Consider the following 52,627-nt stretch of genomic DNA (forward strand, 5'->3'; position numbering starts at 1 on the left):
TAAATTAAGTACAATCATAGACAAAAAAGAGAAAGAAATATAAGAGAAAGAATAAAAGAAAAGGAAGATGAAGGAATAGACAGAGATAAGCTCCCTCTATTCCAAGAATCTAAAACGACTCCTGCATGGAAGGTATATTTTTTGCTAAACATAATAGAAAAAGAGATATGTACATACACACATGCACACTCATCCTATGAACGGATATGCATCTCAGTTCTTATGATCATCTACTGGAGACTGAATTTTATACTATTTATATTTTTAAAAAATATAAATAACTAATAAATACAATGTTTGGATAGTGATTTAATAATAAAAAACTACGTAAGCTTCAGGAGACGAAACGTATCAAAGCTCACTATTTACTCTAAAAAACTTCTTATTTATTTTGTCTTCAAGGCTTTAAATAAACTTTATTCGGAGAGGCTCCAAAACAAAACTACTTATTCAGAAAAAATAATGAAAAATATAGGTGCGTTTGGATGGAACCAGAAAAGGGAAAGTGAAATAACATCAGGATATGTGAAATGGGAAAAAGATAAGCTTTTTCTTCCTTTATCCCTTGTTTGGGTTTGGACGGGATTGGGTTTAGTTTTCTGCAAAACCCATATGACTCATATGTAGTGAAAAGATCTTAATCACACGATGTCGTAACTTAGAGGGGTGAATAGACGTTTCTTCAAATTTCAGCACTTAATTCCTGCTGACACTGCCTGGACCGGTCAAACCGGTCCACCAGACCGGTCTGATCAGATAGACCACAACAGGGAAAACTTCCCTTCTCGAACTTGAACCTATACAAAACTTGAAGTGTATATTTTGTAAAGTATTTCTATCAATATAAATAGCTCCATGCACACAAGTAGAGCACACCTAAGTAGATCGAGCAGAAGCACAATTCAAACTCAAAGACTATAATGCAAAGTATGTAAATCAAACCAAAATAGAGATGATACAAAGAAGACACGGTAATTTGTTTTACCGAAATTCGGATTCACCCCGTGCACCCACATGTGAATACTAGTATCCGTTGAGGAAGCTTATTGTGACTCCAAGGTCAAGCTATCTCCTCTCTCCACTATATGACCATGCGCTCTCGTGGCACACAATCGCTACTGCAACAAACTTGCCGCTGCTCACCACAATTTTAGGAGCTAACCGGCGACGTCTAGCCGTCTAGGAGACAATGCTCAAAGAATAACAAATGCTTCAATCGAGTTGGCCGACGCAACCGCAAGTGTTCAAAGCTCGGGATGTTTGTCTCTTGCTCAAATGGCTCTCTAGGAATGGATTCACTCAACCCAACTCAAGGATTCAACTTGAATCAAGCAACTCTCACAAAGAGATGTTGGGAAGGACTCTCCAAGTGCTCACAAGATTCTTAAATGTGTTCTAAATGTAATAGCATCAGCACCCACGAATGGATGAAGTCATGGGGTATAAATACCTCTCTCTCAAAAAAAAACTAGCCGTTGCCTCTATGGCTGGGCGTTTGGGTTACCCGAAAATTTCGGGTCGGGTATTTCGGGTTTCGGGTATTTCGGGTTTCCAAAAATACTACCCGAAATTGGCTAGAGAAAAGAAGAACCCGAAAATTTGGGTACCCGAAAATTCGGGTTCGGGTTCGGGTCTACCCGAACAACCCGAACCAGAACCACCCCGTGCAATATGCCACCGCTCGAGCTTGACGCCGTCCCTCTGCGCATGCGTTGCGGCCGACCGGTTGCCGGCACCCGCGGCTCTGGGCTCCCAGCGCGCGGCGGAGTAGGCATGCCGGGCAGCCAGGTGCTCGCGGCTCGCGTGGCGGAGGAGACGCACTCGGACTCGACTGCCGCCGCCGCCGAAGGCCCGAGGCCCCACCCGCCGCCGCCGCCAATGGACTGCGGGAGCCTGAAGCGGGAGCCGGGGGCGTGAGAGGAGGCAGATCCGGCGCCGGCGGCCGCGGACTCGAGCTCCTGGCCACCTGCCGCCGCAGCTGCCGGGACTGCAAGAGCCAGGGGCGTGGAGGAGGCGGATCCGGCGGGCGCGGACTCGCTCCTGGAGACGGGGAGACGGGGGCTGGCGGGTGGCGGCGACGGGGAGAAGGGGCTTCGCCGGTGGCCGCCTAGGGTTAGGGGCCTGCACGGCTGGGGCTGGCGCGGGGGTCTGGTTTGGGGGCTGGGGCGGCGCGGGGTCTGGTCGGGGGGGATGCGGTGCGTGGCGTGGGGGTGTGGTGGGCTGGGCGGCTGATGGGCTGCCTAGGGTTAGGGTGGAGCCTGATGGGCTGGGCTGAAACTGCAATGAAACAAACTTGGGCTGGGCTGTTTTTCGGGTTGTTCGGGTTTTTTCGGGTACCGTGGCCCAATACCCGAATTACCCGTAATAATTTCGGGTACCGTGGGTTGGAACCCGAATTGGGTTTTGGGTTTTTCGGGTTCGGGTATTTCGGGTTCGGGCTCGGGTTTTTCGGATTCGGACTTCGGGTTTCGGGTTTTGTGCCCACCCATAGTTGCCTCTGTCAGTGTTAGACCGGTCAGACCGGTCCCCAGACCGGTTAGTCCGGTTGGTTTTAAAAACTAACCGTTAGAGGCATTGCCTGCCCAGACCGGTCTTGCAATTTTAGCTCTCTCTTAGGTTATTCTATCTAGAGACTTGCTATGAGCACTTTTGGTGTTGTCTAAACCCACTGATGTTGCATCCCTCTTGATAGTATGGCATACCTATGCTCAAGTGCATAAAAAAATATGCAAATATCACAATTCTCACTTGAGCTTCGCATTATGATCATGTCGATCTTTCTTCAATCAATACGGTGAGGGCATCAACATCTTCAATTTCTTGAGCACACCCACTTTGAGCTAGTGACTTTGAATCTTCAATTGCATAAGAATGAAATCCAACATTGATTCACAAGTCACCTTCTTTTCTTGAATAACGACACTCTTCAACATAGAGCTCTCCATGATTTTAAGATCTTCGGCCTTTGACCCATATCGATTTCTGTGCTCCCCCAAGCCGTCGCTTGCGTAGCCTCTTGAAACACTGAAAGAATCTTGATCACACTATGTCGTAGCTTAGAGGGGGAGGTGAATAGGTGTTTCTTCAAAAATCAGCACTTAACCTTACTGTCAGCTGCCTGGACCGGTCAGACCGGTCAACCAGACCGGTTTGATCAGGCAGACAGGCCAATAGTAGGGAAAACTCCCCTTCTCGAGCTTGAACCTATATGAAATTTGGAGTGTAGCTTTTGCAGAGTATTTCTATCAATATAATTATTTTCCTACACACAAGTAGAACACAACCAAGTAGATCGAGCGGAAGCACAATTCAAACTCAAAGACTATAAATGCAAGATAATTAAAAGAAACTGAAATGAAGATGATGCAAAGGAGACACGGTGATTTGTTTTACCGAAGTTCAGATTCACCCCGTGCACCCACGTGTGAATCCTACTCTCCGTTGAGGAAGCTCGTGGCGACCGCAAGGTCAAACTATCTTCTCTCTCCACTATATGACCATGCGCCCTCTTGGCACATGATCGCTGCTGCAACAAACTTGCCGCTGCTCACCACAACCTTGGGATCTAGCCGGTGACACCTAACCGTCTAGGAGCCAACGCTCCAAGAATAACAAATGCTTCAATCGAATTGGCCGACGCAACTTCAAGTGCTCAAAAGGTAGGGCTCAATCTCTCTTACTCAAATGACTCTCAAGGATTGGATTCACTCAACCCAACTCAAGAATTCAACTTGAATCAAGCAACTCTCAGAAAGAGAGGTTGGGTAGAACTCTTCAAGTGCTCACAAGGCTCTCACAAGTGTTCTGAAAGTTATGACATCAGCACCCACGAATGGGTGAAGTCATGGGGTATAAATACCTCTCTCTCAAAAACTAGCCGTTGTCCCTGTCAGTATTAGGCCGGTCAGGCCAGTCACTTTTGAAAAATAGCCGTTGGGTGCTCTGCCTGCTCAGACCGGTCAGACCGGTCCCTCTTTGTTTTCTGCAGTTAGCTCTCACTTTTGTGGCTAAACTCTCTAGGGACTAGTTTGAGCACTTTTGGTGTTGTCTAAACCCACTGATGTTGCATCCCTTTTGATAGTACGGCATACATATACTCAAGTGTATAAATGAAATATACAATTTCCATGATTACTAGAGCTTCTTTATAATATGATCATGCCGACCTTCGTTTGATCAATATGGTGAGGGTATCAATATCTTCATTTTTTGAGCATACCCGCTTTGAGCCTTCGATTTGCATAGGAATGAAATCCAACTTTGATTCACAAGTCACCTTCTTCACTTGAATAATGACACTCTTCAATATAGAGCTCTCCATGACTTTAGGATCTCCGGCCTTTGACCCACATCGGTTTCTTTGCTCCCCCCCAAGCCGTCGCTTGCGTAGCCTCTTGAAACATGCCTCTCGGTTTTTCTATCTTTATCCTAGCCGTCCATCTTGAACTCATGTTGTTTTATGTCATGCATGAAATCTTCTTTATCAATTTGAATTCTCAATTCAATCTCTTATGCAAGCTTTCTAATTTGAGACATCATATATGCATAAACTCATGTCTCATTCACTTTTGCCTTGTTTGCTTCTTTTGTTAATCACTATTTATCACAAATGACAAGTTCTTCCATATTTGAGACTATGTATAAGCATATCACATCTCATTCACAAAATCTTTACTTATCAATTTGAATCACATCATAGATCGAAAAAGTCTTCGCAAATATTAGAGCCTTTATATCAACCATGAATACCTTACTCTATTTTTCCTTCCTTGTTTTGCTTGTCACATATATATTATGCCAATGGGGTAAACACACTTGCTTGCAACACATGAGCCATCTTATTTAATACCATTTCCTTAATTAAATTCCTGTTCATAATCACATGCAAACAAGTTAGTCCTTTAATCGTGTTGTCAATCAATACTCCAAAACTCACTAGGGGCCTAGATGCTTTCAAACACGCCTCTCGGTCCTCTACCTTTATCCTAGCCGTCCATTTTGAATTCATGTTGATTTATGTCATGCATGAAATTTTCTTTATTAATTTGAATTCCCAATTCAATCTCATATTGAAGCTTTCCAATTTAAAACATCATATATGCATCAACTCATGTCTCATTCACTTTTGCCTCGCTTGTTTCTTTTGTTAATCACTATTTATCACAAATGACAAGTTCTTTCATATTTGAGATTACGCATAAGCATATCACATCTCATTAACAAAACCTTTACTTGTTATTTTGAATCCCATCATAGATCGAACAAGCCTTCGCAAATATTAGAGCCTTTATATCAACCATGAATATCTTGCTCTATCTTTTCTTTTCTTGTTTTGCTTGTCACGTATACATTATGCCAATGTGATAAACACATTTACTTGCAACACATGAGCCATCTCATTTAGTACCAATTTCTCAATTAAATTCTTACTTATAATTTCATACAAACAAGTTAGTCTTTTAATCATATTTTCAATCAATACTCTAAAATTCATTAGGAGCCTAGATACTTTCATGTAAAAAAAAGAGCTTACAATGTCCGGACGTTCGATCGTCCAACCAATATAAATAATAACGTTCGCTACAATAAAAAAAATATCTACAATACAGAAAGCCGTCGTTTGCAACATTAAAAATATTGAAAAAAAGTAATTAGCAATCCTTAATGATAAGGAAAAATACATCGCAATATCTGTTCATGTTGCATGGAATATTCAAATTTCACATTGAAAATGCAACATGCACATAAAACGCTTGTAACATCCCGTAAAAATATTTGCAACAACACAACATCTAGATCTATTTTTATAACATATATATATATATAAAACATATGCAACTAAAAAAATCTCTAATGCAATATTATAAAATACTTATTGCAACATGACTAAAAATACTTACTACAACATGACCAAAAATACTTATTGCAACATGACCACTTGATGCCTCCCCTGCCACAACCTTCATTCGGAGATGCCGCCATGGCTGCCGCATGGAGCTCCTCCAGCACTATGTCGTCTCGAATTGCTCGCTCCCTAGCTTCCACTTTAGGTGGAACAACGTCTGCACATCCACTATCAGCCGCTGCAGCACTGGACCCACCTCAATGTCGGAGGACGCTTGCCGGCCCATCATCGACCTCGCGCCCGACAACCAGAACTCCAGAAGGCCGGCGAGGACGGCGACGGCAGTGTCTGTGCCTTGGCGTCGGATGGCCGGCGTGAACCTGAGGACAACGACACGCCCCGTATCTTGTGCTTGTGGAGCGGCAGCACATGGGGCCGCGCCCTTGGCCATTTGAGCCCGCGCTGCGGGCGGTGTGGGTCGTCCTTGCGCGGTGGGAGGGGATCTGTGCAGCTAGGTTTTAGTTGGGTTGGATTTGCTCGCGGGGAACGAATTTGGTCCTGCTTCCGAGTCTCGGGTTGTTCAGGTGTTCACTGTTCATGTTGGTTTTGTTATTATCGCGAGCCTGTGAATTGGTGGAGCGCAATGCAGGAGTTTCCTAGGCCATAGGAACCATCCGAGCTGCCTTGTTAATTTGCTATTGCTACTTGTGAAGTTGGGTATATAATGAAATTTAGTGCAGGAATTGAAAGCGGTATTGCCAAGTTTCAGACCTGGAACAATACAGTTTTCTGCATAAGGTCAAACTAATTTTGCTGGTCTGGGTTAGCCAGAGAAAGGAGAGTCGATCTATTGTCTGCCAGCAAACCTCACTCCCGTGCTCTGTAGTTTGGCATTTGTGTGATAGGTTGTATCAATTGCTGTAAATGGGATCATGCAGCGGATAGAATGAAATTTAGTGCAGGAATTGAAAGCGGTATTGCCAAGTTTCAGACATGGAACAATACAGTTTTCTGCATAAGGTCAAACTAATTTTGCTAGTCTGGGTTAGCCAGAGAAAGGAGAATCGTTCTATTGTCTGCCAGCAAACCTTACTCCCGTGCTCTGTAGTTTGGCATTTATGTGATAGGTTGTATCAATTGCTGTAAATGGGATCATGCTGCACATTCTGATTTGTGAAGTTCTCGCACCTATCAAATGAAAGTTGGGAAGATCAATTCAGAGTGTCTAGATGTCATACTTTTTATTCTTTCCATCGAGAACTTAGGTCTTAGGTGCTTGTAACTTCATGCCAACTATTTCTCTTGGACTTAGTGTTATACCATCAATTGGTGTCATTTGATATTGATAAATGCAACTTATCATATGAATGTTGGGAGGATCAATTCAGAATGTTCAAATACTTGTTATTTCTTTCCATCAAGAACTCAGGTTGTTGGTGCTTGCATAGAATGGTTCAGCTACTGAAATAAAATCGTGGCGCCACTAAAATAATTCATGTTCGTTGAGAATGTTGGTGCTAGCATAGCATGGACAGTGCTGCTAGCCTGCTACTGGTATAAACTTAGTGTTACCCTGGTGTCATTTGATGTTGAGAACGTCAATGGTGACCAGCCATGCTGATAATATGATGAGTAATTAAGTATTCTGATCTGGATTTTCTGTCATTATTTTTCTTGTAGAATTTGTGTATTTAGATCCTTGAAAAAGTGAATTATGAAATAAAATTTAAAGATGTTGTGGTGCAACTGTGATAATCCAAAACATTCTATTGTATCTTTGAATATATCCGAAGAAAGTAAATTCCGAAATACAACTTTAAATGTTTTGTGGTAGTATCAATCGTATATATCTTGTTTCCTTGACAATGATCAGAGAAGTTTTTTGCGCATTCTTCCAATGTCAATTGTGCCAAGTTTGGGAGGCGGACATCAAGGATCCTCATCACTGGTGGGGAGGATTTGAAGGTCAATCTTTGGGCTGTAGGGAAACCCAGTGCCCTCCTGGTAATTTCCTATAGAATATTCTGCCGGTTCATGTGTATTGTCATTCTCACTTTTTTGGTAATCAACTATCTAATTCAACTGATGTCATTGTACATTACAGAGCCTATCGGGCCTTACAAGTCCAGTTGAGTCAGTGAGCTTTGACTCTTCTGAAGTTACCATAGGTGCTGGTTCTGCAAGTGGAACAATAAAAATATGGGATGTTGAGGAGGCGAAAGGTATGAACAGTATTGATGTTTCGGTACATTTTGCATTGAATACATAAACTGCAATTGTGTTATGCAATTGTCTCTGTTTATCTTGACTATATTGCACAATGCGCAGTTGTCCGAACTTTTACTGGGCACAGATCAAATTGTGCATTGCTTGATTTCCATCCTTTTGGAGAATTCTTGGCCTCTGGATCTTCAGATACAAACATGAAAATATGGGATATTCGAAAGAAGAGATGCATTCACACATACAAAGGCCATACCCGGCGAATTGATGTACTTAAATTTACTCCTGATGGTCGATGGATTGTTTCTGGAGGGGCTGATAACTCAGTGAAGGTAAAATTGCGAGCATGTACAATAATTTTAATGCAAAAGTTTCTAAAATTGTAGGACCAAAAATTCAAGGTGTGCTCGCAACCTGGCTGTTATCAACAAGATGGACAATCTCATACTATTATAGCTAATATTCCTGATCACTGAAACTGTGTTTAAAATATCTTGCTAGATCTGGGATTTGACGGCTGGGAAACTCTTGAAAGACTTCAGTCTTCATGAAGGTCCAGTCAACTGCTTAGATTTTCACCCCCACGAGTTCTTATTGGCTACAGGTTAGATAACAGGTCCTATTTTATGAAGATTGTACATACTCACACTATGGTGGCTTTTTCCTAGGATCACAATTTCTCCTTATTTTTTTTCTAATATAAACTTTTTACTTTTTTATTGTGGCATATTACTCTCTCGTGCTTTTTATCTGTACTTCATCTGGAGATTCAAGTGACATATTCCATGCTGTTCTTTTCAAAACTTTTGCAGGTTCAGTGGATAAGACTCTTAAATTTTGGGACCTTGAGACTTTTGAGTTGATTGGTTCTTCTGGACCTGAGGTACCATATCTATATATAATGACTCAGAAAGTGATTTTTTCTCATTTCCCAAATTCAAGCTATCCTATTTTCAAATTGTGAATCAGCATAGCTGTTGAACCCAAGGTTATATAGTCATCTGGAAAAGCTATCTGCCTAATCAGTTCAAAAAAGCTATCTGCCTAGCTCTGGGAAGGCTGCAATTTTAAAAGTTGTATTTAAGCAGGTGATTTGATCATGTGCTTGGATTAAATGAAATGTATTTGAACTAAGATCTACCATTATCAATTTTTAAACTACTATGATCTTACAAGGATTCAAGAAAAACACATAAAGTTAGCCTCTAGCAACAGTTCTTTTGTATGTCTGGGGTCATGAAATTGTACCAATACTGCAGCATGCCAGACCAAAGATTGCACCATACGAAAAATAGTTATTATTAAGCTTATGTAATGTAAATATGTAATAATTTGTTTATGAAACAACTATCTAAAATTTGATGTTTCCTAAAATAAGTATATTTGTATGTACTTTTTGAATCTTCTGTAGATTGTCCGTAAGCCAAATTGGGGTACATAACCACACCTTTTGTATTTGAGTTTAATCGAAAGAAACTAATTTTTCTGTCCATTCTCTACCTTGTTTCTTTTCTTGGATATATTTTTCTCGAACACGCAGGAGAGCTGCGCATCAATATATTAAGAAGAAAAGGGGAAAAGATCCCCAAAATGTTACAGAAATGATGGGCCTGCAACTCACCCAAAAACCAGTTTTAAGAGACTCTTACAAAAAGAAAAAGATAGTCATGACCCGAAACACTAGACCAGAAGCCTCTAAGTGGCTGGAGCTGCTAGGGCGAGGAGATGAGATACTCCTCGAGCCCCGGCAAAAGACCATTGCTGCATTTCTTCTTTGATAATCCTGATGACACTGGACGAATTAGGGCTGATTCCTGTTAGTATTGATCTCCACCGGGCCAGTCCAACGACTGAGCCAACCTTGACTCGCGTCCTGATCGGGGACGCCCAGCCCAATAGACGGCTGGTGGGCCCCCGTCGCGCAGTGCCATATATAGAGGAGGTGGGGACTGCGGCACTGTACATGAGGTTGGTCGCCGCCACAGTGTTCCCACCGTCCTAAACCCTAACCCGATCTAGAGAGGGGGCTGCTGCTACGGCGGGAAGCCTACCGAAGCCACCGTCCTCGACACAGCGAGGACGTCACCGCCCCTGCGCCACGCTGCCAACGCCCGCGACTTCGAACCTCTCCGGCTCGTCCACGACTCCGTCGCCGGCGTTCTGGACATCGGCGTCGGGTTCGTATTCAACCATTGATGGTATGTTCTTCAAGAATCAGTGAGTAACCCGCCGATCTACTACCTAGTCGATCTAAAGAGTCTAATAATGGCATCAGAGCCGGTCTAGAGAGTAGATCGAATTGGGACAGAATGGATTCGGTCACGAATCGAAAGAGGGAGAAAGAAATTTCGATCTCGGATCGAAAGAGGAAAAGAATATAGCTCAAATCCTAACCCTAAGAGAAAGGACGAGAGGAGCAGGGACGCACCTGGCTCCATGCCGCCGCCGCCGCCGGCCAACGACGTGCGCAATAGAACTCCCGAGACGCCGGCTTGCCGGTGCTCCACCGCCTCCGTGCGGGAAAGAACGGGCCGACGCCGCGCACACCACTCAGCGTCCCTCTGAGCGCGCGCGCACGGGCTCCAAAGGGCACCACCGAGGTGCCGCTCGACGGCGCCGCGCGCGGCTCCGGCCGCACGCGTGCACCCGCGAGGGGTGCCACAGTGGTGCCACCGGCCATCTTCCTACGTCGCCTCCGTGCGGCGCTGAGAGAGAATAAAAAGGGGGAGGGCCGCGGCCACGTGCGGGCGGGGCCGCTCCTCACCGGCGCCGTCGAAAGGGGGGAGGGCCACGGCGATGCGGCGCCCCTCCGACCGCCATGGCCGCTGCCGCTCGGCGCTGCGAAAAGAAAGGAGGGGAAAAGAAGCATGTAAGGCAAGGGCTCAAGGTCCCGCGGCCATGGCGCGGCGGCCGGACCGGGCGGCGCGGGGGCCGGTGGCCGGCGGCGGCGCTGCCGGACACGAGAGGGAGAAACGGGAGTGAAGCAAATGGTCTAGGGTTTTCCAGGGAGAGGCAGCCGGCGCCGGGTTTTGACCCGGCGAAATCAACGGAGAGCCGTCAGATCCGATCCGACGGCCAGGATCAGCTGCGAGCGGCTAATGACGGAGCGGGCCAAATTCGGCCCAGGTGGGAGGGCTCTTTCCCGGCCCAGGCCCATGTTGAGGCCTGGGACGCGGGGGCGCTGTCCGCCAAAATGGGCCGCGGGCCGGTTTTGCTGCTGGGCCTCGGTTTTTCGGCTTACACAGTAAAATTTGTCAATTGTTTTACTCATTTTCAGAAGCATTTCCTATAAGTTTTGATTCTCTATTCAAATTTGAACCAACGGAATAATTTGTCTAAGAGAATGGTAAAGTTTTAAAGTGTTTTTGCTTCTGAATATGAGTATGTTTACATGTTTCCGCTGCAAAGTAAAAGTCTCATTCTCTATTTAAATTCGAACCAACGGGAAAATTTAAATAGAGGAATAGAAAGGTATTGATTTAAAGTTAAATTATGATATTGTTATTTTCTGACCAACGTTGATGATAACAATATTATAATTTCATTGTAATTTTAAGTTCAATGTTAATTCTTTGACATTTTTGCATCAATTTTCAGAGAATAGAGAAAAACAAAGAAAAACTTATGAAAGAAAGAAAAAGTTTTCCGTTGCAATAAAGAAAGATAAACTTAGATGAGTTTTTCCCTGTGGGAAAAGGAGCCTTTAAGTTTAAGGTTAAGAAAAGCTTCCGCTGTTATATGTTAAAGAAAGGATGTTTTGGCACCTTTTTGCCATTGTAAGTGTCAAGTTAAGCATTAGTTTGCTCTTAAAAAAAATGAAATTTAAAGTTTATTATGATGTTGTCATTTTCTGACCAAAGTTGATGATGACAATATTATAATTTTTATTCTACTCATGTGTTCTATTTCTGCCCAACGGTGATATAGAATTGAAAGTAAAGGAAAGTTGTATGTTTTATTTTTGACCAACGTTAAATTAAGACATAATTCTTCCCAAGTAGAGAGAATTAATAGACAAAAGTTGATTCCGATCGATGCTACAGATAAAGTTTTGATGTTACTCAGCTGTATAGTTGAGGTTAAGAAAGAAAAGTGCTTGTTCCATTCTGACTTTTAGTTGATATGGAAAAGAGATGCAACTGTTTTCGAAAAGTTTTTGGTTTCTCTCACTAAAGTTTTGCGAATATTTTAATTCGTTAAATTTTTTGATTAAATTGGAACCAACGGGAAGATTTAATCAGAAAAGAAAGTATATGTGCATATTTTAGTCAATGTGACTAAAATTTTATTACTATAAAGTGTTTTCCTTTGTCCTTCAATAGTAAAGGTAATGGTTGAAATGAGTTTGACGCATGTTCAATTTGACCAACGTAGAATTAAATGTGTTACCATTGCCTTTAAAGTTTTATACCGCATGTCAGAAAAGTTTTTGGCACTTGTACCATTCATATCCTGCATGGCAGGGGAAAGTTTTGTGATAACTCACGTGCTACTTGAGTATCACATAAAAGTAAAGAAGTCTGGGGGAGCTTTTAAAGTTATTCCAACAATTCCCATGCACTACTATAGTGGCATGTTGGATAATGACTTGAAAAGAATCGAAGGACAAAAGAAAGTTGTATGCTAACCAATATTGCAAGAATGACTTGCAAAAGTATAGCAAAATGAAGAACTTGGTGAGTTCTTGAAAGTGCAACAAATCAAGAACTCCGAGGAGCTCTTGAAAAGAAACGAGGAAATAGTACTCCCATTATTTTGTATGACTTGGTCATATGAATAAAGTTCTAGTAATGAAATGCTCCTCGTTCACAAGTGTTAAAAATAGTCTCGAAATTATGGCAGCAAAGTTTGTGCCATATTTTGAGGGGGAGAAAGATTAGAAAGACAAGAAAGATTAAAATTTAGAGAGAATTTCCCCGCAAAGTTAAATGCGATGCATTTTTAAAAGCAAAGATGATCTATTAAAGTGAATATGACCGACCGAAAAGGGAGTACAACGGTCATAATATTAATACCCCAACAATAAAGTAAGTGAAATTTCTGGAGTTTTCAGCTCGAAATAGGGAGAAAATATAGTTAAGCCTCAAATCAATCGAAAAAGAAAAGGTGATGCTTGAAGCACCTTACGAGGCTTGTAAAAACTGAACCGAGACTTGTAAAGAACAAACCCAAACAAAAGTTTGAAGATATTCCATCTTTGCAATAGATGGGATTATCTGGGGGAGTAAAGTATGTCAAGAACTAAGGCTTGAAGAGAAGTGGGACTGTATGTTCACTCTTATAATTCAAGCACTGAAATTGTCTCAACATATGTTTTCACGTTGTATGAATGTCATAAATTGAGTTGTCTCATTCATCGACGTGGCGAGAAGCAATGGAAGATATAATGAGACCTAAAAGTTCCAAATTTATTTTGGAACATCGAATAAGTTTCTAATGGAGCCAAGACAGTAGGCTATAATGGGTCTACAAGATTGAAACGTGACTCCGGAGGGAACATGAAAAGTTGCTAAGCACGACTTATGGCAAAAAGTTTTGTGCAAAGAAAAGAATAAGTTATAATGAGACATTTTATTCAGTCTCATAAAAGTATTCTTTTAGAATCATAATGCAATTAGTGGCATACTGCTTCTAAATTGCATCAGATGGATGTTAGAGCAATATCTACCGATGGAGATTTGCACAAGAAAGTATATACATGACATAACCAAATGGTTTTGTTGTGAAAAGAAAAGAATATTGCGATATCACTTGATGATATCAAATCATAGAATAGTAGTATAAGTTTTATGAGAACAAAGAAAAGTTGGGTTTTAAGTAAAGGTCAATGCAAAATGACAATTTGCAAATATGCAAAATTCAAAAGATGGGAAATCCTTTTCCTGAAAAGATTCAAAAAAGATTATTTTGACCTCTAGTTTTGATAAGAATAATCTCGGTAAAGAGTCATTCGCTCTAGAAAAGGAAATTCACCGGAATAAAAGAAAAAGGGGGTATCAGGACTATCGCAAAAAGCATATTAAGAAAAGAGTTCTAAAGATATATAGTATGCATGCGAGTAAGCCTACGCCTGTCCTATTGTCAAGGGTAATAGTTTTGGAATTTTCAGAATTCCAGGAACTGTTATATGATCGATCAAAAGAAAAAAGTTCCATGTGCTTCAGCTGTTGGAAGCAAAATTAGTGCTCAAAAGAATTTACCCTGACATAGTGCAAGTATCCGGGACATTTTGGCAGAAGTCCAGTCCAGCAATAGATCACTGGAATGGAGTTAAAGAATGTTTTGCAATTTTGCAAAATATTGTCAGCCTCATGCTAAGTAAGAAAGGAACATGTACTTTCAAAAGGGTGTGAGTAAAAGGAATTAAGTTTTGGCGAGATGTTTAGTGAAGCCCACAGTAGTAGCTAACACTCGAGCTTGGAGTTTTATTGTGAAAAAGCTCCAAAGCAAAATAGTTGTGATTCATGGGTTGTGTACCCAAAATTTGGCATTATATGAGGCTACATGACAGGCAAAATGGTTAAGAAAACCATTACCCGGAATTGATAATGGTAGACAACAGTAATATACTATTCGAATGTTTTCACTCTTATGGCAACATGTTAAGTGTGCTGCCAAACACATGGACAATGGCTTATATGTTGCAAAGGAGAAAATCCAGAATCATATGAAATCATGGAGCACCAAAGTATCAAACAAATGTTTGCGGATCCGCTTACCAAAAGGCCTACCGCCCAAGTCGACATGGGTTTTTTACGGGAGGCCTATGATTTCTGGATTACTAAAGGGCCCAAAGAAAGATTAAGGTCTTGTTTCAATACAGAAAGGTGCATTGTGGCTGTTAAGTCTGACGGTAACTAATAACCGTCATGATGAGGCACGCCCTACATACTGATCTGCAATGAGATGAGACCAATAGCAAAGCGACTAAAGAGAAAGTAAAGAATTAAGTTCAAATTGAGAAATTTTAAAGTACAAAGGTGAGATCAAGGGGGAGAATGTTAGTATTGATCTCCACCGGGCCAGTCCAACGACTGGGCCAATCTTGACTCGCGTCCTGATCGGGGACGCCCAGCCCAATAGACGGCTGGTGGGCCCCCGTCGCGCAGTGCCATATATAGAGGAGGTGGGGACTGCGGCACTGTACATGAGGTTGGTCGCCGCCACAGTGTTCCCACCGTCCTAAACCCTAACCCGATCTAGAGAGGGGGCTGCTGCTGCGGCGGGAAGCCTACCGAAGCCACCGTCCTCGACACAGCGAGGACGTCACCGCCCCTGCGCCACGCTGCCAACGCCCACGACTTCGAACCTCTCCGGCTCGTCCACGACTCCGTCGCCGGCGTTCTGGACATCGGCGTCGGGTTCGTATTCAACCATTGATGGTATGTTCTTCAAGAATCAGTGAGTAACCCGCCGATCTACTACCTAGTCGATCTAAAGAGTCTAACAATTCCATCAAAGACACAGCGATTACGGTGATTCCATAAGGACCAGGAGCCAAGAATGATGATGGAGTTCACCCCTTTTTGCACTTGACCTGAAACTCTGTTGCTTGTAGACGCCCACCAATCCTCGAAAATTCTTTCCCCAGCTTGTGGTGCGAGTGACTGCAAGCCAAGGTCATGCAGCACCGCAAACCAAACTTGCCGACTGAAAACACATGAGATCAGCAGGTGGTCAATTGTTTCATCTGCTTGATCACAAAGTGGGCAAGCTGCTGGATGACGAAGTCCTTTCCTTGCAAGTCTGTCAGCTGTCCAGCATTTCTTATGTGCCACTGTCCACGTGAAGAATTTGCACTTACCCGGGGCCCAGCTTTGCCAAATTCTCTCCCAGGGACTAAAATGGATGGCCCCAGTAAAAAGTGCCTCATAAGCTGACTTTGTAGAGTAGGAACCCGAGGTGGAGAATTGCCAAATGTGTGTGTCTTCTACAGCTGGCTGCAACTCAAAATTCTCAAGAAGATCCCAGAGTTGCAGATACTCAATTATGACATCCACGGTGAGAGCACCTTTTAGGTCTGAAATCCACCTCCTGTTGTTAAGGGCATCAGCAACTGTCCTTCCCTTTCCTCTGGCAGTTACAATTCTGAACAAGTTTGGTAGAGTATGTTTCAAACTCTGACCATCCAACCATCTGTCAGTCCAAAAGAGGGTGTTGGTTCCATTCCCTACTACTGTAACCACTGCAGCAGCAAAGAAAGCTTTGACCTGGGGTTGAGCTTTGACAGGAAGAAAGGCCCATGCTTTTTCTAGTTCAGTCTTTTGTAACCAGAGCCATCTCATCCTCAGAGCCCAGCCTAAAAACTGAAAGTGGGAGATGCCCAGTCCTCCCAGGAAGCATGGTCTAGTGACCTTAGGCCAAGCAATTAGACAGTGACCCCCCCTCACATCTTTTCTTCCTCTCCAAATAAATCCCCTCCTTATCTTATCAATGGCTTTGAGAGCTTGAGGAGGCAGATCCAAGGCCAGCAACAAATAAATCAACATAGAGGTAAGAACAAATTGTACCAAGATGCATCGACCAGCTTTGGTTAGGAGTTCAGCTTTCCATCCTGGCAGCCTGTCAGCAATTTTATCAATGATTGGCTGAACCTGTGCTTTGCTTAACTTGAGGGGGGACAGAGGCACACCAAGATATTTGCAAGGAAACTCTGAGATTTGGCAAGGGAGATTGCTGTTCAGGATTGCAATGTCGTCCTCCAAGCATTGGATGGGATGAACACTACTTTTCTGGACATTTGTTTTAAGGCCAGAAGCTTCCCCAAAAAGCTGTAATATATCCAAGGTGATGTTAATATCACTTGAAGTAGGCCGTAAAAAGATGACCACATCATCCGCATAGAGAGAAATTCGGTGCTGCAAGGCTCTCCTGGCCAGTGGTTGGAGAAGTTCTTCCTCGGAGGCTTTCTTTATTAAATGACACAGAACATCCATGACCATAATAAACAACATAGGAGAAAGTGGGTCACCTTGCCTCAACCCACGCCGGTGTGCAATTCTTTCTCCAGGAGAGCCATTCAAAAGAATCTGGGTGGAGGAGGAAGCAAGTAGGCCACTAATAATATCACACCAAGCAGGTCCAAATCCCATTCTCTGCAATACCTCTAGAAGGAAGGGCCAAGATACTGAGTCAAAAGCCTTGGTGATATCTAATTTCAGGAGGATGCGTGGCTGTTTTTGCTGATGCAGAAATTTTGTGGTGTGCTGAACAAGCATGAAGTTGTCTAACATGAATCGACCCTTGATGAATGCACTTTGATTCTGTGTGATCATTTGGTCAAGTCGCCCAGCTAGCCTGTTAGCTAGCAATTTGGTGATGAGTTTGGCAAAAGAATGGACCAGACTAATAGGCCTGTAATCTTTGATATTAGTGGCAACATCTTTTTTTGGTAGGAGAGTGATATATGCAGAGTTTAGGACCTCAAAGTTGTTCATTTTTCTACTCCACATAGCAGAAACTGCAGCCATAACATCAATTTTAATTATTGGCCAGCACACCTTATAGAATTTTCCTGTGAAACCATCCGGGCCAGGGGCCTTGTTCGAAGGAAGAGAACCAATTGTTTTCCAGACCTCTTCTTCCGAGAAGGGGTTATCCAAATCAGCTAGATCAAAGCTAGGCACATTCAGTTCAGCAAGATTAACTGTGACCTCGCGATCAGAGCTGTCCCCTAGGAGTGATTTGTAGAAGCTGAAGATGTTTTGCTCTTTTTCCTCATGCTTTGTGAGCACCATACCCTCATCTGTCACAAGTTTACTTATAAAATTCTTCCTCTTTCTATGCCTAGCGAAGGAGTGAAAAAGGGCCGAATTGGTGTCTCCATCGCCAAGCCACGATATACGTGACCTGCTGCGGGCAATAGTGCGCTGCATGGAGGAGAGGGCCAAGGCATGAAGCTTGAGCTTATTCCGCAACCAAAGCTCCAAGTGTGATAGAGCTCGATGATCTTGTGCAATTTCCAATTGATGCAAAATTTCCCTAGCCAGCCCTAACTGGGTATTAACATGCCCAACTGTTTTATGACTCCAGCTTTGGAGAGTCTTAACTGTTGCCTTGAATTTCTTTGCAAGGGTGTCAAAAGGGCAGTTTGAGCCCTGGACTGAGGACCAAGCTGTCAAAACTGTTTCCTGAAATCCATCAAGAGTGGGCCAAAAGGATTCAAAGTGAAAGCGGGCTTTGGCAGGTTGCACATCATTAACACCCAATAGTAGTGGGCAGTGATCAGAGCCATCAGTAGCACTACTTTGCAGGAGGCAATTTGGGAAGAGATCTTCCCACTTAGGTGAGCAAAAAACCCTGTCAAGCTTGACAAGCGTGGGTGTGTTTTGCTGATTCGACCAGGTATACTTTCTGCCATTTAAAGTCATTTCTTTCAGTTCCAAATCATTGATTAGACGGCGGAATCTGCCCATCATTGCTGTGTTAATGTTTCCATTATTGTTGTCCTCCACATTAGTGATTAGATTGAAATCCCCAAGCACTGTCCAAGGACCACTACAAGCAGATCTGATCGTTCTTAATTCTTGCAGGAAAAGAACTTTACTGTCATCTCCTTGAGGCCCATACACGCATGTCAACCACCAGGGGTGAAGGGCGCAAGGAGAAAACTGCAAGGAGACACTATGGTTGTCCACCCGGCTAGCAGTTGCCGGGCCAAGACTGTGCCGCCATGCCACCAGAATTCCTCCACTAGCCCCAACAGCCGACAGTTCAATCCAGTGAGTGAAGTCAGAACCCAACATAGAAAGGATGACACTGCTAGAAATGCCTGACATTTTTGTCTCCTGTAAACAAACAATATCGGCCTTGACAGAGGTAACCAGAGTGTGCACAGTGTCTTGACGAGCTCTTGAATTGAGACCACGCACGTTCCAGCATAGAATGGTAGATGGATTCATTTTGACACAATAAGGGGAGGCGACCAACACAAGCGATCCTCAATTATCAGGCACATCCTCATCAGGAGTTGCCCACCCAAAAAGGGCTGCCATGGCTTGAACATGTGTGTGTAACAGTGAACTCGAGGATGTGAATAACTTGCCATATTTATCTAGGCTTTGCTGATCAATGCCTTCAGTCTCGCCAATGATGTTCAGCGCTCGCATTACTTTCCTTTTGGATCTTGAGGGAGCACTCCGGCCCGGGGTATCGGGCGCAACGCCGGCCAGCCGCCGACTCCGGCGCAGAGGAGCAGCAGGTGTACATGCCCGGGATCGCAGCCGAACGGCCCGAGGGGTGGGGAGGATTCTTGTCGTCTTCTTCGACATCATGTCCATGAATCGCCCCTGGCGATCGGAGGGTGAGGCGTCGCGCTCGAATGGGGGGAGGGCGCAATAGGCCGTGATGCATCAAGGTCTTCAGGTAGTGGACACGGTTGTGGGCGCCGCCGGGAGTAAGTAATGATCGGCCGGACCTGTGATTGTGGCACAGGATCCGAGGGCCGAACTGCCTCAAAGGTAGGCGACCAAGCACTGATCTCCACAGCGACGGGAGGGATAGTGGCGATACATGTCTCGAGAGGGTCAGCCTCAGCCACAGCCAGTGAGTCACCTGCGGCGGTGGGCATAGCGTCCAGGGGAGCTTTTTCAGAGCTAACGGCGGGAGGGCAGGTCGCGTCGGCGATGACGGGGATGCAGGCATCAGCTGGCAGGTCGTCGTCCTGGCCCGCCACGAGTAGCCCACCTAGCCCGGCAACAGCCAGCGTAGGAAAATCTGGCACCTGGTCCTCCACTTCAGTCCCAGTCGGCCCAATAACTGAAGGAGATGGGCCGGGCGGCACCACGGACGCAAACACCTCCACAGGCCCCGCACCAGACGCTTGGGATGCTGGGCTGGACATCAAACATGACTTCAATGCTTGTGGCGACGCCTCGGGTGAAGGCTGCGCGTGCCCCTCGGGAACCATCGACCCAGCAGCCACGCAGGACACGGGAGCCGGGGAGGTCACCAGAGCCGCGTCGTCGTGCCGGCCCTCCGCATCCGCGACTTCAATGCCAGGGATCCTCGGCGGTGAGTTGATCGACGCGAGCCCCTCGGGAACCATCGACCCAACAGCCATGCAGGGCACGGGAGCCGGGGAGGTCACCAGAGCCGCGTCGTCGTGCCGGCCCTCCGCATCCGCGACTTCAATGCCAGGGATCCTCGGCGGTGAGTTGATCGACGCGAGCCCCTCGGGAACCATCGACCCAGCAGCCATGCGGGGCACGGGAGCCGGGGAGGTCATCAGAGCCGCGTCGTCGCGCCAGTCTCCCAAATCGTGGGGGATGTCACCGGGGTTGGTCCCAGCCGAGCATGAACCGGCACCGGGCCCGAGTTCGTCGGCGGCGAGCTGAGTGACCGGCGCGCCGAGGACCACAGAGAAGGAGAAGGGCGCCGTCTTCGATGACCATGACGGTTGTCATCACCCGGAGATGGAGGGGGTGGGTTCCCAGGGATCAGCGGCAGATCATATGGCGAAACAGAGATCACGATGGGATAGCACAGAGTTCGCTTCACCGCAGCAGAAGACCCAAACACCGGCGAGGGCTCAACGATCTCCAAAACTATCTCCGGAGGGATCAGGCTAGGGTCGGAGCACCACGCCGCCACTCTGAAGACGTCACGGCGATCCGTCGTGCTGGGATGGAGCGCACAGATCCAGCAGTAGTCGCTCAGGAGCAGCTGGGCGGTAGCTGGTTCCCAAGCATGAGCCGGGATGCCCACCAAGTCGACCTCCACGGCGACAGGGTGCCGGCCGAGGAGTGGATGAAGCGAGACCACCGCATAACGTGAAGCCGAAGATTTGGGGTGACGATCGCTCTTCCGCCATTGAAGACCCGCTCCATCAGCTCCAAGCTCGGCAAGATCAACAAAAATCTCGCTGGACCAAAAGGTTGAAGAACCAGCAAGGATTCGTCGATCTCAAACCGGTGGGCGATGAAGTTGACGACTGAATCAGTAGCACCATCGATCACGGACACCACCAATGCCCGAGCGAGAACGTCCTCACATTGTGAAATGCTGTCCGAACGATCCAGAACACGCCGGGGCAGAGGAGGAGCAGCATCACCGACCAGGGGAGGCTCCTGCCCAGGAGAGCGCGGCGCGTCGCAGCCTGAGCCGCCACGCGACGCCTCGCCCCCAGAGTCTTCCCGCGTCGTGCCGTCGCCGTCCATACAAGCACCGCCATCGCTGGGAGCAGACGAGTCCCGGCCAGTCCTCTGACTGCGCCCAGACCGCCTGCGCCATCGACGCTTCCTGCTGCGTCCTTCCCCGGAAGCGCCAGCCCCAGCCGTCATTGTTGCAGGTGAACCGGCTGCCGGGGCTGTCGAGGTGATAGGCCGCCAAACCAGTCTTGGCGAGTGGGGTGGGGCAGTCCGCGGAGGGGAGAACCGACGGGGGCAGGAGTAGGACTGGTGCCCCAAGGCACGGCAAAGGAAGCAGCGAGGCTTGCCACAGCATGCCGCCGCCCGGTGACTGGGGGAGAAACAGTTGAAGCAGCGACCCCGAAGGTCCACCGGAACAGGCCGCCGAGGGAGAGGCCGGAGCTCCAGACGACAGCGGTCACGACGAGTCCGGCGACTCTCCACGGTCACCCAGCCGCCCTTGTTGGGGCGACGCACCTCCTTCGGGCACGAATGACACACTTCCGCCTTGCTCGAACGACCCTTCGTCCTCAACCCGATGTGCGGGGAGTTTCGAGTAGCAGGCGGAGAGCCCTGACGCGGCGCAACAGCAGCTTGCGAGGTCACCGCAGAAGGAGCATCCGCCAGGAGCAAGTCACGGAAGGAGGGATGGGGGGCGCAGCCGAAGGACTCACCGGAGGAGGGGGAATCAACGTTCCATCGCTGGGCCTTGGAGCGGCCAGCGGTGGTGGCGTGGGTGGCCGCCGGGCTTGGAGTGAACGCCGGCGTGGGGCTGGAGGAGTGGAGGGTGGGGGGAGGGACGGTGGGAGGAAGGGGGGTGGGTGGGTTGCGAGCCATTCGGTTCGCTGTAGGTTGTAGCAAAATGCTCTTTGAGCCGGTATGGTTTCTTGGATATAATTAACCTTTTCCTGCTTATGCAGAACAGCCGAGAATACTTTGAGCTGGTATGGTTTCTGATCATCAATTTCTTCATACCATCATATATCTGGAGTTTGCGTGTGGAATTGGATGAGAGTGCTTGTTGGAAACTAAGCACATGATCTGTAATCAGATAATCAATTGCTTAATGGCAGCTGTCCTCAATTTTTCAGGCTAATGTAGTTCGTTCTATGAAATTCAACAGTGATGGTAAAACACTTTTTAGCGCATTACATGAAAGCTTAAAGGTAGATGCCCTACTGATTTATAACGCCATCATTTCATTCTTAAGGAAATAATAGTGGAACTAAGGTCATTACATATTATCACTTTGCTTATAGGTTCTTTCCTGGGAACCCATCATATGTCATGATGTGGTTGATGTAGGCTGGTCCACATTAGCAGATCTAACTGTTGATGAAGGAAAGCTTCTTGGTTGCTCATATAACCAAAATTGTGTTGGTGTGTGGGTTGTGGATTTGATGGTATGAAGTATTATGAACAGTTTACTATGTTAGCAGTTGAGTTGTTTCTTCCTGACATGGTACTTAATAAATTTTCAGACATGTTCTCTACTCTTGTAGGTCACTGCTGATACAATTGGTGCTCTAATGGAGAATAGTAACTGTATCACTTTAGATATTTGCGCTTCTCTCTTACGTCTTTCCTCCAGTCTTCTTGAAAGCAAATATGACAGGTGATTTCTCATATTTCCTCTTAATTTATGCAATATTAGAATTGTGGGATTATTTAGATTTGACCTTGCTATTGTACATTTTTTTTATTATTTGAGTTCAAACTGACTATATGCTTTGCGGGGAGAGTTGGACCTTGTGATGTAAGGACAATCTGGCTATAAACCTGTTAAGGGTATAATGGTAATATCCTAGTATATAGGGTTTGGGGGTCTCCTCTTGTACTATATATGTTGCTCTTCCCTCTTCAATTCGTAACATGGTATCAGGGCTACGGTTGTTCTAGATCCAGCCCACCAGCCTCGATTCAACGCTGTGCTGCCCCTGGGAGCATCGATCTTGCTCCTGGGGGCAGCATCTCCATCAAGCCCCAAACCCATTTTCCTTCCCAGTTGAGTCCCAGCAGCAGTAGAGAGCAGCGTACCCGTCGTCGCCTTCATCTTCGCGCAGATCCGCCCATTGCGGTCGTCCTCCGCCGTCGTCGCGCGCTGTCGTGCGCCGCCGCCGCCTGTCTGGCAGCCGTCGCGGCTCTCCTCTGCCCGCCATCGCGTCCGCCGTCGCGGACCCGGCCGCCCCGCCGCCCATCGCGGCCGTCCTCATCCTCGATCGCGCTAGATCTGCGGCGGGAGCGGCCCGCCACAGCCCGTCCGCATCCGTCGCCACCGGCTCGTCCTCCTCTTCACTGCCCGTCCCCACCGGCTCGTCCTTGCGCGGCCGCGGTCCTCCATCCGCGTGACCGTCCGCCCGTCGCGGACGCTGCTGCGGGCCCTCATCCACGCCCGTCGTGCGGAGCCCGTCCGCCGCGCCTGTCGCACGGCTGTCGTCCGCTCCGCCCGTCACCGTCATCCGGCCGTCGCGGATCCGGCCGATTCGTGCCGCCTCGACCCGCAGGCCCCGTCGCGGCTCCCTTCCTCGCTGCCCGGACGGCTTGTCCTCACAGACGGCGCGGCCCGTCGCCGCCGCCGTCTGCTCGTCCCTCCGTCTGCCCATCACAGCGCCCGCGCGGCCAAGTGCTCTGTTTTGTGGGTGCTCTGTTTTGCCAAGTGCCTCAGTCCTCGGTTCTGTGCTGCTGCTCTGTTCTGCAGGATTATCATTCATGCTACAGTTCTACTTCATATTGTTACTGCCTTTTGTGCTGCTCTGCTATCCATCAGCTGCTGCTCTGTCCACGTTGCTGTTTGCATCCATCATCAGTCCATTGCTGCTCTATTTTGCTCGTTGCTTGCTGCTGCCTGCTAGTATCTACTATATTGTGTCATTTTTTCCCCATCCGTTCCATATCATCTGCTAGTAGCTTTGCTTGCTGCTTAAATTATTTTGCCATTTCATATCCTAGCTGCATGCTTCTGCTAGCATCCCAGTCACTATCAATCCAAGTCCAATTACACATCTCCAGTTCGTCAATGCCGTGCGTGTCCACCATTTCCTTGTCAAATCAGCTCATATCTTATTTTTATTTCGGTTAGCTAAGTCCCGTCGATTTAGCTAATTACATCATCGTTGTTGATGCGACCTTTGCCCTCTTGGTCCCTTTCGGAGCCGTTTTGCTCCACATCTTGATCAATGGCTGTCTATTTGTCGTCATCACCTTGTCATCTCCCTGCTTGCTGTCTTGCAGCAGTGATCTCTCATTCCTCTCTTTGGCTGGTTTGACACATCTCACTATTATTGTCAAGTTCAAAATCTCCAAAGCAAGGTTCATGTTGAAGAGTCGACGTACTGGTTTGTGAAGACTCGGGTTATTTGCTGAAGTACGGTTGTGAAGGCAATACCCTCTTGTGGAGGAGATCATCTACATCGACATGTCAAGAGTTGCACGCTTTGATGACATCTTTGATTTGGGACTTTGGATGTATCTTCTTTTTTGTTTGAGTCTAGTGCTTAGTATCAACTCTCCAAATGCAACGTCATTGCATTCACGTTGCATTTGAGAGGGGGTGTTAAGGGTATAATGGTAATATCCTAGTATCTAGGGTTTGGGGGTCTCCTCTTGTACTATAGGTTGCCCTTTTGGGCCTCTATCAATACACACACAGTTCAGTTCTCTACTGCTCTTCCCTCTTCCATTCGTAACAAAACCATCCCCCTTCGGCCCTTCCTGAATAAAACGGTTGGAACTCTTAATGCACTGATATGACATAGTGTTCATGGTTCAGACTTTAGTCAATTGTATTCTTGGCTATGACCACTTGTATAGAGTTCTGCATCACTAGAATAAAATATTTTGCGCGATTGTGTTTTTGTTTTTCATTTCACATGAGTTATGGCCCCCACGGTTCCATGCATTAGACTTATCGGTCGCAACTGAACAGTTTAGCTATTATGTAAGGGTCCAAACCTATACCTGTTCTCAGAAAGAAAAGGCCCAATGCTAAACCAGCCATTGGCTTCCTTCACTGATGGTAGCACCAATAATATCATTTATTGGTGCATACAATGGATTGTGCAATCTTTAGCTGCTATTTATACAGTTTTAAGTTTGTTTTTCCACAGTTTGTATATGGTGCTAGCAGTATGGAAAATGACTGCCAATATAAATTGCAACAGTAACTGTTTTGTTAGAAAAGTGAAAGCCCATGATTAACCTATGTGCTTTGACATTCTCTGATGCAGGCATCTGAGCGTTGCCTTGGGGATGATTCTCAACCTTGTTAAGAGCTTTGGTGCAACTATTTCTTTAGCTTTGTCGGCTGCGCCGCCTGTTGGTGTGGACCTTGAGGCTGAGCAGAGGTATTTCCTCTTTTCATGGATCCTGCTTCTTGTCCCATATGCATAAAATAGATTTGCTTCACTAGCAAATATCTTGCCAGGTTGGAGCGGTGCAGTCTATGTTTCCAAGAGCTGAAGAAGGCGAGCACCAGCCTCAAGTCGCTGACAAGGTAAACTTCAATGGCACTGAGTATCCCATGGAACCTTAAAACAGCATTTAGTTTGAGTCGACTGAAATATATGGACATCCCTTTGCAGACGGCAAGGTGAGGTTGGGAGATCAGCGCAGGAGCTCGCCCTTTTTCTTCAGGATATCTTGCAACTGTCAAGAGTGTAAACAGTGACCAAACTGCAACTCAAAATTCCAACCCCCTACCTTTTTTTTTCTTTCCCTTTGGTCGTATATAACTCATAACAGATATATAGGCACATAGGATGAACAACTATGACAGACGAAATATATAGAAATTACACAAAGGTGTAGGAAATCAAAGGTGTCACAGTTACTTATAGCAGAGTGAATTTCCTTTCTGGGGGAAAGGAGGATAATGGCAGAGTGAAGCTTCCCAGTTTTATCCTTTTCCCCTCCTTTTGTACAATATATGGAGAATTCATAGGTATATTTGTACATTTTTTTTTCAATTTGCACATTGGCAGTTTGCTGATGTTTCTCGTCCCATGTTGTTTTGTTGGTTAGAGCAACTGCGTGCTCTAATATCTACTCTATGATCCATACGTGTGCAGTTAGGCATAGAGGCATACAGATTTCGTTCCAGTGATTGTTGTACCGTAGAGAGGCTCCATAAACCTTCCGATGCTGTTTTTGGTTAGCAGCGTACAGAAATAATTTGTATAAAAATACGTGCGTAGTAATACCAATAAATTTATGCTGAAGATTATCCTTTTAATAGAAAACCACATTACTTGTTATCATTTTGTATGTACAAAGTAAAAGTGTTTCCTAGTCGTACACTCGTACAGAGCAGCTGGGCCGTGGGCTGTGGTGGACCTAATACCAACCATCCATATATATGGACCATGGACCGTAGCCCGTAAGCGACAGCTCGTGCGCGGGTTGATGCATTTTTTTCATTTTTATATTTAAAAAAATAAAATTTTAAAAATATATGTCGAATAGGAAAATTTTCAAAAATAGATACCTGTCGCCCTAATGGGCGACAGGGTGCCTGTCGCTCCTCCAGTGGACGACATGACCTAAATGTAAAAAAATTTTACATTTAGGTCCTGACGCCCAGGGCGCATTAAACAGTAAACTTGTAAAATCGATATAAAATCGTAGAAAAATCGGAAAAATACAAACTCAACTGTTCTGCATTCTATGAAACAAGATCTACAACTTTTGTTACACTGCATTCTATGAAACAAGATCTACAACTTTTGTTACATAAAATTTTTCATTTGATCAATGAGCGGACAGCCGGGAGCGAGCAACCCGAAGCAGACCCAGACTCGTGGGTGCTGTGATGTCTCAAAGAAATTGGAACGATACAAAATTAGCATAACCCTGTGCTACTTGTGAAATGGTTCAAATTATGCTCTCACGTTAGAAGTTGAACAATGGACATATGTAACTCAATCAGAACCTTGTTGCCTTGTTTTTGGCATGTACTGTACGCAGCCAAAATGATACAACTGAACTAAAATACCTCAAAGCAATGCCAAAATGATACAACTGAACTAAAATACCTCACCTCAAAGCAATAGGCACATCAGCGTTCAGACAATAGACCACATTAACATTCAGCACATGTTGAAACTTCTATCACGGCATCATTTTTTTTTAAAAAAAGACAGATTTATTTCATCCATTGTACAATGGCACACAATCAACTACCCAGAACTAAAATTTCAGAAATTGCAAACATTTCATTCAAACAGGACCAGTTATAGCATAATACAAGCTCCTTCCACCAATAGCTGGGCGGGCACCGACGGTGTAGAACTCAGCTACCCATTCTCATAAGTTACATGCTAAAACAACAAAATTACAATTTGCTCAACGAATTAACATGCAATTTTGGTAATAACCATCAGTTAGTGCAAAAAACATCAACTCCGGTTAAAAGATTGCTGTGAGCCTGATGGAGGTTGTGTAGGGGGAGGTGGGGGAAGTGACATCTGCATTTGCATCGGCATAGGCATCTGTGCTAGAATACCCCTTCCATCACCTCGATCTGACATGCCTGGATTCATGGAGCCCTCAGGAATGCCCCCAAAACTAGCCTGCATGAAGGCCATACCACCACCACCCTGAGGATCACCTGCACAATCAGCCATTCCCTGCCCAAGGGTCATTGACTGAAATGGATTACCCATCAGTCCCATAGCCCATGGGCGCTGAAGCCCCTCAGGGAAGCTCATAGGACCAGCTGGAGGCTGGACACCTGACATGGAACCTTGGTCTGATCCAGTATCTGGCAGTTGCATCTGGAAGGGGGTAGCAAAATACTGAGGATTTCCATCTTGCTGGAGAGGATAATTGAATGGTGCATTGGGGATCATAGGCTGATTCATATTCATGGGCATCATAAAGTTTGCCTGATGAGGAGGAATTGGTGGAAACATAAAGGGTGCATTAGCCATCAATTGTTGCTTGTCCTGAGTACTGTGGTCAGATTCTTGGCGAAGTGGAGTTGCCGCACCAGGGCTCTCCTGGCGTGACTGAGAAGTCCAGTTGTAGGGCCGGTCAAATCCTTGAGGTGGGTTGTTCTCAGCCTGAGCATCCCCTGGTGGATATGAGTGGCGACCATGGAATGATGGCGGTTTTGAAAGCATTGGGGGCCTTAGTGGGGTTTGCTCCCTGGATTGGTGGTAGCGGGAGCGTTCTTCACGATCTTGCATGTGAGAAGTTGAAGTGGGTGAAACACCTGGCCTTGGAGGAGCCCGTGCAGTGGACATTTCAGGCATTTGAGATTGTCTTTGAGTATCCCCTGCAGAAGCACGGGAGATGTTTGGAGCATCTGACTCGTTATGTTCTTCCTTCTCTACATTAGTTTGTAGGAGGTTAGCATGGGCTTCAGGCACATGAGACTCAAAATCTGCTTTCTTAAGGAAAGACTTGAGACACATCGGTGCAGCACAGATGAAAATCCCTTCCATCATTTTCACACTCTGTATCTTCTGAATACGCTCATCACATCTGCAGCAGAACAGAAGTTTTAAATTGACAGACTTAGACAAAGCTAAACTCTATAAGAGAAACACATCAGCTATCCATATTAATTAAGGAATGAAAGCACAACATTTCCAGAAAATTGCATGCACTATATTTGATTATGTGTCCAATGATACAGATGCAGGATATGTCAATTTTTAACCAATATTCATATCTATCAGTCCAAATGAACAGAACATCTCAATCTCATATGTGTGCACAGCTAACTAGGATAGAAAACGATTTTAATAGTACTGCGCTATTGCAAGCATATGCACATAAATTGTATTATCTTATGAAAAGCAACAATCAGAATCATTCAAGACTAAGAATCCATATAACAAATCAATTTACTAGAGTAAGCTCTATCATGTTTTGCTGATAACCCACTGAACTACTGCATGTTACTCTTACTGTGAAGACATGAACTACTGAGTAAAACAAATTGCCATGAATGTGAGAATGAGACAGGAGCAAGTTACGAAAACTTCGGGAGTTAGAATGCTTACAGATAGCAGCTGGAATCACTTCTTGCACAGGTTAAACAAAAGGCATGTTCGCAAGGAATCTGAAACCAAGAAAAATTCATTACACTATAACAGGGGCCAACTGCTTATATTAGAAAAGGATCTATGAATTGAGTGGCCGCATGTATGCAGTTATTCAGGGAAAAGGTAGAAACACAGGAAAATAAAATACGGAATACTGAAGATAACAGAAACCAAGATGATTCCAACCTATTTTACATGTGGCAAGGCTGTTTGACTTGCTTACGAAGTACATCAGAACAAAAAAAAAGGAGGGCAGACTATATATGACTAATTCAAGCTTAAACATAACACTAACAACTTGTAGCGAAGACTTATTTCATGATGCAAAAGTATAAATAGTCCATTTAGCATTATATAAATTAGGCTAATAAGTATCAACTACAAGCAAACTGTGTGTGATCTGTTGAACAAACAGATGCACTAGAACTGTACGAGGACAGTGATACTGCCTTCATTCAATCAATACAGCTTAAAACTAGGCCAGTAAATATTAGCTCGCCTTACAAATGGAATTGCTAGAATACCGAGCCACTAATCATTCCCAATGAGCTCTTGCAAATTAAATGCATTTTGGTGTTTTGTTCCAACCCTCATAAACCTAAAACCCTAAAAAGGAGCACAACACGAAGATAATGTGCATCTCCTGCTCCATTATTTACAATTATGTTACCAGCAGGGCATGATTAGAGCTAGCGGCGTCCCTGTGTCAATTGCTAAACCACAAAATTTGCTAACTCCGTCATAACTTGTAAATGGCTACAGCATCAAACGCGGTTAACTAAACCTGTAATTTAGCACAGAAGCAACACCGATCACCGCAAGTTCGCGGTTTGATAGCCGCATGAAAAAAAACAGCTAGGGTTTAGGAGTCCGTACGAGGCGGCCGTAGATGGCGATGGGGAATTCGCAGCGGGAGCAGATGTGGACACGCTCCCCGAGCGGGCGGCGGGAGCGGCGCCCGATGGCGCGCGCGGCGGCGGCGGCAGAGGTCGTGACGGCGCCGAGGCTCTTCGCGACGGGGAGGTCCGCAATCACAAGGTGATCGGGGCACGCCACGGTGACCGACTCCGGGACGCCACCGCCCAACGCCGCAGCCGCCCCCGCGGCGGCGGAGGCGCCGCCCGCGGCTGCCGCGCCGGAGACGGCGGCGCCGGAGTCCGACGAGCCGATCTTGCTCAGGCGGATCTGCAGCATCGCTAGTTTTTCTTTCCACACTTCTCGGGTGGTTTTCTTTGGTGGGTTTATTTGCTCGTTCCTATGTGGACTCGGGAGGCCCAGGAATCATACTTTCAGTTTCGGCCCGCCTGGGCGGGCCATGGGGAGGGTTGGACAATACTTGATTACTGACTCATTTGTCTTTTCTTTTATTTGTTTCATTTTTTGCCTCTCAAAGATTGTCTTCCTTTTTGTATTGTGTGTGTGCTTCCTTCTGTTTCCCCCCACTTGTAGATGAATTTTATTCATTTTATTAAAATTTGAATGAAACATATCACCATTTGAATGAAAAATAACCAGTTTGAAAATTGGCTCAGGATGAAATATTGCCGAGGGATATGCCCAGCGTCTCATCTCGTCCCGATCCTGTCGATCGTTGCGACCCAGCTCAAATCAATCAATTAGTTCGCGCTGACGGTTGGACGCGACCCAACTTTCATCTGGAGGATGTTTCTTGCCTCCCAGTCGGAACGGTCGAACGGAGTTCAATTAGCTCTTTATCTTAATCAATCTATCAATTAGCTCTTTATCTTAATCAATCTATCTCATGCCATCTTTCATCTATTAAATAAATATTCTAACACATACTTTAAAATACAGATTTATCATTATCTAGTTGCAATAAATTATATTTTGCATCACACTTTCATATGTATTTGATATATATTTAATTAAACTATTTGTTTATAAATTGGTATTATTGTTATCTCTTCCAGCATATATGAACGCATGGTGACACATATAATGGATATTGCTTTTATATAAAAATAACTTAAAATATTTTGTTAATAATGATAGAAATAGTAATTATAATTTTGTATTTGTTGCAGTAGGTTTCATTTTGCATCACCCCTCCATGTGTTTGCTATATATATTTAATTAAACTATTTATTTATGAATTGATATTCTTATCTCTTCCATTATATATGAATACATGGTCACATATCGTGGATATTATTTTTATATAAAAATAACTTAGATTATATAATAATAATGATATAAATAGTAATTTAGAATTTATATTGGTTCACTGTAATATTTATTATAATTATCTATGTTAGATTAGAGTTACTTTAACTTTTAATAATGATATAATTGAATAATTTATATGCAAATTTTATGGGTTATTTGTTTTATTTTTATAATAATATATATGGATAATTTACATGAAAATTAGAGGATTACTTTAGATTTTTTATAATAGCAGAGAGTTTAGATATGTGTTTAGGATTTACTTTAGTTTATTTTCATAATGGTAGAGGTGGGTAATTTATTAGAAAAAGATAACAGATCCAGTAACTATTATATCAGAGTTGTCAGATTAATAGCCAGATGTGTTCTGATTTTGGTGAGAATTTCTTTATTTTTAAGTGTCCAATTAGGATCTTAGATGGCTTTATGTTGATGTTTAAAATGAACCTCCAATTAATAATACTAAGATCATGCAATGCAATGCGAGCTGGATCATGTTGCGTGTCTGTTGTTTGTAGAGCACCGCCTGCTTAATGACTCCGAGTTTGGCGATGCCTGTTGAGCCCTGAGCTCTCGTTCTGTCTCTCCCTGCAGAGGAACATGCCTTCCATGAGTTCCATCAAACCTTCAGCCCCATCATCTCCTGGATCTGGTCACTGAATAGTCCTGACCTGATATCTCCAAACCTAAACCCATGCAGGTTTTGTACCAGAAAATTACAGTCGGTCCTTTTGAACAATCAGACAGTGAATAATTAAAATCGTAGACACCCCGAGGGAAGAAAAAAGAGAACAACAAGCACCCATCGTACCCTGCCAGTAATTGCGCACCAACTCTAGCTGCCTTCCTGTCGACGGATCCACATGCTATGCCCGTTCCCGAGCACAAGGAGAAAGGAGGCCCCGGGCTGCAAATTGAAACCCGGAATGCCGTACCGAGGCAGAGATGGAGAGCGAGGCAGGCAGCCAAGTACTAACGCCTTTGCTGGAGTAACTTCCAGCGCCTATAATAATAAGGGAGATGTCCAAACTACGTCTTTGAACTATCAAAAAATTCGATTTTTAACATTCAACTACAAAACCAGATAATTTAGACCATCCAACTATTAAAACCGGATAAATTTTGACTCTTGGGTGGTATCCAAAGTGGTTTTGTATTTATTTTTTAAAAAATAAAAAAATTCTAATTAGTTTTAAAAAATCGAAACTAATTCATTTTGAAACAAAAAATATGAAACTAGTACCAAATTTTTTAAAAAACATATAACCTATTTATTATTGCTCTATTTAAATCTTAGTTATTTAAAAATAATACACATAATTACAAGCAACTAAATATTATAAAAATAAGAAAATTGAATCTGAATAACTAAAAAGTATCGTACCAATGGATAGGTTACATTTTGAGAAAAAAATTTATACCCATTTTGTACTTTTTTTATTTAAAATGAATTACTTATGAATTTTTTAGTTTAAATTTGAATATTTTCAATTCTCACAAATAGAAACCCACTTAAAGGACCAAATTTGTCCGGTTTCAATAGTTGGATGTTCTTTGTTATTCGGTTTTGTAGTTAAAGGTTGAAAATTGAAAATCGATTTTTTGTGATAGTTTAAAAGTGTAAAGCGGACTTTTCTCTATAATAATCTGTTATCACCATAAATTAACAGGGTTAATTAATGGACCGCAAGTGATTTGGGCTTAATGCAGAAATTAAAGGAGACTTACGAATCGGCTCCTGCGTGGGCGTTCGGGCCATCTGGGCCATGTACCTTTAGGTTTAAGTTCAGTTTGAGTTAGAGATAGAGTTCAATATGGACATGTTAGTTTAGATTGTTTTCCAAATCTCCGGACTATAAACATGTACTCTATGATATTCGTAAAGAAAGAACGTCATCACGTCTCGCAACAATAATTCTCGGTGCACCGCCACCCATAATCCTAGGGTTTCATCCAAGTAAGCGCCATGCTGCCCTGATCACTTCTTGTGATCAGGACAGTATTGTTCTTACTTTTACCTTGGTATTACTCATACTGAAGCGTTTTCGATAGCGAGTAGTGCTAGTTATCCTGGTATTCGTAGCATGACCTTTAATAGATTTATCATGCTCTTATTGTTTATCATCTACGAATATCATGTTATATCTGCGTGATCACGTATTAATCTTATAATAATTCTTGTTGCATAGAGTTAGTCACGTAGAGATAACACCTTGCTTCTTTTCTATCTAGTAGATCTAATCTATTATGGTTTGTTCTTATACGTAAGAATCGGCTTAATATCTGCTAGTTTAGGCCTTGCAAACGGGTTGGACGATCCGGCGACGTATTAGATGCTTTTGCCTTGATCTTAACAGGGATTGATCCGGGTGTAAGGATCACCGGGGTGTCCGACCCTAGAGGGGGAGGGGGTGAATAGGGTCGCTAATCGCTTTTTGTCCTAGGGCTCAAACTACTTGCATAAGATAAACCTAACACGTCCTACACATGCTAGTTATGACTAAGGTTTATCTATGCTACTCTCTACTTACCCCTAAAAACTTGCAACCTATAGCCAATCCTAATCAAACTAACTAGGAAAGTAAAGGCATGTAAGATAGAGTAAATGCGGAAGCGTAATACGATAAGTAAAGAGTTAAGTGCAAGAGGGATGTAAACTCCCGAGTAGACACGGTCATGTAACGTGGTTCGGCACAAACGCCTACGTCCACGGAACACCGAGGCTCTTCCGATCACGTCTTGCACTACGCCACCAAGGCGATGCCGGCAAGCAAAGGCAAGTGCCCACAAGACACTAAGTCTCGTGCACCGCCACCGTCTCTCTCGGTCACCCGGCCGAAATCCACTACGGAGCTTCTCCACCAAGGAGGGGGCCTCCTCTTCCCCCGCACAAAGTGTCGTTGCCACTCCACACCAAGACGGAGGGTCACACGACGGATCACAAGTTGCTTGCCGCAGCAAGGCTTCTCTCAAGGGAGCTCTCGCAAGAACTAATCCCTATTACAAGCACTAAGCACTCTCACAAGTGTGCTTAAGCCTATATGATGTACAATGAAGCTATAGGATGGTTGGAGATGATCTTTTACTCTTGTATGCTTGTATGGTCTCCAGCACTCTCAAATGAGCCGTGGGGTGGCATATATATAGCCCACACACCCCAAACTAGCCGTTGGAAAAAGGCTGACAAAAACCCTTAACGTCGGTTGATCCGACGCTCAACTTTTTGTCATCACCGGTTTAACCGGTGAGTGCATTTTCCAACTAGCCGTTATACTTCAACGGCCACCTCAATCGACCGACGTAATCAACCGATGAATGTAATAGAAACGTCGGTTTAACCGGTGAGTGTAGTTACTGAAAAACTAACTCTCTGGACAACTGCACCGACGTTCATCAATATGTAATCATCGGTTTAACCGGTGTATAGAATTTTCTCTATCTTCATCTGTCAATGCACCGACGTATGCAATTTCTTTAGCGTCGGTTAATCCGGTGTAAAACCCTAGCCCGCAGACCTTCTCTGTGATTGCGCCGGTGAGTTTATTTTGCTCTACGTCGGTTTAACCGATGATAGCAAAATGCCTCAATTCTTGTCCCTTGAACCGAAGAGCTTTCAGGGCGCTGCACTGAGACCCGCGAGGGGCGGCTACGCCTATCCTCTCTTTGTCATCACTTGAACCTAAAAGCCTGAGAATAGTCATCTTAACAATCACATTAGTCCAAGTGTTGTGTGTGTCATCAATCGCCAAAACATTATATTGAAATATGGCATGAGAGACCATTTTCGCTACACCGGGAATCGGCTTTTGCTTATTCTTAGGCCTCTATTCTGGTTAAAGTTTCGTTATCTATTACGCTCGTTAGGCCTAACTACGTGTAGGATGTTCCGATGTAGCAGTGAAGCTTTTTGCCGTCGTGGATTAGATTAACTAGATCTAATTGAAGTAGTTTTTGCAGTTATTTGCTTTATCTATTAATATCCAGATATGCAGATCTGATCTGACATCGGGACTCGATCGGCTCTTTAAAGCCGATGCAAGAGTCGTCCCGGGGAGCCGACCACGGCTCGGACTAATGTTTACACGTGTTTGTGCATGTAGGCAAATCGTCGAAAGCACGTTTGCACCTTCCTGATCGGGTATAGGTCAGGTGGCACGCCCTGTATCTCCAGAAGCATCGGCGTGTGCCAGGATCTGGGCCGTTAACCGAGGGACCGGTGCCAACCAGCCTCCCGGCTCTTCGTGTTGCCTGTCGCTACTCGCCGGTGGGTTTTGACCGACAACATAATCTTCTGTGTCGTCGCCTACCTATAGTTTCTTGCACGGCGGTTGCTGCTGCCGCTGCAGTGGGATAATTACTGTAGTATTACTGTAGTCAATCATCGATTACTTACCGTTATTAGATTCGTCGCGAAAAATTACATCCATTCCTAAAAAATTTTATAAATAAACTTTATTTAGTGCTTCATACATTGAAGATTCACTCGTTGCGCTACTTGTGGCACTATCATCCAAACAAGGCCGAAAGGATCGCGTCAGGTCACTGACGCCGCCCGCTGTAATAACTTCGCCATGTGATCCGCAGCGAGCATAGATGAGCTCACGCGTGCTGGGAGAGAGATGGTGAGTACTCCTGTAGCTAGCTACACAGTACCATCGTCCTGCATGCCCTGATCCGGCTACTGACTGCTACTGCTAAGCAGTAAGCACTGCCCGACAGAGCCATCCCCTCAGGTTCAGATCAGCGACGGCAATGAATTAGCCATGGTGGCAAACAGTTTGGCACTTAATCGCCATAACCATGCCGTGTCCTTTCCCTCTCCTGTTCTTGTCGTAAACCGTACAGTGTACAGTGCGTGCATGCTGCTGCCCTGACGAGATCTATCCATCGACCGGCAAAAAAAATCTTTCAGTACACGAGGTGTCTGTGCATTGTTGCCATTTATGTTTTTCACGCATCCACTGCTACAGAAGATGCGGCCAGCACTATCTTCTGCATCCATGAGAGATTGTTTCACCATGATAGTGGCAAAGAGAACTTTCGGGACTTTCTGTATATAATCCTGAGATCGATGCACCCGGCTGGAGAAAGATGGACAGTGGTTGAAACAGAGAAGGGACCAAACCTTGCATTGCATCCAGCTGCAGATTTTTTTTTTTTGAAATACTTCCAGCTGCAGATATACATCGATCTTAATTAGAAGGCCATCAAAGAACACTCCAATACAGCTTCAAGCAGTTGCTACTATAGCTACATGCATCCATATGACCATGTCACAGTACGGCATAGTTTAGTTTCAGCTTAGAGCTTTTTTTTTTGTCGCCCGGATTCTTCATGTTTTCTGCACGGCGATGCTTCAGGGGAGATCGCCCGGCAGGCTGGCCACGTCCACCACGTACCCGCGGAGCGACGGCGACCGGGCGGCCAGCTCCACCTTGCGCTGCCGCCGGTTCTGCACCCGCCGCCGCGCGATGTAGCCGCGCACCCAGGGGGTCACGTCCTCGCTGATCTTGATCATGACGAAGAAGAGGAGGCGGTAGATGACGATCATGCTGAACAGCACGGCGAGGTCCAGCCACTTGGACCGGTTCACGTCGATCTGGAACACGTTCTCCAGGATGTACTCCCCCGGGATCTTGGGCAGCTCGTCGTCCTGGTTGTTGAACACCAGGCCCTTGAGATCGTTCTGGTACTGGCCCTGCAAGATCAATCAAGAACGCAGTCCATGCGTCGCATTCATTATTCCGATCTATCTTACGGATTAGTATTATTTGATTTTTGAATCGAGATAACTGGTAGCTTTCTGCTAATCACTGTGAAAAAACCTAGTCCAAATTTTTTACCTGCAATGCCCAGTAGTGGAAGCTGATGTATGACATGGGGTACCTCCAGAAAGGCTTTGGGATGTCATGTGGAAGCCTGAAATATCCTGATACAAGCATGAATATGCCCTGTCCATTTCCAAGGATTGTTTCCCATTAAATGTGTGTTGTCATCATCAGAAGAGAATATAAGCATCAGCTTTATGATGTGTGGTTCCATGGACAGTGTCAGAATTAATCCATTCCTTTTCCTAACAGTGCCTGAAAGATGGTGGATAGGTTCAAGCTGTTGGGATGTTCAGTTTACCTGAATCCCTGCACCGATAATTATGCCCATGAGGAAGTTGGGGATCACGCTAGCAATGGCCATCATCAGGCTCTCGACAACAGTAACGCTGGCATAGAGGGCCAGGACGAAGAAGAGGTAGTGCGTGAAGCCCGGGTGGAGGCGCACCATGAAGTAGCACAGTGTACCCGAAACGAAGGTGATCAGGATCAGGAAGGGCATGGCTGACAGTGTGTTGCTGATGACAAAAGCCAGCACACCGTAGTGCCCATTGAGCCTCTCCCTTTGAAAGACCTGAACAGTGAAAATTCAGTTAGTAGTGCTAGGACCTGAAGAACTTTTCTAATGTCATCGATTCATTAGTGATTTCCACAAACCTTCATGTCCTCGACAAACGATGGAAACCCTCCGATCGACATGAATGTGACAAAGCCAAATACGAAAGAAGCACATGCTCCCCGAGCCTGATTGTTTTCATCAGTTTTGTCAGAGCACCAACATTGGGTTCCGGATTCAGGATAAGTAGATACTTTCAGTGCGTAAGATGTAACGGAAGAACAATGTAAGTATCAACTGTAGACAGAAATTTTACCAGAATGGAGCTGTATCCAGTGCCGACATTTAGGTAGATAGTCCCAATGCAGAGTGTCACAACAATGTAGATGATAAGCCTCAACCAGTAGTATCCGAAGTCCCTCGACATGTTGATGAATGATCGCTTCGTGAGTGTGAACGCCTGCATCGCAAAGCTAGCTTGGCTTCCTCTTGAGTCCAGCACTGTTCCTTTCTGAGTCAGCAAACCACATGGATCCTCTTTAGTTCTACTGAAATGGACTAGTAGAACTTTGATTGTCACAGATCGCTGAAGAAAATCAAATACTTACAACCCGTGCCATCTCATCTACTTTCTGTTGCGCATTAATGTAGTACTGTGAGTGCTGATAGTAGCTTATCAGCCTCCTCATTGCCTCTGAAGTTGTGATTTTCTCGAGCGGATCATCAGATCTTTCAAACTACATATGCAAAAGGAGAGCAATGATCATGAGATGTAAACCAACATGGTACAACAAGTACTAGGGAGCTGACAAAATTCTGAAACTTACTCTCGTCTTCATTGATCCTTTCAGAGTGGCCTTCACCTTGTCAAAATCCGAATTTATGCACCTGAGAAAATGATCCGACGGGTTGCGCAGCGGTGGGCATGGGAAACCAGCTTGGGAGAAGAACTGCAGGATGTACAACACGGTAGATGCTTCAGAGATCCCATATGCATAGCAGAAAGCCAGAAATACAGTTAAAAACAAGAGCAATCTCAGATTGTTACCTCACAAGCCTCAGAGGCCTTCCCAAAGTAGACAGTTTTCCCCCCTGATAGAAGATACAGACAGTCAAAAAGGGTGAACACCTCACTGCTCGGCTGATGCACCGAAGCGATGACTGTCCGGCCATCCCTGGCCAGCCCACGCAGCGTCTGTGTAACGAAGAACGCTGAAGCACTGCACAATTTTTTTGTGGTTGCAAATCAGTCACTTTGGCAGACGATAGTTACATGGGAGATGTAGCAGTACATACCTATCGAGACCACTGGTAGGCTCATCCAGGAAGAGCAGCCTGGGCCTCATCAGTATCTCAAGGGCGATGCTGACCCTCCTCTTCTCGCCACCACTGATCCCCCTCAGGTGCCAGTTGCCAACGACCGTGTCAGCGCAGTCCTGCAACCCCATCTCGATGATGGTTCCCTCGACCAGGGCCTGTTTTTCCTCCCTGGCCATCTTGTCGGGGAGCCGGAGGCGCCCCGAGTATGAGATCGTCTCCCTCACCGTCAGTGTGCCGATCAGGTTGTCATCTTGTGTCACATAGGCCTGAAATTGCAGATTGACCGTAACATTCAGTACCATGATGCGAATTCAAGGTGTGAATTATGAGCAGATGTTTAGATGACATTGATCAAATATTCAGATGCACGTCACATATCGTCATATCGAGATCCGCGATCACCAGTTTCTTACTGCTTTGAATTTATATGTGCATTTTTCTCAGTGACTAAGTAGCTAATGGTCACTGGTGTGTTCTGATATCTTTCCATTAAGGTGCAATAATATGAGTCATTTTTTAAAGAGTGCGCCGTATCTTTTCGATTAATATAACAAAAAACCGATAAGAAAGGACCAGCAAGGTCTCAACAACAGATGAGATCATGAGCTTATGGTGACCCCATGCTAAGGAGACCGGTGAACAACACTCCAACCCTGGTTCCCCTTTTCAGGAAACATAACTGGCGTGTTCCCACACCAACCAGTGAGTGTTTAACTCCATTACCAAACGCACACCCGAAAACAGACAGGCGACAGCGAAGGCAGATCACCCGACCTTGACCGGAGCCGGGTACTGATCTAACATTCTAACCCCAACCAGAAAGGGTTTAGTGGAGTCGAGCCTATAGCCCCCGATTCAGCATGGCATCTGCGGAAAGCCAGCAGATGCTGCAAACGAGAAGCCGATGCCAGAAGGCGGCAAAGGGTACAAAACCAGGCATGTGACCTGTGATGAGCGAGGAGTGATGTGAGTGAGTGAGTGACCAGCTTCTTTCTGCATACGAGTGTTGGTGTTCAGGTGCGAAGATAAAGGAAGATCCAAAGAGAGCTCAGGATCACGGATGGGGTTGTGGGAAAGAGACACCACCAGGGTGCTTCAGAACAAGGAAAGTGTGATGTGTGCTGCCGAATAGGTAGTACACCGGCAACTTGCTAGATACTAGCTGCCTAGAGTGCTGTACTTTTTGACGTGTCCAAATCCACTCCAAAAGTTAGTTTCATTTTTTTGGAAGGGCAAAAAAAAACCTTCTGCACTAGGAAGGAAGGATAGTCTGTTTATCCGCCCATCAGATCAACATCTAATAAGACAAGGCTGGAACATTTTACTACACAATTTGTTTCTCTTTTTTTTTTCCAGTTTTCATCTGCAAAGTTGCAAGCTAGTGCTCAAGAAAATGCCATTTGATGCATTGAACTGGGCGATTTGGATACATGCAAACAAAAACCAGAGTCAAGCCGTGCTGTTGAGGACGAGAAGGCCAGCGGACAAGCTAGACGACGGTAACGTACCGCGGCGCCGAAGGAGAGGTTGGCCTTGCGTCCGTTGAGGAGGATGGTCCCGGAGAGGAAGGCGTTGGCGGCGAGGCGGCCGGCGAGCGCATCGAGCAGCGTGGACTTGCCGGAGCCGGAGGGCCCCATGAGCGCGGTGATGGTGCCCGGCTCGGCGTGGCCCGTGAGGCCCTGCAGCACGGCCTGCGTGTCGCCGTCGGCGAGCGCGACGGTGACGGCGAGGTCCCGCCACGCGAGGCGCGCGGACACGTCCCCAAGGAGGGCCGCGCCCGCCCTGTCCCGCCACAGCGTCTCGCTGAGCGGGCTCAGCGCGGGCGCCGCCGCCACCGCCTTCCCCGCCGAGTCCTCCAGCTCCGCCGCCGCCGCCGCCGCCCTCCCCATCGCCCCGGCCGCCGCTCCCCCCTTCCTCATGCACCGCTGCCGCGCGCCAACACAGGCGCAAACAAGAATGCCGACTCTCTCTCTCTCTCTCTCTCTCCTCGTCCTTGAAGCCAACTCACGCGAGAGGAGTGGCGGTTCCTTGGCTTGCCGGCCGGGGCGTGTCCCCGCGCTGCAAGTACTGCGCTTGCTTGCCTGCCTGCCCCGCCTCTGCCTGCTAGGCGCTAGCTGGGGGTGGCGAGTTTTATGAGCGGGAAGCAGGGGGTGGATACGAGGGAGTAAATGGAGCAGCCGTGAGTGACTGGCGAGGAGTGACGGGACGGAAGTTATGAAGGGGTTTGACCTCGGGTCAAGCTCAAGCATCGTGCATCAAGCATCGTCGGCGCTGGGCGTGCCCTAGTCCTAGCCTCCTCCTCCTCCTAGGCCATGCGGCGCACGCCGGGGCGGGGCGAAACCGCATGCGTCGCCCGGGCGCGTCCCGGCTCCGGCCTCCGGCTGCACGCGACGCTCGCCGCGCGGGGGCGTGGACCGGGCGGGTTGATGAGGGGAAAGTGAGGTACCGGTGGCTCTTCGTAACCGATCTGACTTGGGCTCTCCAGTATTTTTTTTCCCTTTGAAAGTTTTAGCAAAGTAGTATAAAGTTACGGTAATTAATGCTAGGATTAGGACGTCCGTAAGTGATTATGGATTGTACGTGAGAGCCTTCGTCGTGTACTAGTATTTGAACGTTGGCATATATTGCTTCTCCGACAAAAAGGGTGACGCATTGTTGTGCAAGGGACAAATGTGAGAGCTGTGATCCCGTAAACAAGTTGTGGTGTGGCTTCTATTTCGGTTACCAAGAATGCTGGAACATACTACTGTATGTCGGCCAAGGGCTCTTATGTGTTATTTTAGAGAGAGAAGGGCAAGAGCTGTTGTATGTTGTTGGGTTAGCGTCCAACGACAGCACCGCGCTCACCTTCTTTTCAAAACGGTGAGTATCTTTCTTTCTCATTTCTTCTCCACGACATCTATCGCCTTGCCTAGGCCTGGTTTAGATGTAAAATTCAAAACTCCAAAACTATCACGTCAAAGGACAGAGCGCCTATATTTCTGGGTAGCGCAACTGCGCGACCGCTCGAGACCGATCAACTACGTTCAGCGCTGCCTCAACTACAATCTGCACTACAACATTTCTTCACAAGGACAGAGCGCCTATTTGTAAGTGATAATGGAATTATACATGAGTTTGTTACAGCTCGTTTTGCTCTGCTCGTTTTCAAATCTGAATATAGCAGCAGCTTTGTTTTATTTAATTTGTCTCAAATTAAAATCTGGTCTATTTAAACACATTTTCCCAACAATTAATGGTACCATCTATTGTCATTTTGTCAATTACGCGTGATGCCATCGCCTTCACTGTTTTTCTAGCCAATTGTAGTTTTTTTTTCTTGTGGAATTTGGGGGGAAAAAGGCAATATGAAAAATTGTGAGGAAATTAGATAGCAAGTAGAAGATTTGGTGGTGTATTGCTCCCTTGGTCAGAAGAAATGTGGAACCATTCCATATATTTCTTGTCCTGTAAACGTTGATCCCATCCTTATTAAAACGTTGAAATAGTTCAATTCATACAGTGTACAGTAAAACCTCCACAATTAACATACCGTGTTCATCGGTACCATTCCTCAACCCCTTTTATCATATATGCATGGAACATGGTAATAAGCGAAAGTAATCAAAGCATGCATCCAAGAGTTGGTTACCATGTTGCTACTACTTTTACTGTACTGTCACTAAGCAATTAACCAGCTTATACCAATTTCGTGCGTGTTTGGAGGTAAATCTAAATGAAAACCTAGATCGACAACTTCCTCGATAAACCCTTCATTAAAATTGGCTCACTAGCTCTGTGTGATTTACTCTTTGCCTACCAATGATGCTCTGGCACGGCAGTGAGGTCGTTAAGCATGTGACTTGTATGGTGTTAATTAGGTCTTGTCATCTGCAGGATAAGAAGGTGATATTCTGTTATACAGTAGGCAATGTGTGCTTCTCTAATCAATCTGGTTATTCAGAAACAATGTAGTTTTTCATAATACTCGAAAACAAACTGTTCTCCAGATTCTTTTCAGGGCCACTTATCTCTCTAGGATATGGGCGATTTTGCAAAAAGAGGACAGAGACTTGATTCTAGATGCATGCCGAGCCTTGGAAGTAACGGCGATGGACATCTTTACGCAAAACAGGTGACAGTTTAGCAATAGACTTTGTGGCTTATAACTTGCTTCCTATTTAGTTCTCAACCTTTGTAATAAAAGCTGGATATGTCTCTATGATTTAGAGGCCGGGATATTTTTCAATATTCTTTTATCTAAAAATACAGCAGACAAAACAAAGGTGATCGAAATTCCTGCAAAACTTTTGCAGCACTGTCAAGAAACAGCGAGGGGCTTCCTCGATCAAAGGCTCAAACCAGACGCGTCAGCAATCAATTGTTTTTCACAGGCGGCGCATTCCCAAACCAACGTTGCAGTCGTGCGCTTCGCAGTGCAGTGCCCCCCGATCGATCAGCTGAAACCGGTCTGAGACTCTGGGCTCCCTTTGTCCGGGGTGAGCCTCCCTCCAGGCCCCATGGGCGCCATGGTTGTCAAGTGGCCTGCGTGCGAGCCCATTGAACGAGCGGGTAGCTAGGGGGAGAGATGTATATCTACCCTACCCCCGGCGGGAGGAGATAGGGCGGGGAGCGTCGCCATTGGCAGGTTGGTTTCACCACCAGCGGCGGCAGCCATGGATGGATGGATTCAGCCAGGCGGCGGCCGGTTGGATGGATCTCCCCATCCCCAACCTCCCATGCAAACGAAATGGAACGAACGCGGATGGACGACGCAGGGGGGCCATCAACTGCATTCAAGCAGGGGGCCGGCAGGTGGGTGGTGGCACGCATTTAGTGCGGCACTGCGTCAAAAAACACAAGCAGCAGGAGCAGCTTGCTGCTGCTAGCTGCAGGCAGGCAGAGCAACCCGGCGAGTATTGAGAACGGGCTGATAGCCCAGTGGAGCGGCTGATCGTTCCCTGCCCGCGAGCGTTCGAGGCGCAGGCTCTGCGCTCGTGTCTCACCGGGGCTTGTCCTCAAACAAATTTAATATGCAACCTCTTGCGTGAAGCTACAAACAGATTGCGACGCGCTCGTCGCTTACGGAGCCATGATGTTCCGATCAAGGGCGGAGACAGGGGGCGGGCAGGAGCCTGGCCCCTGGGGTTTCCAAATTTACATTAAACATTTGAATTTTGATTAAATTTTTATATAAATTAGCATTGTTGGCCCTCCTAATAATAAAAAAACAAATTTCTGGCTCCGCTCTGGTTCCGGTGATCTCCAAAAGGACACGATTTCATATCTGTGTGTAGTTATAGGTTTGCTTGTACGCATGAGGTGTGAGTGTGGTGTGTGTAGTGTGTGGCGTGTGTATGTTTACGAACATATACTACAGCTATACCTAGATGAGAGGCTTAAAAAAAACCCGGCGAGTATTTGCTGACACTGAGCACTGCGGCTGCTGCTACGGTGACCGACCCTTGAAAGTTCATATGCCGAAGGAGATTTCAAAATTTCACGTTAAAAAAAGTCACATCAAATATTTAGATACATAAAATATTAAATAAAATCTATTTACAAATTTTTTTGCACCAATGCGTTGTAGATTAAGTAGTTTTATTAGATTCATCTCGCGATTTACAATTCATCCTTGCAAAAAACTTTATAAATAGATTTTATTTACTACTCTAAATTATCAAGATTTTCTTTTCAAAATTTTTGGCCAAATCATCTAAACACGGCCGCAAGAATGCGATTGCCTTGCTGCTCATCTGTAATCAGCTGATGGGATATAGAGTCCCTATGATACAGTATATGCCAGATCGAATACAATACAGGAATGATTCAGTTTTTTTCCCAAATGGACCCACCCGTTTCTATATTGCACTACAGGACACATGGACTTTGCCGTGTGCCGGTTTGCACACGGCAAAAACCTCACGGCAACCAAACGTCGGCAAAGGCTTTTTTGCCGTGGGTTTTTTGTCGGGCACACGGCAAAACTTTTGCCGTGTACATAACCCGACACTCGGCAAAAAAAAAAGACGATCACGGCAGCTGACGGTGGCACAAGTATTTTGCCGTGTGTCCAGTGCCTTGACACACGACAAACAAGACAGTTTTGCCGTAGGCCAAAGATCACAGCACACGGCAAAGAATGGAACTTTTGCCATATGCTATGGATTTAGCACACGGCAAACATATTTTTCAGGCAGGCCTGTGGTCATTCTTTGCCGTGGCAAAGATATTTTCCAGGTAGGCCTGTGATCATTCTTTGCTGTGTGCTGTGGTCTTTGTTGTGTGCTGTGGTTTTGCCGTGGGCTGTTTCGCCTGGTGCACGGCAAATCTTTTTTTTGCCGTGTGCTACAATTTTACCATGTGTCTGTTCTCGTAGCACACGGCAAACCATGCATTTGCTATGTGTCCGATGTTTTGCTCACGACAAATGTTTCGGCACACGACAAACCATGGTTTCTGGTAGCGTTGGTTGGCTGGTCTAGGAATCCTTGGAAAAGAAATGGATGGGATATTTGGATCCATGCTGCGGGCCCGGGGAATCGAGCACTGAAACATGACAGGACTGTTGTGCCCTGCCGCCGGGTTTCTCTACAGCCCATCATCCATTCCTGCTGGCAGCCGCCCCGCCCCGGCCTGCAGCTGCAGGATCCGAGAAGAGAACGGGGCCTATCTGCTATCAATGGCCGTGTTTGGTTAGAAAACGATGGAATTTTTTTCCAGGTTTGACCACTAATTTAGAGTATCAAATGAAGTCTGATTACAAAACCACCTCCACAATCCCCGTGTAAATCGCGAGACGAATCTAATGAGGTCTTTGACCGCGCGATTAGAGGATAGTACTGTAGCATCACTGTAGCAAATCATCAATTAATTACCGTCATTAGATTCGTCTCGAAAAGTTACACTCATCCCTGAAATTTTTTTATAAATAGACTTTATTTAGTACTCCATGCAGACATTCGTCTTTTTGTGAAATTGTAATTTGATGGGTAACCAAACATGGCCAATATAACGCATGGGGCTGCGCTACGCTATCATGGGCGGATCGATCGATCGATCGACGGGCTGCAGGAGATGCAGGAACCAATGCAAGTGGCGGCGTTTCGTGGTGAGAAGCAAGAACATGCTACATCTCGTCCTTGACTAACAAGAGCGCCGGGGATGCACGCACGCTGTGTAGTGAGGTTTCTCCTAGTGGTGTTCTCATGTGTTTGGCTTACGATCGAGAACGAGAAGAGCCGCACGCGCGGGCGGGTTAATTACAGCTCAGTGTTCGCGATGGGCATGCAGCATGTGCACTACTAGTATTTACCCCACGGCCTGCTGCCACACCACACGTACTTGATCATGTCGCCCGTCGTCCCTACCGCACCTACCACGACTCCGTACCCCCCTGCAGGTAAGAGCTCTTTCGGTCGATTCCCCCGGCCGGCATCCATGGATCTGCGGATCCATCGAGGCGCCGGAGGTCACAAGCTTCACGCGGGATCATCAGTAGCTTCGGATAGTAATACTACTGGTCCTGCAGCGTTAATTCGTGAATGGTAGAGCTACGACGCTGTAATATGTAACCGCTTCTGACCTGCTAGAATGTGGGGGGTGGCTGCTGGGGTCAAGTCGTCGCAGCGCAGCTGCTCGTGCATGCACGAGCTGTGAAGAGGCAGGGCGGGGGCATGCAGGTGCAGGCCGGCGGTGGCTGCTGGGGGGTCGTGGAGCATTGGAGCAAGGCAGCGCTTGCGCTGCCACCGCAACGGTAACCGGGGAACGGGGCACCCACTACTCCTACTGCTGGCAATCTACAGCTAGCGCCGATGGTCGTACCGTATATAGGGAACTACTAGGGGGGCAACGGCAATCGAGCGAGTGTAACGAATATGGCTGCATTTAGATCATTTCGAATGATTTTGGTGATCAAGTGACAACACAATCAATGAGACTAATATACTTGTCAAGTGTATCTCATCAGGTTCATAGAATGAAGTAAAAAGCCATAGCAAAACAAAACACGAAGAAAAAATAAAAAAAAACGCCGAATTAGACGAATTCTGCAAAACACAGTAGGTCCGGATGATCCGAAGCTGTAACGTCGGTCTATCCGACCAAAAGAGCCGGATCAACTCTGACAAGATTCAGACGCCAGCTCAAGAAATCATAGAGTTGCACCGGATGAACCGGTGCATGGTCACCTGAGTATCCGGCTGGCACCGGATAAACCGACCATGGGGCATCGATGCAATGTGCAGGGGCTGTTTGGAGAAGGCCAAAAGGCACCGGATGATCCGACGTGTACAAATGGATGAGCGTCGGACAAAAGGTCGGATCGTGTACTAGTGAAGCGCCCCGACCCCAAAGATCGAGGCTAAACCATGTATTAATTACCGAATAGGGTCTCCGGCATAATATATGTTACATCAAGTGGAGTCCAGAGTCATACAGAGCTTATTCAACATGTACACGAGGGATAAAGCGACAACACAGAGCTACACAGATCAACCACAGGATAACGACTAGCATGACGGCATGGAGGACTAGCTCTTCATCCATCATGGCTCCACTCGATCAGCTTGGGTGCGGACACGATCTACTCGTAATCTTCAGGCACAAAGTCAGGGTCCTCTGAAAAAAATTAATCAACAAGGGTTGAGTACGAAATTACTCAGCAAGTCCCACCTCACCCTTACGGGGAGGGAGTTACAGATTAATATGCAAAGGTCCATTAATCAACTAGAATAAATAACAAATGTAGTATTAAAGGTAACCCAACCAGTCATCCATCTCAGGGGCTAGGTGGCTCAGCTAGTTGAGATGTCCACACCGTAACCTGCCCAAACCGAGGACACGGACCATTCGAATGGATTGTACATTCTGCAGAGGTTGTACACTTTACCCACACGCACTTCACCGTCCGAAGACGGCTCCGTCATAGCCAACACCCAGCCGTGGCTCAACCTCGACTAGTCGCCCACAAACCCCCGGGGTCTTGACCAATCCAGATATCACCCCAAAATATATCCACCCCGGACGACTACCGGGTTAGCCAGTGGGATTAGACTAAGGTTTGCCCATACAAACTCATGTGGTCGTACTGAAAGTAGGTTAGGTGAGATGGCACCACAACACAAGGTCCTTAAGGTTCATCAGGGCAGCCAACAACCATGACCAACCAAACCCGAGATGTCACCATGACAGAGCTCGGTCGCAAGTCTACCACCACGGTAGCGCATGCACCAACACATCCCATACTGCCCTAACCTCATTACCAACCCCATTTCATCATTTAACAAGATCTGATAACATGCAGGTCTGGCAGTAAATCAACATGCAACATGGCTTCATTCAGTGGTTTCTCTCATTCTCTTAGTGTTTCATCTCATGTCATCCCTATGTCTATCAAGTTTTATTTAACCTCACTTAGGATCAATCATGGTCAACGTAAAGGATCGATGAGACTTGCCTTCGCTTACGTACGCGGCGGCGGCGGCGATCTCCTGATCTCCCGGCTCCTCTGGTTTCTCTTCTGGAATCGGTTCTACTTCGTCATACGTGGCGGAAACACACAACCGACAAACAGCATAAGCAAGCATAAACATAAAATAAAATGAGCTCGAATTGGAAACGATTTAAGATATGGGGGTAGGAACAATATTTTTGGGAGATTTTCTAATGGCATGGCCAAAACTATGTTAGAAATGTGGGGTAAAGTCTCAGGTCGATCGGAGATTGTTTGGCTTATGAAATGATAGGTTACAACGAGGTTTAGGGGTTGAACAAGGGGTCAGGGACCTATTTGTAATTATTCTCGAGAAGGCAGGGGCTAGATTATAATTTTTGGAAACATCTGGACTACTCTAGAAAGGGGTAAGGGCCTTTCTGGAATTATTTTATAGGGTGGAGGGACTAATTTTCTAATAAATTAAAAGAGAGAGTTTTCTTTGCAAAATGATTAAAGAAGGGGGGACTCTTTACTAAATGGGCAGAAAAGGAGGGGGCTGGGGGCAAAATCGCCCCCTTTCTTCCTCCTCTCGCCAGGAACAGAGGAGGGGCAGGGGGAGGGTGCGGCGCTCCTGGCGCCGGCGGCCCAGGGTGCGGGAGTGGCCGGGCAGGAGGGGAAAAGGGAGAGGAGAGTGAGGGGGTTTGATTCCTCACCTTGGCTCGGGCCGGGGTGGAGCGAGGGGGTCGGCCCACAGCGGCGGGCGGCAATGGCCGCGGCGGTTTTGGGTGGCGGCGCTGCATGGTCAGGAAGGAGGCGTGCGGGGCTGGGCGGGTTCGTGGAGGAGTGGAGGTGCGCGGAGTGCCTATTTATAGGCGTGGCGAGGTGGTAGAGAGGGCGAGGCGGTGGTGGCGGCCGGCGAGCGGCGCGACGAGCCTTTAATGGCGTTCGGCCGCGTTCGCGTGTCGCGGAGCGACGCACGGGCGGCGAGGCGGCACAGGGGTGATGGGACGCGAGCGACAGCAGTGGCGAGCAGGCCAGCGGCACTGTGGTTGACGGCGGGCGGCGCGGCGAGCAGTGTCGCGCGTGGGCGTGCACAGGGGCAGCGCACGTGGGCGGGGCCGGGAGCAGCGGCAAGCGGCACGGCGGGCGGCGCGTGTCGTGTGGCGCGCGCGTGCGTGCGCGCGTGGGCGAGCAGCCACAGCGTGGCATGGCATCGCGGCTCGGCGCACCGAGCACCGTGTGCGTGCACGCGGGCATGCGCACGGGTGGCCAGGGGCGGCGCAGCGAGCTGGCCGCTCTGCAGCGCGCGGGAGAGGGGAGGGGGAGCCGGGCCGGGCTGCGCGTGCGGGTGCGTGTGAGGGGCGGCGGGGCTTGGAGAGCCGGGGGCCGGACTGTGCGGGCGGGGCGTGAACGCGGGCCGAGCGGCGCCCGTGCGGGAGCGGGGCAGAGGAGGGAGAGAGGAGAAGGGAGGAGGAGGGAAAGAGAAAAAGAAAAGAAAAGAAAAGGGGAAAAGGAAAAGGAAAGGAAGGGAGAGAGAGAGAGAAAGAAGGAGAGAAAGGGAGAGATGCGCCGGCGCCGATCGCGGCGAGTGGTCGCGCGTGGCCGACAGGCAGCCGGGCGGCGCGGGATGAGACGGCGGCGAGGAAAAAGTGGGAGGGTACGGGCTGCGGAAAAAGATGGGGCAACGATTGAAATCGGTCATCAGGGCAGCAGAAACTCTGGGAGGTGATTAGGGATAATTGGGCTCAACGATGAAAAAGTTTTGAAAAGAAATATTTTAGCGCGTGATTTGATTTGGTAATTTTTTGGGATGTTACAAACCTACCCCACTTAGGTTGAATCTCGTCCCCGAGATTCAGTTAAACTACTAAAGAGACTAGGAAATTCGGCTCGGATCGCGTCTTCTCTTTCCCAAGTTGCTTCTGCTTCCGAATGTCTGTTCCATTGTACCCGACAAATTCTAACTGTTGAGTTGCGGGTTCTTCTTGTCACAGTGTCCAAAATTTTCACTGGCACCTCTTGATACCTGAGATCATCTTGTAAGTCGATTGTCTCTGGGGCCACTTGTTCTTTCGGCACTCGCAGACAATTCCTGAGCTTGGACACATGGAACACATCGTGCACATCTGACATCTCTGCTGGCAACTGAAGCTTGTAGGCTACTGCTCCCACTTTCTTGATAACTGGAAAAGGTCCAATGTAACGTGGGGCCAACTTTCCGTGTACCTGGAATCTGCGTGTGCCTTGAATTGGGGAAATTTTAAGGTACACATAATCTCCAACTTCAAAGCTGCGAGTACGTCGTCTTTTATCGGCATAACTTTTCTGGCGGGATTGAGTTGCCTTCAGATTCTCTCTGATTTCTGCTATTTTGTCTTCTGCTTCTTTAATAAAATCTGGGCCCTCAATGATGCGGTCGCCAACTTTGGTCCACATGAGAGGTGTGCGACACTTCCTCCCGTATAGGGCTTCGAACGGCGACATCTTCAAACTTGACTGGTAGCTGTTGTTGTAAGAGAACTCTGCATATGGCAAACTGTTTTCCCAATCTTTGCCATACGTAAGAACACATGCTCTTAGCATGTCTTCAAGGATCTGATTGACTCTTTCTGTCTGGCCATCAGTCTGAGGATGATAGGCTGAACTGAAGTCCAACTTTGTACCAAGTGCTTCATGTGACCGGCTCTAGAATCTTGAAGTGAACTGGGTGCCTCTATCTGACACAATCCTCTTAGGTACTCCACGCAACTTCACAATGCGCTCAATATATAACTTGGCTAATTTATCACCTCCATAAGTGGTACGCACTGGGATGAAGTGTGCCAATTTAGTGAGTCGATCAACAATCACCCAAACTGAGTCATGACCGCTTTGGGTTCTGGGTAGACCGGTGATAAAATCCATGCTAACTTCATCCCATTTCCATAATGGGATCGGCAACGGCTGAAGTAATCCACTGGACTTCTGGTGCTCTGCCTTGACCCTTTTGCATACATCACAATAAGCGACGAATCGAGCGATATCCCCCTTCATACCATTCCACCAATACTTCTCCTTAAGGTCCAGGTACATTTTCGTAGTGCCGGGATGAATGGAATAAGCTGAGTTGTGGGTTTCATCCAAAATGGTCCTGCGGAAATGACCTTGCTTAGGCACACATAATCTCTTCTTGAACCACAAGACTCCATCTTTATCTACTCTGAAATCTGGGGCTTTGCCTTCACTGTTGCGACTTTTAATCCATACCAATCTTTTATCCTCCATCTGAGCTTCCTTGATCTGGTCATCCAGGACGCGATGAACACTAAGGTTGTAGTTGCAAGAGCAGCGTACAACCCTTAGGTTTAACCTTCTCATTTCTTCACTCAGCTCTGGGGCTTGTGTAACTAAGTGATGGCAATACGCTTTACGACTGAGCGCATCAGCCACCACATTAGCCTTTCCAGGGTGGTAGTGCATTTCCAAATCATAGTCTTTGATCAACTCCAACCATCTTCTCTGTCTAAGGTTAAGATCTGACTGGGTGAAAATGTACTTCAGGCTCTTGTGATCCGTGTAGATTTCATACTTGTTCCCGATCAGATAATGTCTCCAAATCTTGAGGGCATGCACAACTGCTGCCAACTCCAAGTCATGGGTGGGGTAGTTCTGCTCATGTATTCTCAAATGTCTTGAGGCATAAGCTACAACTCTTCCTTCTTGCATAAGCACACAACCCAATCCTTGTCGGGATGCGTCACAATAAATGACAAAGCTCTTCTAATTATCTGACAAGACTAGCACTGGGGCAGAAGTTAGTATCCTCTTCAACTCTTGAAAACTTCTCTCGCAAGCTTCAGACCAGACATAGTTCGTGTCCTTCCGGAGCAACTCGGTCATAGGCCGGGCTATCTTAGAGAAACCTTCGATGAATCTCCAGTAATAGCCGGCTAATCCCAAGAAACTCCTGATCTCCGAGGCTGAGGTTGGTTGTTTCCATTCTGATACTGTCTTGACCTTTTCTGGGTCCACTTCAACACCTTCAGCTGTTAAGACATGACCCAGAAAACTGACTCTCTGCAACCAGAATTCATACTTA

At 46.3% G+C, this 52,627-nt stretch overlaps 4 protein-coding genes across 4 annotated transcripts; 2 read left to right on the forward strand and 2 right to left on the reverse strand.

Moving 5' to 3' along the window:
• The first annotated feature begins 7,446 nt into the window (after nt 1-7,446).
• LOC120688845 (katanin p80 WD40 repeat-containing subunit B1 homolog KTN80.4-like) lies at nt 7,447-22,682 on the forward strand. Its single transcript, XM_039971207.1, has 8 exons — nt 7,447-7,477; nt 7,719-7,849; nt 7,950-8,067; nt 8,174-8,400; nt 8,570-8,672; nt 8,881-8,951; nt 22,116-22,361; nt 22,455-22,682. The coding sequence occupies exons 1-7, from the start codon at nt 7,447-7,449 to the stop codon at nt 22,233-22,235; spliced, it is 801 nt and encodes a 266-aa protein (XP_039827141.1). The 3' UTR covers nt 22,236-22,361; nt 22,455-22,682.
• LOC120691506 (katanin p80 WD40 repeat-containing subunit B1 homolog KTN80.4-like) lies at nt 22,679-26,159 on the forward strand. Its single transcript, XM_039974582.1, has 4 exons — nt 22,679-22,810; nt 25,422-25,538; nt 25,619-25,687; nt 25,776-26,159. The coding sequence occupies exons 1-4, from the start codon at nt 22,725-22,727 to the stop codon at nt 25,852-25,854; spliced, it is 351 nt and encodes a 116-aa protein (XP_039830516.1). The 5' UTR covers nt 22,679-22,724; the 3' UTR covers nt 25,855-26,159.
• Nucleotides 26,160-27,324: 1,165 nt separating this feature from the next.
• LOC120691033 (E3 ubiquitin-protein ligase HAKAI homolog) lies at nt 27,325-30,483 on the reverse strand. The gene is made up of 3 exons (XM_039973986.1): nt 30,120-30,483; nt 29,202-29,260; nt 27,325-28,677 (listed from the first exon to the last, which is right to left on the reverse strand). Exons 1-3 carry the CDS (start codon nt 30,435-30,437, stop codon nt 27,588-27,590), a joined length of 1,467 nt encoding a protein of 488 aa, XP_039829920.1. The 5' UTR covers nt 30,438-30,483; the 3' UTR covers nt 27,325-27,587.
• Nucleotides 30,484-36,546: 6,063 nt separating this feature from the next.
• Nucleotides 36,547-41,253, reverse strand: LOC120691641 (ABC transporter G family member 11-like). Its single transcript, XM_039974785.1, has 10 exons — nt 40,643-41,253; nt 39,111-39,400; nt 38,863-39,034; nt 38,642-38,764; nt 38,423-38,551; nt 38,131-38,325; nt 37,916-38,002; nt 37,560-37,832; nt 37,274-37,381; nt 36,547-37,128 (listed from the first exon to the last, which is right to left on the reverse strand). The coding sequence occupies exons 1-10, from the start codon at nt 41,051-41,053 to the stop codon at nt 36,787-36,789; spliced, it is 2,130 nt and encodes a 709-aa protein (XP_039830719.1). The 5' UTR covers nt 41,054-41,253; the 3' UTR covers nt 36,547-36,786.
• Nucleotides 41,254-52,627: the final 11,374 nt, after the last annotated feature.

The sequence above is a fragment of the Panicum virgatum genome, chromosome 9N (assembly GCF_016808335.1).
Source record: "Panicum virgatum strain AP13 chromosome 9N, P.virgatum_v5, whole genome shotgun sequence".
Classification (NCBI taxonomy): Eukaryota; Viridiplantae; Streptophyta; class Magnoliopsida; order Poales; family Poaceae; genus Panicum; species Panicum virgatum.

Coding starts and splice junctions, on each gene's coding strand:
- LOC120688845 (XM_039971207.1), top strand. CDS start 7,447: ATGGTGACCAGCCATGCTGATAATATGATGA. Junction 7,478..7,718: donor CCATGCTGATAATATGATGA/GTAATTAAGTAT, acceptor GACAATGATCAG/AGAAGTTTTTTGCGCATTCT. Junction 8,068..8,173: donor GGATGTTGAGGAGGCGAAAG/GTATGAACAGTA, acceptor CACAATGCGCAG/TTGTCCGAACTTTTACTGGG.
- LOC120691506 (XM_039974582.1), top strand. CDS start 22,725: ATGGAGAATAGTAACTGTATCACTTTAGATATTTGCGCTTCTCTCTTA. Junction 25,539..25,618: donor GACCTTGAGGCTGAGCAGAG/GTATTTCCTCTT, acceptor ATATCTTGCCAG/GTTGGAGCGGTGCAGTCTAT. Junction 25,688..25,775: donor AGCCTCAAGTCGCTGACAAG/GTAAACTTCAAT, acceptor ATCCCTTTGCAG/ACGGCAAGGTGAGGTTGGGA.
- LOC120691033 (XM_039973986.1), bottom strand. CDS start 30,437: ATGCTGCAGATCCGCCTGAGCAAGATCGGCTCGTCGGACTCCGGCGCC. Junction 29,261..30,119: donor TCGCCATCTACGGCCGCCTC/GTACGGACTCCT, acceptor TCTTGGTTTCAG/ATTCCTTGCGAACATGCCTT. Junction 28,678..29,201: donor AGTGATTCCAGCTGCTATCT/GTAAGCATTCTA, acceptor GTTCTGCTGCAG/ATGTGATGAGCGTATTCAGA.
- LOC120691641 (XM_039974785.1), bottom strand. CDS start 41,053: ATGAGGAAGGGGGGAGCGGCGGCCGGGGCGATGGGGAGGGCGGCGGCG. Junction 39,401..40,642: donor ACCTCTCCTTCGGCGCCGCG/GTACGTTACCGT, acceptor CTGCAATTTCAG/GCCTATGTGACACAAGATGA. Junction 38,003..38,130: donor CTGGATACAGCTCCATTCTG/GTAAAATTTCTG, acceptor GAAAACAATCAG/GCTCGGGGAGCATGTGCTTC.